The sequence below is a fragment of the Pistacia vera genome, unplaced genomic scaffold (genome assembly GCF_008641045.1).
Source record: "Pistacia vera cultivar Batoury unplaced genomic scaffold, PisVer_v2 Contig288, whole genome shotgun sequence".
Lineage (NCBI taxonomy): Eukaryota > Viridiplantae > Streptophyta > Magnoliopsida > Sapindales > Anacardiaceae > Pistacia > Pistacia vera.
In genome coordinates this window covers 453,340-508,230 of record NW_022196099.1, presented here as the reverse complement: position 1 = coordinate 508,230, position 54,891 = coordinate 453,340, and the positions used below count along the sequence as shown (strand labels likewise).

The window sequence follows — 54,891 nt, the reverse complement described above, 5'->3', positions numbered from 1 at the left end:
AAAAAAAGGTTGAAATTCATGGATCTTGAAAAATCCACCACCCTCCAGAATCCTTCATTTTTTAGGGTTTTAAAATCCCACCTAATAGGTCGGATTTTGCCAAATCCATCTGTTTTAATAAAATGAGGCATTTGGTTAATGTTTTAATTTTTCAATACTATACTTGTTAATAATTTAATAGCAAAGTAATTACTCTTTACCCTAATTAAAAGAAATATATTTGCCGTTTTCTCTTTTTGAGCTCTTCACTTTTACATCATTAGTATCTTCAGAGCATATTAGAGAAATAATCTATCTGTAAGTTTCTATTCCTTTAATTAATTATTTTCAATTACTTATTTGTAGAAAGTTTTTTCATTATTTCAATTTCTTATGGTGATTCATTTTGTTATGTTAAGAACTTATTGGTGGTGGCTTTTTATTTTTCATGAAATATTAAATCAACAACACCATTGTAAATAGCCCTTAAACTTGTCATATATAGGTCATTTTGCAAAGCAATGAGTCCCACAATATATAGATTGGGGACAAACTTTGTTTCCTCTATGAGCTTTCTTATGTTATACATGCTTGAGATTTATATATTGTATTGTTTGGTATTTCTATAAATAAAAAATAAACAAACACAAAAAACTAGATTGTTTTCATTCCTCACATGCTATAATATTTTGTATGTATAGATGAGTATTCAAATATACTTTACACTAATGAAAGTAATTGTTTTCTAATTACATAGTCAAACTGACCAAGCATGCAAGACTTATATATATATAGGGTTTAACGATCATGTCTTGTATTTTTTATTTTTTTTACTTATGTATTCGGGATTTGAGATGGCTTATCTACCAGATAATAGGAGAAGAATTGGCATTGCAATGGCGGCCATCTATAGTGAAATGCTTTTGAACCTTTGTGCTTTTATGACCATTATGATTAAAAAATTTACATTATTTTGTATGAGATTACCTAGAACCATTAACTACTTGAATGATGAATCAGTTGAAAAGAGAGTTGCTGTTAGGTTGAGCAATATTAAATATGCCATAAGAGAAAGTGATGTTCAAACAATAAACTTACTAATTAAGAATTGATAGAAAAACATTTTGGAAGTTATGTGAGATGCTTATGGAATCTTTTTCTTGTCAAATGTCTAAACTAGAAGGTGTCTTGAAGGGTGTAGGCGATCATATCTCTAAACTTGCTGATTATTTTCAACATGAACAAGATGCAACTACGAGAATGATGAAGATATATGAGGAGTTGAAAAAGATTGATGACATTTCTAAAATTTAAAGATTGGTTGTGGCAAGAAAGATAGTCAAATGTCCATTTGAAACCGATTTCTTCTTCAACTTAGATGATAAGGTGAAGAAAACATATGTTTTGACTTTTTTGATTCTAAATGCATGACTAGCAACTGATTATGTTTTTTTGCTACTGATTATTTTGTAATGCTTAGTGCTTTGTGACACTAATATGCGATGATGAAATTTGCTAATATTCCAGCAAGTTTCATATGTTTTTGGACATAGTGTTAGTGCATTATATTGACACTAATTTTCTATATAGGTATGATTATGTTATATGTTTTAATATAAAACTATTCAACTATTGAAATTATTATGAATGAATATAGTTGATAATATATTATATTGACTTGGAATTTATTTATTTATTTATTTTTACCAAATCACAAAAAATCATTTATTATAATTGAACTTCTCTATCAAATATAATTTAATTTGTATTTAATTAGATGAAAGTTGAATATTTGTTGGTTTTGGATATTGAGGGTCAAGTTGGGAATTATTTATCAAATCCGTTGATTGTATTCATTTAACCAAACACGAGTGCATGAAAATTTGAATCAACAATCTATAAATTTTATATTCAAACCAAACAATGAAATTTATCAAATACATGGATTTTAAAATCCCTCAATCCAAAAGAGGCCTTCATTTATTACGGTGTTTTTAGTCTGTTAGGTTGATGAGAAAATGAGGCAAACTTTTGTTGTTTTTTAACATCCTTTTTGTTTAGTAATATTGATCTAAATTCTAATTTTTTATATTTAAGTATATTTTTTGTAGTTTGTTTGGCTGATGAGTAAATGAGACAACGTTTTGTTAAATTTTTAAACTAGACGGTTGAGTTTTGATTTTAACAGTTGAATTTGAAGTTATACAGCTTGAAGTTTGACCACTTCTCTTGTGATTTTAATCAATCTCTTTGTAAATCTTTATGTATGTTACTTGTGTTAGAGTTGTGATTGAGCTCTAAATTTATGTGAAATATTTTTGGTGGACTGTGGTTGCTGTAAAATCTTTTAATTATATTGGATTTAAGTAGATTTTTAAATTCTTGTGGTTTTTTGCTCTCTTTACATTGAAGAAGTTTTTTCATGTAAAAAATTTCATGTGTTTCCTTATGAATTGGATGTGATTTTCAACACATCTGCTCAAAGTTTTGTTTCTCATAGATTTTTTTCAAATAGGAAAGTATTGTTTTATTGAGTCATTTCCTTTCAGCTTCTTTATATTATATTTTTCTCTTTGTTCAAGGTTTGATGATTTGTTTTTAAGTTTTCACTAATTGATTGACAAACAATGATGAAACCGTGAAGGCCCCATCAGTAAAAATCTTGAGTCCGCCACTACGTAGAAGTATATATAAAGTATCATAACAAATAATTAAAGAGTAATACTACACATACATCATTTTCATACAACATTTCCCATACAACATTATGTAGTAAGATATGATTGACTAATTTAAAGTTAAAATTAAACTTTTACCTAATCACATCTTGCCACATAATATTGTATGAAAAATATTATATGAAAATGATGTATGTGTAGTATTATTCATAATTAAATGGGATTGAATCGATATGTATAGAATTCAATTCTGACGGAGTATGTTTCTTTCGCAGTACTACACAGCACTGCACCGCATTATGCCTGTGAACAATATCACTACAGTAACTTTTTATTTTTAGTGAAGTGTTTGGCTACATTTCGGGTTGAATGGGACAGCATTAAAAAAAAAAAAAAAAAAAAAAAAAGCTTTGCACTAATGGCAAGAAAATAATCGCCCTCTCCCTCTTGGGTTTAGTTTGTGTTAAATTTTTTTTTTTAAATCAAAATTTATATATTAAAATAAAGTAAAGAACTAGCCGACAAATCACCAGAAATCGTTGCCGACGAGATCCCCTGCCTGCGTGCCACGTTCTCAAATGCCTCACCAGTCACCACCTTACTTCACTTCAGGAGGAGTAAGGCTGTAAGGCCACATTTGGGTTTTTCATGGCAGTGCTTTTAGGATAAGATAGAGTAAAACAAACGCAGCATTGGGTTTTAGTATATTTTGGGATGGTTTTAATTTATTTTTGGGCCGGGTGCTCGGCCCAATGTCGAGAAAGATTAATCCATTGGGAAACGATGCCAGATGAATCCATAGTCGGTTAGTTGGCGGCCCAAAAGAAATTGGCGGGAAAAGATTTTAGGGCTTGCAGTGTGTTTTCGTACTCTTGACAAGCTCCTCTTTCGTCAGATTTCAGAGTCTCAATCAAATTCACTCTGATTTTTTCTAAATTCAAAAATAATGGAAATCGATAACGTAGAAGAGGAAGAATTCGTATTATCGAGAAACTATTTTCTTGCAAAAGACTTGGCCGCCTCAGGAAAGAAATCGACTCATAAGCTTTCAGATATTGACATTGTTGATGAACAGGTTCTTGCCTCAGTTTCCTTTCAGTATATATATTACATTTTTGGCTTTCTAATTAACATGTGATGTCTTTTTTGCTAAGTAGGAGCTAAGAGCAGCAGCTTTAGATATTGAACCCAAGCATGAGAAAGAGATTGCTTTGCTGATTAACAGTTACAAAAGTTTGTATTCTAAATGGGTTTTCGAGCTACGGTATGTGAATACTCTTTATGCAGTTAGAATAAGTCATTTTAAATGAGAAGATGTGAAAATACTGTGATTTACTTTTTGGAATACGTGAGTAGTGTTTGGGAGAGATTTTGAACTGAGATTATTTTAATGAATTCTTTTAACTCAGTGGTTGTTATAGATTTATATTTGTTATTATGTTGATCGGGTGTGTACCCATGCCCACTAATTGTGAATTCAGTGTAGGGCGTTATTATTATAGGATAGTTTCCATTAAATGCTGAAGATATGTGATGTTCAAGAGATGATTGGGTTCATCAAAGTGTGAAAATGTACTTGGATGGTTGTTGCCATTTATGTTTTTTTTCTTTTTTTCTTTTCCTTTTTGGGTAATGATAGAGAATGAAATCATGTTATAGACCATGTGAAAAATGTGAATTTGTTGCAATAATTTCAAGTTGTGGTGTTTTAAGACTGAGTTTTCGAGTCTTAATTCATATCTCTTATGGTGCTAGGTGTGGCTTTGGCCTTCTTATGTATGGATTTGGATCTAAGAAGGTGTTACTGGAAGATTTTGCTTCAACAGCTTTAAATGAATATTCTGTGGTTGTAATCAATGGCTATCTTCAGTCAGTCAACATCAAACAAGTATCATTTTCTTGGACTTTATTTGTGTTCTTGTTGCTATAGATATTCCCTATATCTGAAGATACTAAATGAACTGAAAACGTATTTCTTTATGTCAATTGTCATGTTCAGTTGCGAATCTTAACCTTTTAAAATGTAGGTTGTAATAACTTTAGCTGAAGTTCTGTGGGATCAATTGAAATCCAAACGACAGACTGCCTGCAAGAATTTACCTAAAGCTCAACAACCATTTAATTCTCGATCCATGGATGATCTTCTTGCATTTTTGGATGGGTCAAAGGTGGGGGAGAATGATTGTTTTGTGTGTGTTGTCATTCACAACATCGATGGGCCTGGGTTAAGAGACTTTGAAACTCAACAGTGTCTTGCACAAATTGCTTCCTGCACCCATATTCGCTTAATCGCCTCTATTGATCACGTGAATGCACCTCTTTGTATGTATACTTTTCTCATTTTAAATTACATATCTATAATCACTTAGATAGCTGCTATTATGATTGAATATTCTGTTTGCATTGCATTAATTAAATGTTGTTTTGAAGTCCTGTAGGTAATTTTGCAGAAATTAGACGATATTGAGTTTTATTCCTTTCATCTTTTTGTGGTCTATAAATTTTAAATTGTTTGTTTTATTTTTCTGGTTGAAGATGTTTCTTTTAGAAGGTGAAACATTTTATCTTGGTGTTTTCCTCCCTGCTTAACGAAGATACGGAAGGTTTTACCTTTTTTTTTTTTGGTACGTTTGTTTTAATGTATCTCATTTAGATAAAGAAGGTATAGACATGGTGGCTTCAGTCATTCAATTAGGTCTACATATAGAATGTATCTTATGTAAGTCCTGAACAATGTTTGAGCTTTAGATTGATGCTACCATGTCAATCTGAGCCACAGAAAGGTGCTAGTATGTTTTTCTACTGTCTATAGGTTGGAGAACAAATCTTGAGTCTTCAACTTCAGAATGTGAATACAATTATTTCAATATTATTGTCTGCAGGAGGAATGTACATTTAGCATTGTGGATTCATCATTATGAATTTTATGTTAATGCCTTGACTTTACAATTTCATCCTTGGTGGGATTTTTTTTTTTTTTTGGTAGTGTGGGACAAGAAGATGGTTCACACACAGTTCAAGTGGTGCTGGTATCATGTCCCTACGTTTGCACCATACAAATTTGAAGGGATGTTCTTCCCTTTGATTCTTGCACATGGCAGTAACGCCCAAAGTGCCAAAACAGTTGCAATAGTTTTACAAAGTTTGACGCCGAATGCTCAAAGTGTCTTCAAAATTCTTGCTGAATATCAACTGTCTCATCCTGATGAAGAAGGTAAGTATCCATTTGCCATTTGGTTTTATCTTTTCCGTTTTACTTATCATAAGCTCTTCACCTTTTACTTCCAGGCATGCCATTTGATAATCTATACACAACTGCTCGGGAGCGCTTCCTAGTGAGCAGTCAGGTTACTCTTAACTCCCATTTGACCGAATTCAAAGATCATGAGTTAGTGAAGACTAGAAGGCATTCTGATGGCCAGGATTGCTTATACATTCCTCTTGCATCCGAAGCACTTGAAAAATTGTTATCTGATATGAGTCAATAAGGCGTTTCGGCTCATTGCAGATTAGCTTGAATTTTGACAGGATTATTCACCAGTAACGCAAAGCACAGGGCTGTGATCGGAAATATTATGCAGCTCAGTTCTTTTATGGGATGGCTCAATTTAGCTGTTGCACGATGACCAAAGCCTATGGGATAGCTTCGAAATTGATTTATGCTGTTTTATACTGTGTAGTTTGCCCATTAATGAACAAATGGAAGTAAAAGATCTGTATTTTAGATCTGAGTTTTTGTTTGGGATGGCTTTTCATGTTCTTTATCAATATCAATGTCACTGCATTTGTCATCCAATTAAAATTATGTATGGATGTAAATTTGTTTAGACTTGTCATTTTTGTACTAAAGAAAGCTCTTCATTTTGCCATGTGAAATTATAGAGGCCGTCTTCTTATTTTTTAAGTATAATAATAAAGAAAAAAATAAAAGGTTTTTGAAAAATGTTAATACCCTTTTACAGCCTTCTTCTTAAAGAAAAATTGTCATATCATTTTGAGTATTTGAGTCACCATTTTAATCTATTAAACGACTTTTTCGCTTTTTTCATTTTCATATTATTGTTTTAAAAAAATAACCACTAAAAGATATATATCTAATTTAATAGCAGTATCAATTATCAAATCCGTTTTATCCTCTGAATTAGAATAAAATTTGAGAAAATAACACTGGATCTTATTCTCATTACACCGACCCGAATACCCGATCCAGTGCGACCCATAATGGGTAAGCAACATCCTCACCCGTGGAGAGTAGAAGCGTGGGTGTCCGCACCATTTATATACACGATCATGGTTATTAGTATCCTACAATATGCAATACGTATCATACGATATGATTCGATATGGATCGTCAATGATACGTATTAAATGATGTATTCTAAATCTTTCGATACATTGATATATATCCTATGATAGGATATGTATTAGTCAGTATATTTAAAAATATCGATATGACTTTATTAATTTCGGTCAAATGCTAAAAAAAATTTTGGGTTGGATTTAGGTCACCTAACTTAATTCACTAAAACCCGCCTAAATTTACTTATTTTGCATGGAGAAAGTGAAGAGGAAGATGTGTTGTCCATTTTGCATGATAATAATAACACAAGCGAAGATATAGATATTGACATTGATCTTAGAAATGATATGAATGATTGAAAAGAAATCATATAAATTCTTAATTTTGTGATTAATTTTAATTATGTAATACTATAATTTAAAGCCAATAATACCACAAATTTCGTTAATTAATCTTAGAGATGATATTATTTAATTTTTAGAAAAAAATTATTATTTTATTATTATTATTTTTTTAAAAAGGCGTATCTTATAATATGCTGCGATACGCGATATATGATTCGAAAAATTAGTCTAGCTTCATTTGCTTCAATATTATATCCCTATTCTATTCTACTATTATATCCTAAAAACCCAAAAATACATTTATTTCAATATTTTTAAAATCCTATTTTACTTTATTAATCTCACAAAACATTAATAATTACCCCTCTCATAAAGATAACCTAATTTTACTTTTTTTTTTTCAAAATATTATTTTAAAAATCATCAAATAATTATATTCTAAAAACCAAAATTGTATTTGTTTCAATATTTTCAAAATTCTATTATACTTTATTCATCTCACATAATATTAATAATTACTTTTCTCCCAAAGACAACCAAATTTTTTTTAAAAAAAAAAAAAAATATTATTGTAAAAATCATCAAATAATGAACCAATTTTTGATATACGCCGTTTAAGAACCATGTACACGATATATGGTCTCCTTAGCTAAAGCAAAAGTTTCTGAAGTAGGTTTGCATAGAATTTGAGAATCAGGAAGATGAGGAAATTCGATCCATGGCCCGTATTCTTCAAAAGAGAATGGAACAGAAACTGGCCTTTCCTGGTCGGCTTCGCCATAACCGGAGCCATCATCACCAAGTTCTCTCTTGGTCTTACTGGTAATTATTTCATTATATTCTCTTATTATTAAACACTTAATCGCTTTCTCAATCTCGTTAATCCCAAACCGATTTTCTTACTTTTTATTATTATTATCTTTTTCGAAGAGGAGGATGCGAAGAAGTCCCCCTTCGTGCAGAGGCATAAGCGGTAATTTCTTCCTTTTTTGCCCTAAGTTACCCATTTTAGATTCGTTTTCATTTTGCTTCAAGTCTACTATTTTCTTTGTTTAATTAATTTGTTTATCTCTCTTTTTAGCATTAATTAGGGTTGGTTTCAAAATAACTTTTATACTTACATTTGTATATATGCCTCTTATATGACATGATATCTATATAGTATTTATGAACACGAGTCCTAATTTTTCAGATCTTTAGGATATGTTGACCAGAAAAGAAGTCCATGATGATGGATCAAAATCCATGATAGAGTATTTTGGAATACTTTGACATGGTAGATTGATGATACTTTGTCTTTTCTGTCCTCAAAATGAATGTTGATAGTAGGTTTTATGATTTTCTTCTGTGTCTCAGTGAAATTATGGATTGGTAGCTCATTTGTCTGTGCATTCACAGGACTTTTTGTATGCGAATAGGAATGTAGGTACTAATTCAAACTAGTAGGTTTACCTATGGGATTCATTGATGCTTTCAACTATATGTGTCTCAAAGATTCAACTCTGCTGTGCCCTATATATTGGCGATCATAGAGAAATATAAGCGTGTATGGTGTTTATCTTTGATGAACTTATGTCTGTCGATTGAATTCTCGGTTACTAAATATAAAATATTTATCCTTAAATTTGTTAATAAGTTGTTCTGTAAACTGTATTCAGTCAGTCATGTTTAAAGATTTTATTAATTATTCATTATCTTTATGAAGTCTTTGATATTTTGCAGGTGATTAAGTGTGTGTGAAGGACAGAGATCATCAGTATTCACTTTCTATCTAAGTTTGTTTTCATTTCATATTATTCAATAATAATGGGATGGTTCGAACATTTGATTGAATCCTTTTTCTCAGACATTCTTTCCCCCAGTTGGGTGCTATAGTTTCTTTACTAGCTTGTGGATTTTACTTGTTATGTTAAATTGTTGGATCTGTTTAACGGCATTTTTGGGAGATTTTAACCCCAGTTTGACTCAATTTGATCCTGTCTTTAAATATTGAGTTGTTTGTGTATTACTGAAATCTGGGTTGTTTGTATCGCTGAAATTTACGTAGCTTATGAAGTTTTGAAGTGGGAGTTATGCCAATGTTGAAGAATGAATAGCTATAGTGGATCATCACTTCCTATTTCATGTCATTTGAAACAGGTCTTCTAGTTAAATAACACCTTTTACACTCAGTAGAGGACCACTGGAATACAATGGAAACTGAACTTGACCTTTTAAGTTTCCAAAAAAAGTATTTTGTGCTGTTTATCGAAGACCTAAATCGAGAATGACATTCATTTTGAAAAAAAGATCTTGCTACTTATAGGTTTAACTGCATTTGTTTGAGTGAAGGAATAAAATTTAGTTGACATGAAGGACTATAATTATTTCAGCTCTAGATTAATTTGGAGGGCTATGCATCGTTGCAATTGGTAGAACTAGCTTGTGATGCTCTTATTCAGCGTGTTTGCCTTCTACCATGGAACAGGAATTATAATTCACTGAAATTATATTGTATTTTGATCATCATTCATCGAACTTGTTACCTTTGAATCATTTAAGGGTGTGTTTTGTTTGGGTAATTCTTCGGTACTGAGTTAACGTCATCTTATATTATTTAGGGGGTTTTTGTTTGAACTTCTACCAACTTATAAATTCTAAAATCAAGTTGATACATTTGATCATAACTTTTTTGGGTTTAAGTTGAGCTTATAAGTAAAAAAAGGTAAGTCTAGGAATCTTTTTTTTTTTTTTTTTTTTTTTTTTTTTAAAAGTGCACTTTGTTTATAAGTTATTTTGATCAAATATATTACTACCTTACCCTTATTTAATATTATTCAATTCAGATATAAATTGGTTATTTTGATTGAAATTTTTTTTTTTAATATAATTATAATTCACTATATTTGTTCATTAGTTTATTTTATATAAATAATCTAAAAATTATTCATATTAATTTTTAATAAAATATTTGTCTATAAAGTATTTGTTTATTTAATTTTAAAATTAAATTATATTGTAATATGATTGAAATATATTTTGATAATACTATAATAAAAAATTGAGTTAATATAATTTGTTATTTGATAAAATAATATAGTATCTTTTTTAGTCATTTTAAATTTTTAATAATAAAATATATTTATTAGTTACATTTTATCAAACACGTTAATTATTTATCAGATATTTATAATTTTAACCAAATATTTATCAAATACTTATAATTTTAATCAAACATATAACTGTTTAAATTTCAAATGCTTATAAACTCAAATTACCTCATAAACATCAACCACTTCTAAGCCAATTTTCATAAATTCAACCAAACATACTCTTAGATCACTATGTTTAGTTATCAAATAATATAAAATTTCGATAATCTTTGAAAACTAATAATAATTACGATTGGTTATATAGGTATTAATCTGATTATCTTCATTTTCTTAGGTATTTTAAGATTATTTGATAATCTTAATTTTGTTACAATTTTACCCTCAACTATTAAAATTTTTAGATAATAATGCTCTTGTTTTGAAATTAATTTACATGAACCTATCATTACAATTTTACCCCGAATTAATTAAGTTTTTGGACAATATTACCCTTGTAATTTAAAACAAATTATAGGCCACCTAAGACCATCGTTGCTCGCCAACCACCACCGTCGATCATTGACCAACCATCAACGACTACAGTCGGAGGTCGCCGGAATGGCACACGATCGACTAAATCTAACTGTACAACCAGATCCATGGTGCACAACCACAGATTTGGCCATTAATGACCATTGATCTAGCCAGAAACAATTATATCGGCGTACAGTCAGCTAGATCCAGTCGATCGTGTGCCGTTACGACAACTGTCGATGGCCGCCGACAATGGCTTGGGGTAGGTGGGGATGATTTTATTAAAAATTAAACTTTTATATGACTTAGGTGTTTTAGCAAAATCTCAAATGTTAGAGTTAAAAGAAATGATTAAAAAAATAATATTATATTAATATTTAAGAAAAGAGCAATTTACTAATCTATATAACATATTCACCAATTTATTTCAACTTAACCAAACGCATTTCTCTACACATTTTCAATAATTTTCTAGGTAATATATCTTTCCATTAATATAATATTTTTTTTTATTAATATAACATTCTCAGTAATACAACATTCTCTAAATCGAAAGCACTCTAAGAGTAAACTAAGTGAAAGATTAAACTAACAACTGTATTTCCTAATCTGCTTTAATAATTACAACTTCAAACAAAAATCCAAATTTCCAAGTACTATACATCAAAGCAGTGTTTGTTTATGTTGTCGTTGCCAATCTAAAGTAAGCCCTATATTCAGCTTTCTGTAGTTTTAAAAGTTTGGTGAAAGCTCCCATTGAGACTCCGTTTGTTCAGTGCCTCCGTTTGACCCGAGGCTCAGATTTACTCCCTAGAGACAATGAGCCACTCAAATAACTTTCTTTTTAAAAAGAAAAATTACAAATTTAAACTAAATTTCTACCCACCCTAGTGTGAGGGGATTCAATCTCGAGATGCAACCAATAGGTGTAGATAGCACTCACCATACCGTTAACAATTGCATTATATGATTCAAGATAACTATCTAAGTATCTAACTGAAGCAATTAAAAAGGGTAGAGTAAGACAAACCTTTGTATGGTTTGACATCATCTACAGCTTCTTGAATTCCAGTGATTTTACGATCCTGAAAACAGAAAATTTTCATATATTCATATTCTCACAAAACAAAACAGAATAATATAATGAGGGATTACCAACGTAGTCAGGAAAACAAATTAGATCAGAATGCATTAAGCAAGTCAAATGCTCACATCTAAATGGATAACTATATAAGGGATATGCATACGAACATAATTAGAAGTAAATTTTAATTTTTATGAGATAACTGTGCCTATGTAATGTTAGTTTCCTAGTCTTCACAAAGCTGTTAAGTAAAGACAGGAGTAAGGAATTGAGTTGCAAGTACACACCGACATTAAGAAAGACAAGACTCATTAGAGAGTTGCATCATCCAATGTAGAAGGTTAAGGGCTTCATTTTGTAATCAAGAGTGTTCTGAAGGCAAGAATGTCAACAACCTCCATCCAAGTTTACTAGACACTACACATGAGAGTATGATTTTAGATGCATGAATGTGCGAGTATATTTCTGGTGAATGTTGTTTTGCGATGATGGAAATGCATCTGTACAATACTTCTACATAGATTTTCTCATTTTCGTTTATATCAGTCTCATGATCACTCGATTTTAAAAAGCATAGTCATGATTTTTTCTTCCACAAACTGAAGCCATAACTCTTCACAAGTCTTTTAACAAGTTAAAGAATGTTGGAAACTGAAGAATACACCATCCCTGTAAATGCATTACTTTTGAAGTCTCCTTAAAATGTTGAAATTTTTAAAGATGAAAATCTTTCTAGGAAGGTAAGAATATCAGAACCATACAGCAATTAAAGTTTAAGACTGGCAACATTAAAATGCCAGAAAAAATCACAAACCGCATCATAAACTGCAACTTGATTGCGCCAAAAATGTAGGGAAGGTAGAAGTAGTCTTCCTGCAAATTTGCAAAACAGTTAACAATTAAAAAATGGGATTGATCAGATATCCCAAAAAAAAGATCCCCACATTATTGTTTTCCTCTAAATATTGGGAAAAATCAGCATTCTAATAAAAGAATAAGTAAAGAAGTTTTGCGTCAAAAACAATAATAAGAGATGTAATATCGAAGAAAGTATTCAGATTAGTAAACTTAGACACCTATGGAAAATGTCCCATAGTTTACTCTTTAAGATTTTTGTTCTTGCCAATACATTTTCGTAACATATTGGATGTATCAGCTGTTAGCTGAATAAAGAGTAGAACACTGAAAAAAAACCAAGAATTAACCAGAAGTTAAAAAAGAAAACGTACCTGATCTGGATCGTTTGAGACTCAAAGATTCTGGTGAAATAATAGATATTTTCTCTTTTCTTTCCTGAGTAAGAGGACTTGCCTATATAGATAGAATATTTTTCAATTAAAAGGGGAAAAGGAAAAAAATGAGAGTCAACAAACATGTAATATACACAAGATACACTAATATGATCCCAGGAATATAAAAAATAGATGACATGAACCATCAAATGAGTCTAGTGACATACAGATGATGATCAATTTAGTCATATACCAGAGCAAATCAAATCCAAATGAAAATATATACACCAAAAGTTTTCAATATGGTTAGATAATGGCACATTCTTTGTTACTTTTGATTAATGTTATTAGAATTCACATGCTAACACTGCCCTGGTGTCCACTATTTGCCCTTGACAACATTGTAAAGTGAATATTAACAATAACAGTATTTCGAATGAAATTAATCATAAGTCAATATACAGCCCTTCACTGAAAGAAATAGCATCAGGCCAAATCTTTAAAACAAACAATTATTATTTCCAAAGCTCACAGTCAATTACCATGCTGGCCTTTTTCAATTGAAAAAAGAGAAAAAAAGGGCATGTCATTCGTTTAAATGCTCATGGTAAATATTAAAAGGGAATTGACAGTAGTATGTGTTTCTGACCCTTGATCAATAACTTACATGTGCATCAAAATTAATTTTCCTCTGAGCTTTCTTCCCAAATGAGCCAAGTTGTTTAGCACTTCTTTCTTTCTCACCAACTGCAGTTTGTAAGTCACTTTGACAATTTCCCTCACCTGACCCACTGGGGCGCTGGGTGGCTTTCTTCCCAGATGAGCCAAGTTGTTTAGCCCTTCTTTCTTTCTCACCAACTGCAGTTTGTAAGTCATTTTGACAATTTCCCTCACCTGGCCCACTGGGGCGCTGGGTGAAGTTATTCAAGTTCTTCCTTGGTGTCCCATTTTGGGATATTTTTCTACGGTCTTGTCTTTTCTTTGAGTTATCTTTTACCAAAGTATCATAAGTTGGTTCTTCATGCCCATCATCAGTCAGATTGAATACATTCATGCGTTCTGAAATATCATTTTGAACAGTGTTGCTCTTCCGGTCTGAGATCACTGAGACTGAATTCATCTCATTTCTTCTAGCTTTCAACCCATTGACAACTGTTTTTCTTTCCTTCACTTTGCCTTTTGAATTTTCAAGCAAATTTCTAATCATTCTGCTTAAAGATTGGCTTCGAATTGCCTCAAGTGTATCTGTTTTCCTTCCAGAGTGATTGGTTCCCTGTGATGAACACCTCTTCAAATTTTCTCCTTCTGAAAGTTCAGAGTACTCAGACATCAACTCTTTGCTTTTATGCTTATCAGAACAATTAACCCCAGAGTGCTCTTTCTGATTGCTTTTCAGATTTCTCAAACTACTTATACCCTTTCCACCTCCAGAATTACTTGGAGTTAATTTTATAGCATTTGTATCCACCCGCAATGGAGTGCTATTCACATTCATAGCTGAATGCACAACAGGAAAATTTGTGGTATCATTAATATAATTACCCAAAACTTCTGGAACATTTGGGTGCCCATCAATAGGAGATGTAGACAAAAAGTCTTTATGCATAGCTTCAAGACCAGAACTCGCAAAATTTAAACATTCAACTCCACTTGATTTTTCACCAGCACATCTAAAAATAGCCTCAGTGTCTTGGGGCAAGCAAGCTGTAAAGCCATCTTTTTTTCCATAATTCAACCCATCCTTATTTTTATCTCTTTCTTTCTGCATTTCTGAAGTCTTTGGGTTACTAGAGATCGTCATCCACTCCACACCTGAATTTCCTCTGGACAGAGCTGGGTCCAAGTGGGACAAATTAAGATTGTCAGAATCGTTAGGTACTGGAGATTTTCCCAGTGCATAATTCATAACGGTAATAGATTCTAAATGTGACGGCTCTTCAGTCCTTGAATCCCTAACTGTTCCTTTGTTACATTTCCTATTGCTTTCTGAATTCGCCACCCTCTCAGAAGATTCTGTCACATGATGGCTTGAAGGTGCTCCTGGCACTGCTAAATCATACTCAAGTGAACTAACAGTGTTTACAAAACAAAAAACCAACGGTGGAAGGTTATCTGAGGTATAATTCTTTGCATTATCCATGTTATTATGCTCAGTGGTAAGGTTGGTTGAGTAAAGACCTTTTGAGCCATTGGTAGTAATCCTCCCAGACACATTTTCAGAACAATCATGTATATTTTCAAGATTATGCTTTTTTTTGTCATTTTCCTTGTATTTACTTGGGGTTGTGTTCAACCCAGAATTTGCCAAACCTGCAACAGCTGCAACTTTGCAACACACGAAGAGGAGGGTAAAATCAGAAAAATGTAGCGTAAATAACTGAATTTCAAGAATTATGAGGCATGGAAAAGAAAAATCCACATTCGAGAACCCAAACATGGTTTGAATAAAATTGCACTTCATAAAATATACGCATACATTCCAAAACTGTTGCTGATTTGTTAACATCAGAGCATGTTGCTGAACCAGTTCCAGCCGTAAACTCTTTTCCCAATAACTTTTCCCAATTAGTAGGAAAGCCAAACACGAAATGGCTAAAAACCTGTTCAGATATACAAGTAAAACGTGAGCTTCAATTTTATGAATTTCAGAAAATGGAATTGTTCATTAGCATATGATGCTGATCTTTCCACAATAAACACCATGTGCAACTATATAAGTATTTATTGGTCCACATGCTTCTAATCAATGAGTACACAAACAAGAGGTATGCTACATCAACTCATTAACCTATTTAAAAAAATTTACTAAATAGACCATAATATTAGCTGGTTTGTAAGCTTCATTTTGACTAATAACTCATGCACAGAAAAAAAAAAATCATTTACCTCAGAGGAAAATCCATTTTCAATTGTGCGCGATTTGTTTATGAAACCTTTAAGGACAATGCAGATTCCATCAGCTGTCTCAAGAGTGAAAACATCGAATCTCTTAACAATTGGTGCAGAAGTAAATACACGCATTGCTTGCAGCCTATGTAAGAAATGCAAATAAAATTAAATAGGAGCGGAGAATATGAAAATATAAAATTATAACGTAATTGTGATATGAGAAAATTTAATTACTCGCATAAAACAACTATTTCAATTACTCCAGCAAGAATGATTATTTTCTTTTTTGTTTTGAAATACCTAAGTCGTACAAAATAATAAAAGAACTTTACCAAAATAACACAGAAATGACACGGCAGGGGCAAAAAGGAATAAAAAAACAGAGTGAGAAACTATACCTCTGGATGTGAATCCAGCAACAGCAACTCTGTTGCCCTGAAAGTCCTTCTCGCTTTAATCAACCACCAATCAAACAAGCATACCTTTTGAAAAAACCAAAAGAAGAACAAATCAGTGAAAAAGAAAGCAAATAATGAAGAGGATTTTGTGGCCATGAAGCAGAGAAAACACTTAACTGTTCTTTGAAAATAGATGAAGAGTCATCATAGTCGTCAGTGTTGCTGTGTTGCGAGCTCGTGGAGGCAGGTTAGAAGCTGTAGGTGGTGATAAGATTTTGTTTAGTATAGAAGCGCTCATCAGTTCAATTTTCTTGCTTCTTTTTTTTTTTTTTTTTTGAACTGAGAACTGAAGAAGGAAACACGAAATTCTAGGGCTTTTATAGATGTAATCACATGAGCGGGAACGGGGAAAAATCACGTCATCATCTTCACGTAACACGTAGATCTTATTTTAAAACACACGTGTCATTTAATTTGAGTATTGCATTTTCGGTTATTTAAAGAGAATTTTTTTTTGGAAAATATGGATAACAGCTCACTGTTCATTAAAGGACGCCATAAGAAAATTTAAAGTTGAGATTCAAATAAAATCTGCTGATAACTTATACAGATACTTAATATTTATATAAAGAAGTTTTCATATTAATTTATAAAGATCATACTTGAATGTTATAATTAATGTGAAAACGTCTTCATTAAACGTTTTAATGGGTAATTGGCGTTATATACATCACAAAGTTGAATTCAATAACATATGTTGAATCATCGGGGTTCAGTTGGGGATTGGTCAATTGAATTTGATGGACTGATTCTCTTAAGAGTTCAGATTTTGAATAGCCATATATCGTCACTGCTAAGGATTCTCAACTCTGGGGAGAGTCCATTACCAAGCATGAGTAACTTCTTTATTGAATTAGATGACATCGTCTTTCTTGTACATTTTATACTTAGAAATCTGCTCAATACAAACGCAAATTCAAACAACCATCAGACCCACCATGCAATATGCTATTTAAATGAATCAAAGAGGGGAACCCCATCCGCCACCACCAGGAGTTAAAATTTGAAGAATTTCTCCGGCATTTACCTCAACTGTGTTTTTACCTCCAAGGTAGACTCTCCGTTTGTCTTTTGTAATAAGATAATTAGCCCCACGAGCTCCATCTTTTCCTCCTTTCAAACCTCTTGGTGCATGAACACGCCTCTCTGAAAGAATGCTCACCACTACTGGGCGCCTGAACTCTATCTCCCTCACGAGCCCGTTGCCTCCTCTATGAAGTCCAGCACCCCCACTGTTTTCTCTCAGTTCAAATTTATGCAAAAGAACCGGATATCTTTGTTCGAATATCTCAGGATCAGTCATTCGAGTGTTGGTCATATGGCATTGAACTCCACTTGTCCCATCCCATAAAGGACCGGCGCCACTTCCACCTCCGATTGTTTCATAATAACCAAAAGTATTATCTCCAAAAGTGAGATTATTCATACAACCCTGGGAACAAGCACAAGCCTGAAACGCAGTGATTACGACATCAGTTATTCTCTGAGATGTAAGAACGTTACCTCCAACGACTGCAGCCTTATCACTTGGAGAAAGAAATGAGCCCGAAGGGATGTGGATTTTGACTGGAGCCAGACAACCCTGATTGAGAGGAATATCAACATCCACTAAACATCGTAGGCAGTATATGACTGCAGCAGCCGTTACTGCTTCTGGCGCATTCCAATTCCCATAAACTTCTGAGCTGGTCCCACTAAAATCAAAAAATGCTTCCCCTTTATCAGAGTCAATTGTCAGTTTCAAATGAATGATAGACCCATCATCCATGTAGTCCTCTTCTTCTATGGTTATAGAATTTCTCCCTTCAAGCTGAGCAGACTGAGATGATACTTTGGTGGCAACTGATTTCAGCATCTCTCTCACAGCTTCTTCGGCATTAAGCTGCACATACGTCATGTAAGCCTGAACAGTCTTCAAACCATATTGCTCAATAAGCTCTTTAATAAGGGAAATTCCTCTCTGGTTAGCAGCTACTTGCGCTCGAAGATCTGATAAATTATCTTGAAGCCGGCGTGTCCCTGGAATTTTATGAGCCTCGTCATTACAAGGAAATTGGAGAAGCTGGGTAATTCCTTCTTCCTGAAAAACTCCCTTCTCCACAAGCTTAAATGCTTTTATAGCCGCTCCTTCTTCCCATATGGACTTTGAAAAAGGGGGCATACTTCCAGGAGTAATACCCCCAATCTCTGCATGGTGCCCTCTACTTGCCACAAAAAATACTAGTTCACCGTGATCAAAAACAGGTGTAATAACAGTTATATCAGGAAGGTGGCTACCTCCAGCACATGGATGATTTGTGACCAAAACATCACCTTCATTCAAATTATCACCCCAATACTTTAGCTGCCAACATACTGTACTGGACATAGCTCCCAGGTGTACAGGGACATGAGGGGCATTGGCAACTAGTCCACCATCAGGGCCAAACAGAGCACAAGAGAAATCCAATCGTTCCTTGATATTTGTTGATATGGAAGTTCTTTGAAGCGTTCGTCCCATCTGCTCAGCTATACCCATAAATCTGTGATTGAAGATTGAAAGCTGCACAACATCTGCAACCTCTTCTGCCACTTTCACTGGGCTTGAAGCAGACTCGATTTCAATTTTGATGTTGCCATATTTAGTAATAATAGCTTGGCAGTTGGGTTCTACAATCACAGTACTATTGCCATTCATGATAATGGCAGGGCCTGGAAAGGAATGCCCATACCCTAGATTCTCAAGCTTGTATAGAGGAGTATCGTGCCATCCATTTCCAAAGTAAACTTTGTAGAGGCCTTCAACTTTAGGGGTACCAGAAGCAGCTTTTAGGGCCTGTGGCTTCAATATATTTGTAACTCCTATACCTCGAACTCTGACATCACAAATAAGGATATTCCTATTCTGTAGTTTAAATCCATACTCCTGCTGGAATAATTTCACAAATTCCACAGCGTAGTCACACCGCAAACCAGCTTCAGTTATTAGTTTCTTTACCATGATGGCTGTATCTGTACCTTCATACCTCAAATTTAAATATGTCTCTGTTCTAACATTTTCCTCTTTGAATCCTTGCTCTTGTAGCTTCTGCTTTACTTGCTTCAATAATAAGTCTTCCCTACGGGAGGCTTCCAGAACAGATTCAGTACCATAAACAGCGGAATATGGCTCCTGTGACTCTTCAACAACATCTGCCAATCCCATCCCATATGCACTTAAGATCCCACAGAACCTGTGAATGAGCACTTCTTTCATACCCAATGACCTAGCAATTGCACAAGCATGTTGTGGTCCAGCACCTCCAAAGCATCCAAGAGCATGGTTCCTCGTTTCATGGCCTTTCATTTCAGTTAACTGCCGTATTGGACGGCACATTGTCTCATTAGCAACACTGACAAAACCCAGTGCAATCTCCTCCATCGTCATATCTTTTACAGATGGATCCTGGCACTTCCTATAGGAATTTATTTCCCTTGCAAGCTCCTGAAATTTTTCTCTTGTTGTATTGATATCTAAAGGCTGATCTTCATTGGCGCCAAAGATGGAAGGAAAATAATTAGGAATAACAAATCCCAGAATCAAGTTTGCATCCGTAACTGCCAATTCCCCTCCTTTCCTGTAACAGACAGGACCTGGGTGTGCACCGACTGATTCTGGTCCCACACGGAAAGCCCCAAATTGGAACTTCAACTTTGATCCACCACCGGCAGCAACAGTATTTATGTCTAGTTGAGGTGCTTGTATTATGGCACCAGCAATCTGGGTTTCTAGGACTTGCTCATAACTTCCAGCATATCGGCTCACATCTGTAGATGTTCCACCCATGTCAAACCCAATGAGGGGCTTCTCCGTTTCAAGTTGAAAGAGTGTCTGTGAATAACCAACAACTCCACCAGCAGGACCTGACAATACTGCTTTGTGCCCTGAAAATCTACTTTCTGGTGCAAGTCCTCCATCTGATTGCATAAACAAAACATTCACCTTTCCCAGTCCTTCGTCAAATTTGGATATGAAACCAGATAAATAATCTTTAATGACTGGGGTCAGGTATGCATCCACACTGGCAGTCAGACCCCGAGGAACAGCACGAACCATGGGAGTCAAAGCTGAAGATAAGGACACATGTCTGAAGCCCAAGCTCACAGCTAATTTCTCCACAGCCATTTCATGTTGTGGATAGGTATAGGAATGCATTAACACAACAGCCAAACAGCTAATCCCTTTCTCCAATAAGCCTTTCAATAAAGGCTTCAAAGCTTTTTCATTGAGTGGTTTCACAACCTTTACTAGATCCCCTGATACTCCTTGTACTAATGATGCAGAAGAATCTTGATTATCTGTCTCCTTTTCAAGAACAAGCTCGACTCTTTCATCAACCTCTATAACCTCTTCATAAAGATTTGATGGTTTTGATACTGTAAGATCAAATATATTAGGGCGAGCCTGGTTACCAATCTGCAGCAGATCCTTAAAGCCTTGCGTCACACACAAAGCAATCCTTTCTCCCTTTCTCTCTAAAAGTGCATTTGTTGCCACAGTGGTACCCATTCTTATCCACTCTATCTTATCTGTGGGGATTTTGGTTGTTCGAGGAATCTTCTCCCCTATATATTCTTCAAGGATCCTCCGAATGCCCTCAACTGGAGCATCATCATAGTTTGCTGGGTCAACAGACAAAAGCTTCAAAACTCGACCATCAGACTGACCCGGGATTTCGGCATAAACATCAGTGAATGTTCCCCCTCTGTCAATACAAAACCTAAGCTTCTCTTCCCTGAGACTCCCCATTTTATGCTCAAACCTAAAAAGTCAGATAACCAGGAGGTCAAAACCTGAAATTCAATTAACAAACAGAATAATACAAAAGAAATACTGCAAACAATGCAACATTCATATTGAATATAAGTACATCATGTGAGACAAATCCAAGTTAAAGTTCTAATTTTTTGGGCAGATTCAGACTTTGCTTTCAATGTCCCAATTCTGAGGAATTCCTACAACTAGCTTTCATTAATTAGTGATTTATTCACTTGGAAATGTAAACCAAATTCAATAATAATCAAAAGGATTAAATAACAAATTTGAACTTTAAGCCTCCAGTTCAAACTCCCTGTTAAGTGTATGTAAAGTTCTTTCCAAATTCAAAACCAATTGTTATAACTAGCACCCGCTTCATTTGGGTCAAAAAAAATCCAAAAAGCACATGCAAATCAAACTAAGATGGCGTCCACCTTAAAAAAAAAAAAAAAAACATGATGTTGCAGACGATGACTTTCAAATAAACCAACCCACTGATAGTAAAAATATGAAGTTTATTCCAATTTTTTTTTATAGTCGATGAGATAAACAAGGAAAATTTATTTTAAAATAATAATAATAATAATAATAATAATCGCTAGAGATTACCGTTTTGCATAATATGTTATCATAATAGTTAGTAACTAGAGAAAGCTTTAACCTTACCTTGGCAAAGATGAGCAGTGAGAGACAAGCGAGCAGTTGATCGAGCGTAGGCTGCTGCTAATGTTATATAATAGAGAATTAGAGATGGGCTGAAATGATAAAACGGTAATAACTAGTTGTGTTACTTGTTTCCTGAAAATTCGTAGGGACGACAAAGCTGATCTCCTTTGATTTACTTTGGGGGTTTTAAATTTTTTAATATTATTGGCATGTCCAGGTACATACCAGATGAGCTTATACTTGTCTCTGCTGGAGCGATTGACACGTGAGACAGAACAAATTATTATTTATCACACTTGATGACGCGATTATGTTGGATAAAGACTACGTTAATTTTATCTATAATTTTTCTTCTTAGTTTATAAATTATAATTTACATCAATCTATCCTTTTATATAAAGCGCCATAATAATACTTTTCCAATTTTTATTTTTTTTTATGACTAAGATGTTAGGTTAAATTACGCGTAACTTAACTAATCTTCTAAGACCCTATAATTATTGATTGGAAAAAAATTCTAGTGACTTATCTCTATTAACAATAGGGGAGAGATTCAAACTCATAACCTCTTGAATAATATACTCAAAAGTCTCTATCAAACTATTCGACCATCCAAAGATAGTTTAAATCTAGTTTTCATGTCGAAATACTTTTCTAAATTTATATTTTCAAATTTATTGTTTAAGTTTTTTTCTTAATGAAGTATCTTCTGTATTTTATTTTATTTTGTTATTTTTACGATAATTCTGTACATGTTATCAAAATGCTTTATAAAATGATCCTAAAATACACCCTTGTGTTTATAGTAGTTTTTTTTTTTTTCTTTTGTTTGGCGCAGATCTGAAGAAGAAATCATTGTAGAAGGTTATGCCATAGAAGTAACTTTCTGATCACAACGATTGCTGCTCCACTGATGCCGTAAAAGTATTATCCAGCATAGCATTTTTAATAGTACTCTTTATAGCATTTTTAATAGGATTCTTTATTTTAAAGAATATATTTTATACAAATAAAAAAAAATTTGTTTAATTTTTAAATATAAACCAATAAACTTTTTAAATTTTTGGTGCAAGAACATATATTTTTTTTAAAAAACCTTAATAAGAAAAATAAATCATAAATAAAATACATAAAAACTTACAATTTATTATTAAAAATTAGGATAGAGTTAAATTTGTAGAGAGTCAATCTCACTCTTTAATTTATATTTAAAAAATAAAGAGTCTTTTAAACTCTTGTTTCTATAGATAAACTTTTTATAATAAAAAATTTAGGCCATATAAATAATCATTTGAAAATACTCATGCGGGGCTAAAATTTACAATGGTTAGATTGTAAAACATTGGGGGGCTGGGACATTCTGAATTCTAATTTTTATTAAAAAGAGCATGCAACAAACACTAATGGTGACTTGAAGCTGGAATTTTCACACAAACTGCGGCCAAAGTGTAATTGGCTTGAATCATACACATAGCTGATCATTTTAGTACAACTGTGTAGAAATCTTAATATTGCTCGTTTACCTCTTGCTGATGTAAAACTTAAAAAAAAAAAAAAAAAAAAAAAAAATAGAAGCAGAAGAAAGTAAGAGAGAGGGAGAGTGAGAGTAAATCACGTATTTGGAATCACTAAATTTGAAGACGATTCACATAAGAACCTTAAAATATATCTGGGTGATATTGCCCTGGAATAGAGCTACTTTCTTGTGCTCTCCGAAGATGGACCTTTAAGGCGTAGTTAGTCATCTGCACCAAAAAGATACAAAGTCATTTCTTGAAATCAACCAAGAGCAATTATCAATCTTTAATATAATATACATTATCAAATTCAAGCCATTCTAATTGACGATTCTTCACACTACTGTTTAAAGTATCTATATTCTATAATTCAGGATTCTGATTTTCCCCATGACATTGTTTGATCTCAACTGAAGTAAAAAAAAAAAAAAAAAAAAAAAATAAGACAGAGCTTCCAAAGCAACAATTGCTGCCATGTTCTTAGATGCCAATCAGAATTGACCAGTAAAATAGATCAATTTGGTCCTGTTCTGAATTCCTCTGACCAAATTCCTCACACACAATAGAACATTTTCAAAAAAAATTGAACATTCATCAGCCCACATGCATGGCCACCTCTCTACATACATTACCAACTAGGAGATTATTGCATGATTCAAGGCATAACAAAGAATGTGTCTTGACAAAGAATAACAAATTCTATAACGGTTCCAGTGAATTCCCTAGCCAGAAGCATTGGGGGTCAAGCTAAAAAGACTATCAAGGTTATACCATTTTGACATCTCTTCTGATAACCTTAAACATGTGAGGAAGGTATTAGAACTCTAAATGTAAGAAAGGTTACCTCTAAATTCCGAACTTGTTCTTGGTACTGGCTTATCACAAGCTTTAAATGTTGCACTTCCTTGTCCTTCTCCTCCTGCTCTAAATGGCGTTCGTGCTGAATAGCAACTGCTCTCTTTAGAATCTGGTTGTCATTCAACAAGCTCTGCAGATGCTCCTTTAGAGATGCATGCTCATGCTGCTATATCCATAAAGATACGAGAACAGAATCATCAGCACGGGAAAATACAAAACTCTAATTTTCTTTACCTCACACAATGATTACAAGAAAGAGTAAATGCCTGATTACCTCCTTCGATGTCTTTGAATTGGCAGTTATACTTCTCTCAAAAGCCTCCAAAATCCTGGCAGCACGTCCGCTAGCATCATCAGGATCAGTTGCATTCATCATCTCATGCACAAACAAATCCACCCACTTGGAACCGTCCATTATATTTTCACCAACAAAACCCGTATTTATATTTCCAACATTCTCTTCTGACATTTGACTACCTAATTTTGCAGATTCAAAAATAAATAAATCAAAGGAAGATAAAGCAGGCATTCAAATGAAAACACTAACAAGGGAAACAAGAGTATTAACAAGCAACTTACTTGTAGCCCCACTCTCACCAGGAACAGCAGCACAATTCCCAATTGTTGTTGAATCAAGTCCCTGTGATTTAGTTCTTTCACTAAAGTCACCAAAAGAAAGTGCACGTAAACTCACAATTGCATCTTCAATCTTATTGTCATGATCCCTGAGAACAGATTTTACCAACTAAATTGAAAAAAAAAAAAAAAAAGGAAATTCATCAAACCCTCGAAGTTCAAACGGACCAACAAAGCGACATTATACCATCACTCTGTATAACATAATAAGCAAAGAAAATTAAATTCACATTCACCCCTTTCACAAGCCAAAGTCTAGATCATCAAATTCTGTCTCCTTTGTTTTTCTAATAGAATATTAAAGATGTTAAACCACAAAACACGGAAAAAAATTCAGCAAACTGGACTATAGTTCATTAATTAGCTACATTATTTATGAACAATTTCAAGAAAAAAGCAAGAACTGGCAAGATTTAATATCAACAAAAGTTAAGCAAGATACGAAATGAACAATTGGTATAATGCTTAATCCACACAAAATCAACCGATAATGTGACTCCCTAAATTATAAAAATTACGCGAATTATATGTATTTTAGTCCAAACTATCATGTCAAAATGAATTATATTAATAATTACTTCAAATTAACAAACAATGCATAACAAAGAAAATTAACCATTAAGAACGAACCTCAGGATCCAAGTCAGGAAACATTTGAAGCAAGGCCGAAACCGGGTCCTCGGATCCTGATCGGATGGGAGATCCGTAACTAGAACACCTGGATCTCTTGGCCGACGTGGGAGACGAAGATCCGAAGATTTCTTCGAACCCCACCCGTTTCCCACAAACCCCTGCAGACATCGCCAACTAAAACCCTAGGGTTTTTTTCCCCCAAACCCAACCCCCCCTCCCCCCTTAAAAAATATTAAAGAAAAACCCAGTTCGATCTGAAGAAAATGGAATCAAGAAATCAGGATTGAAGTATTTCTTTACTTTAATTCAACGTTCTATTTTTGTTTTTCTGGGACATTTACGAATTTCCTCTGTTTTGTTTTGTTTTTGGTTATGGCAAAGGCAAATAAACCCTAGGGGAATAGATAAAGAAGAGAATAGTAAAAAAGAAAAGTGGGGTTTTGTTTAATAAGTTTTTGTTTGGAATCTGAGATTTTTCCACCATGCAAGCTAAGTTTACTTACAGTAACGGTAGATGCAAGAAAAGCACTTCTCTCAATAAACAATATAAGGCAGTCGGGTTGCTTTCAAGTTTTATTCAGCGTATCTCGGCGGTCTATCAAATGGCTATCAGTTCATAAAAAATGTGAATGTCAAATTAAAGATGGTGGAAAGTGGGGCATGGAATGGACGGCTGTAATCAATCATCTTATGATATCTAACCATAGATTTTATTTCTGAAAAGAAGGAGCCAGGGACAAATGGGCAATCATGTGTTTGATCTTTGTGATTGTGTTAAAGGAGCAAAAGGACTTTTCTCAACCACGCTTATGGACAATTTTTTACTTAGAAATTTTTAAAATATTATTTTATTATTTAAATTTAAATTTGATTTTTATAACATTGCAATCTCAAGTGCTACTATTCTCTTCCCCAATCATCTCTCACCAAAACCTTTTAAACCCTATTCTCATCGGCCTTATCAATCGTCAGGAATCGAGCAATTAGAGTTTATACAACTGATCTTCCTATATTAAATTTTGATCAATCTCAACTACTAAAATCTAATATTCTACTACCAAAAAACTCATCTGTCTCTCTTCTTTAAAAGTCTTAATAGTCTGGATTGAGTTTATTTTTTATTTGTTATCAAAATATAAATTTAGATAATAAAATTATATTGTAAAAATTTGTGAGCGAAAAAGTGACGTTTAATTATTCAATAATGCTAGGGACACCGAAAATTTTACATTGAAAATGTGTATCGGCCTACGTGTAACACGCCTCTGATTTGTTTAGCAATTTTTTTTCTAGTGAACGGTCGTCCATCAAATTTGGACGGCCGTTCACTCATATGGACGCCCGTCCATATTATATGGACGGGCGTCCATATACAAGGGACGGGCATCCCCATTTAAAGGACGCCCGTCCATAAATAAAATATGAAAATTAAAAAAAAAAAAAAAACTTTGGGGACGACCGTCGATGGGCGTCCAACTTAAAACAAAAAAAAAAACGTTTGGATGGGCATCCATTGCTAATGGACGCCCGTCCATTATTTTGGTTACTACAGATACTGCACATATTTTCTTGAAGGGACAAATACAAGCATAGGTTTTCCATTCTTGGCATGTTGGACAATTGCAGTATATATGGGTTTCGTCATGGCTTGCATCCTTGCATCAAAATTGGATATATCCACTCCCTGAATATGTATTTCCAGAGGCATAGAACGAACCCCAGGAGGAAAATTGAAAAGGCCATGAGAGGGATATATCCAATTTTGCTCTAGAAAGCTTGGACACATCACTGCTGAGCACGTCAGAATCCATGGCAGCAGATTTCTTCACACTGGTGAGCTCTGAGCTTAAACCAGATACAACTTGCAAGCCTAGCTTCTTGCACTTGGCATCATCAGGATTTTGGCTAGTATCCAAAAGATGAGCACCTTCAGTTCTTATAATTTCTTGTACAACAAAATGCAGTAGGGTAGTTTTTCCATCGGCACCCTTGACATCAACAAGCTTGAGAAGTGTGTCAAGCTTAAAGGCGTGAGCATCACCACGGTTTGTCCCAACATTCATGCGGTTCCTAGTCTTAAGTACAGCCTCTAGAAGCTTCAGAAACATTCTGCTATTTCTCAATTCCTCACAGGCAGCCTGAACAGAAGAAAAAAGAAAACAATGAGACTTGGCCAACCATATAAGCAACAATATAATACATTTTAATTTGCTGGAAACATGAAGAAGATCTCTCTTGCCTTCACAAATACCACAGGACATGAATCAGATAGCTCTCTAGACACCACTAAATGTGCCTTTCAGAAATTTCCAGATCACCAAGTGGCCCAGCCGAATAATAATAATTCATACGAACAATATGCATACTAAAATACATTTTCATGGGCGAGGATGGCAAGAATACCTAAGCCAATACAGCACAGAGAGAGAGAGAGAATCAAGAAACCCAGATTTATATGGTGATGTTGGAATGCCAATTAATGAAACTGGCAGTAATCTAAGACTAACATGAGAACCCAGGAGCTGGGGAATGAAGACGAAAAGATGAATTTTTTTTTTTTTTTTTTTTGTTTTAAGTATGGACGGTAATGGACGTCCGCCCAAACATAAGAGACGGCCGTCCAAAATTTATGGACGGCTGTCCCTAAAGTTTTTTTTTTTTTTTTCATATTTTATTTATGGACGAGTGTCCTTTAAGTGGGGACGCCTGTCCATATAATATGGACAGACGTCCATGTGAGTGAACGGTCGTCCAAATTTGATGGATGACCGTTCACTAGAAAAAAAATTATTAAACAAATCAGAAGCGTGTTACACATAAATCGGTACATATTTTTGGTATAAAATTTTCGGTGTCCTAGCATTATTGTTAATTATTTGGGTGTGAAAAAGTTGTTAACTCAAAGTTGAATGCCGAAGCATTAATACCGAAATGCACATGACTCATTACTTTAATTGAAATTGAAAAATGTGACACCGAATCCAGTTAATTCCAGGGCACAAACTTTTAAGAAAATTCATATAAAATGGGAATAAAAGCTGAGTTAGGCTCTTTCTTTGGAAGTTTGGATCAAGAAGTCAGGCATTTTATGTCGAATAATGTTCCACGATTAAATTATTGAATAATATAAGTGATATTCATGAATTTTTTTTCTCATTTTTAAGAGTTTTTGATGTTATTTGTCATATATTTAGATATAACAATTTTGTCTCTACAATCAGCGTGCACTAATGAAATCTGTTTGATGATATAAAAAAATTGAGCACAAAGACTATAAAATTTTTGTTGCACCTACTACCACCACCTCGCAAACTACCACCAAATCAAATGCACCCACCAACGCCACAGTCATCATCACCAAAAAAAATACCCTATGAATATCTACTATCAATTGACTTAAGAGTTAAGGGGACTGCAACAATAAATATGATTTTTCTAGGGGTGCGTGAGCATGGATAACGGATAGAACCAAAACTAGCAGATAGAATCAAAACCGAAACTGAAATTGAACCAGAACCTTGGATGGGAACCGATGGCGGGTACCCAGGATGGAACCTGTCTTTGAAACCTATACTGAAACATAATATAAGTAAAGAATGGGGGGTCTATTAACTTTACATGTAAAAACTTTAAAATGGAATTAAGACACGTGTGGTTGACATGTGTACATTGTGGAGGCTCCCACTTGATTGGTGTAGATTATATTAAGAATAATGCTACAGACACCGATTTTTTGCACCGAAATTTTTTACCGAACCACATGACATCCAGTCAGACGCAGACACATTGGACAGAAAACACATCTCCCTTGAATGGACGGTCGTCTAACAATCACAGATGACTATCCATACTTTATGGATGATCGTTCATTACAAATGGACGCCCATCCATATTATATGGACGGGTGTCCATTTACTATGGACAGGCCAGAAAATTTTAAAAATAAAATGATTGACGCCTATTCATTTAATAGGGACGGGCTGCCATATATAATGGACGGCTGGGCCAGAAAATTTTAAAAATAAAATGATTGATGCCCATCCATTTAATAGGGATGGGCTGCCATATATAATGGACGGCCGTCCATATGCAATGGACGACCATCCAAATCATCATTTGTTTATATATTTGCAAGGGCTACCCACTTGCTCCATATTTCTTATCAATTTTTGTGTGGTCATTGTTAGAGGTGGAAAATTTGGGCCGGGTTAGGCGGGTCAACCCTAACCCGGCCCGTAAAAATGCGGGTTAAACTCGGCAGCAACCCCCAGGCAGGCCGGGTTGCACAATGGCAACCCGCAACCCGGCAGGTTGCTATTTTGTCTCTTTTGCAAGAGACCCGACAACCCGCCGGGTAGCAACAGCCAACTCGGCGGGTTGGCCAAAAAAAAAAAATTTTATTTTATTTTACAAATTACCCCTTTATCCTTGAAATATAGCCATTGGAGGGGTCTTTTTCGTCATTTTTCTTTCCCATTTTTTTCCTATAAATTGGCCCTAAACTCTCACATTTTTCTCACAACTCAAATTCTCTCATTCTCTCATATTCTCTAATCTCTAATCTCTCAATTATTCATTTATTAGTTTTTGCAATTTGCTCGTATTTTAATTTTTATTAGTTTTTGCAATTTTTAATTCATATTTCCAATTTTCCAAATTCCAATTTCCATATTCCAATTCTCTTTCTTTAATTTTTATTTCTTCTACATCAATTTTTTTTTTCAACTACAATGGATAGATATTTCTCTCCCATCAATTACAATGATGAAGGAAACTACTATCCTAGTCCTAGTCCCGCTGATTTTACTAACATAAATGCAGGAGGAGATTCAAATAGTCCCGCTTTCCCATTCTCAGAATCCGATACACCTCAAAATATGCCCCCGATTCCAACAGCTCCCGGTGGTTCTAGAAGTCGTCCTCGTAATCGTCGTGCTCGTCCAACTTCATCTCAAGCTGAGGCGGGATCATCAACTGCCGTCGAAAGCGAAGACAGACACACATCAGACGTTTGGGCGCATTTCGACAAGTTTTACGAGACAGAAAATGGCGTTCAAGTCAAGAAAGCAAGATGCAAATATTGTGGAAATGTTTATAAAGCTGATTCAGGTAATGGTACTAGTACTTTAAAAAGGCATGCTAATAAACATATTAATCAACATGGAAATAGAGAAAGCAATCAAACTCAAATAACTAATATGGGTACTACTTGGCGTTATAATTCTGATGTATATAGGGAACAGTTAGCTTTATATATTGCTGCAACTGATCAACCTATTAATATGGCTGAAGATAAATATTTTGAAAGATTTGTTCAAAATTCATTTTTTCCAGGATTTAAAAGTTATTCTAAAACTGCAACTAGAAATGATTTAATAAAATTGTTTAAAAAAATGAAATTAGAATTAAAAAATAAAATACATACTTGTCATGTTAGTGTGGCTCTAACTGCCGATATTTGGAGTGGTAGAGCTAAACAAGATTATATTTGTGTGACTAGTCATTATTTTGATAATGAATGTAAATTAAATAAATCTTTATTAGGATTTAGATTAATGGATGTTGATCATAGTGGTGAACAAATTTATAATAAAATTGTTGAAGTTTTAGAAGATTATGATGTTGTTAGTAAAGTGATAAGTTTAACTTTAGATAATGCAAGTTCTAATAGTAAAGCTATAGATTATTTTCAAAGTAATTATCCTTTATATAACAATTTGAAGTTTTTTCACCAACGTTGTGCATGCCATGTTATTAATTTAATTGTGAAAAGTGGTATGAAAACAATTAAAGAAAATATTAATAGAATTAGAGATTGTTTAGCTTGGATTACTAGTAGTAATAAAAGAAATGCTGAATTTCAAGACGCTTGTATAAAATCAAATATGTCTCCTAGAACTTTTGCATTAGACATGCCTGTTAGATGGAATAGTACTTATTTAATGCTTGATTCATGTTTACCTTATGCTAATATAATTAGTTATTTTGTAGCAAATAATAGAGGTCCTCATTATTTGGTAGAAAATGATTGGCATATAGCTAAAATATTTCATTCTTTTCTTAAAACTTTTTACCAATCCACTTTACAACTTTCTGGTGTGTATTATCCTACTAGTCCATTGGTAATACATACAATTATAAAAATTTCCGAGTTATTTATAAAAAACAAAGACAATGTAATTTTAAATGCACCAATAAAGGCAATGGAAATTTTTTTTTTAAAATATTGGGAACCCATTCCTTTTCTTTATTGTTTAGGTGCTATATTTGATCCTAGAATTAAATTAGCAGGTTTAGAAAATGGTTTTGACAATTTATGTGAAAATTTACAAACCAAAGCATATGCCAATCAAATAGGAGAGGTAAAAAATACACTTTTCGAAGTATATTTCCAGTATGAAAACAGGTATGGGAACCCGCAAAGAGGCGAAACATCCAGGGAAGCTGCATCAGAAGAAACAAATGAAGACTTCTACTCTTGGGGTGCACTGAATAGGCCGAAGAGGACCCGAATCCGAAGCACAACCTCCTCTTCAGAAGCTCCACCAACAACAACAACTAATGTACTGTCTTCCATGCAGTCGCAGAGTAATGAGCTTCAACAATATTTGGCAACCCCTGAAATGTTACCAGTAGATCCACAACAGAGAGCCAACATTGATCTCTTAGACTATTGGAGAGCCAGAAAATGTATTTTTCCGGTATTATCAAGACTTGCCTTGGATGTTTTCGCTGTTCCTGTCTCAACTGTCTCATCCGAACAAACATTTAGTGCAAGTGGAAGAATTTTAAATGAAAGGAGGACTAAACTTACACCACAAATGATTGAAGTCCTCACATGTCTTCGAGATTGGGAACGGTCGCGCCATCAAGGTCAATACGAGGTTGTCGACGATACTTTAATAGAATCATTTCAATTTTGTAATATAGATGATACGGATGAGGGAGGTCCTAGTGAACCCCAAAATTAGTTGTTTTGTAAATTGTAACTTGTAAATTAATTGTCAATTATTGCACTCTTTTTTCCTTACCAAGTTTTTGTCCTATTGGGTTTTTCTTGGTGAGGTTTTTAACGAGACAATAATTATTATAATTTCTTATTTTATTTTTTAATAAATGAATAAATTTAATTATTCTTATATTACAATTTTAATGTATTAAAATTGAATTAATATTTGGAATGTTAACAAAAAAAAATATTAATTTAATTTAATTATTGATATTTGAAAAGAAATTAACAATTAACTAAAAACAATTACATTTATAAATTGTTAATTATTCATTTGAAAAGTTAATTAAACATTTAAACTTAAATAAAATAAAACAAAACAAAATTAAAAAAATCAAAATCAAAATCAAAAAGCGGGTTAACCCGACCCAACCCGGCGGGTTAGGGTTGGCGGTCCGGGTTGTGCCAGCCAATTCTCTAATATTGGCGAGCCTAACCTGGCCCGCCAATGTCACCGGGCGGGTCAGGACCGACCCACCATTTGCAGCAACCCGCCGCGGACCTGGCAGGTTGCTTTTCCACCTTTAGTCATTGTTATTAGTGAAATTTAATTGGTAAGTCAATGCCAAAACAATACCTTCTGCTTAATTTGACCTCTGAAAATAAGTTTTGAATTTACATTCATTTTGAAACACTTTTTTATCTAACTCTGTATCTAGACACTGGCGTATTATATTGGAGCAAATCTCAAATGTGGGTTAAATTACAATGGACGTTCGTCCATCGTATATGGACGGGCGTCGATCTTATATGGATGTCTGTCCATAGTAAATAAACACCCGTCTATATAATATGGATAGGGGTCCATTGATATTTTTGTGTATATGGACGGGTGTCCATCTTATATGGACGTCTGTCCATTGTAATTATATGGACGGGAGTCCATTAATATTTTTGTGGACGCTCGTCCATTCGTGATGAACGGTCGTCCGTAATTTTTGGACGGCCGTCCATTCATGGGAGATGTGTTTTCTGTCCAACGTGTTTGCGTCTGACTGGATGCCACGTCGTTCGGTAAAAAATTTCGGTGCAAAAAATCGGTGTCCCTAGCATTATTCTTATATTAAACAATAAATATTATATATCTTTTTAAAAAAAAAAATTTAAATATACAGTATATTATAGCATTAATTATTCGATTAATTAAGTATATAATTGAAATTAGACTTCAATTAAAAGTGTTTTAATGTTATTAAAAGAATTATTTTTTAATAAAACAGTATATTTTATTGAATAATATTTAGTTATTTACTTCAATTATCAAGTTTTAACTTTTAAGCATGTCTATAGTAAATTAGTAAATAGTAATTAATTAATTGTATATGATAAATTGATAAACATTACTATATTAGTATATTACTTATTACTTAATTTAATGATTATAAATTTAATTAATTATAACATTACATTATAGTATGACAACTCATATCTCATGAGTCCTGGTATATTATAAAACAAACTTAGTGTTAGAGTCATACTAATTATTTAATTAAAGATTTATAAATAATATTAATATTAATATTTAATTTCATTCTTTTATCACAAATTAACAATTAATGTTAATTTAACTTATGGGCAAATTCAAAAACTTCATTTTCACTGTAGTAATTATAATATTATATAAATTTTTTTTATCTATTCATAAGTAATTAAGTATGAATCAAAGTTCAACGAGTATCAAAGATAATTGATTAGTTGTGAACAGGGCGAATTCAGCCCCTATGAGGGTCGGCCTCAAGTTTTAAAGAAAAATTATTAATATATAGACCCACAAAAATTGATATTAACATATATACCTAGGCTATCCCTCAAGTTTTAAAAAAAAATTATTAATATATAGACCCACAAAAATTGATATTAACATATATACCCAGGCTATCCTCGAATTTAAAAAAAATGAGAATTATTATACATATATTTAGACCCACAAAAAACTTGTTATTAATATATATTTTCCAAGCCCACATCATATTAAAAGTTTAAAACCCTTTCCACTCTTCTTCCGGCTCCACTTGTTTTTTATGATTTTATCCCCAAAATTTTTTACTCTCTCATTTTCTCGTTCTCTTCCTTATGCTATTCAATCTTAAAACTTTTAAGACTGAAATTGTTGAAGCTTTCACTACTCAATATGTCACAATTAACTCTGTTTTCTATTTTATCAGTTTTAGGTATGCGTATTGCTCATTTCAATTTAGTTTATTTTAGAGTTGAATCGTTCATTTTTTTTTTTTTTTTTTTTGAAGTTTTTTATTCTAATTTGAGGGGAAAAGACATGGATCTTGTGAGTTTATTTTGTGTTTTGTGTCTAAGAATTAACTTGTTTCCCCAAATTAAAATCTTAACTATATTTTAAAAGACGTTATTCTTCACCCTTTACCCACCACTTTCCTACATTTCAAACGTCACTATCCTGCTACTCAAAATAAATAAAGAAATTTGAGTTACTATTTATGTTTATTTCAAAAATTTTTTTTTATTAATTCATATTAAAAGTCAAGGCAATGTTGATTTGATTTAAATTTTGGTTGACTTTAGCTTAAATTAGGTCTGGTCAAAGTCATGAAAATTTATATTATAATCTTTGGAAAAAAAAAAAAAAATTTGAAAGAAGGTTTTGCTCAAGGTTTACTTAACACATTTACTCAAATTTTTGCTTCTCATGAATTTATTCAAATAGGAAAGTATTGTATTGTTGCATTCTTTTTCCTCAAGTTCTTGATATTGTATTATTTTCTTTGCTTAAGGTTTCATGATTTTTTTTAAGTTTTTACTAGTTGTTTAGCAAACAATGATGAAGTCGCGGAGGCCCCCCCTCAACAAAAATCCTGGATCCGCCATTGGTTGTGAATCGATTAAAATACAAAAATCAAAACCACCTACTAATTGTGATGAAACTTTTTCCGAAATAACTTAATTATTAGTAATTATAATTTATTTCTCTATTAAAAAAATGTATTATAATTGTAATGAATTGATTGAATTCAAGTGTTACCTAGAGATTAGAAGATATGTGAGTCACATTGGATACAAGTGAATGAGTAATGAAAAGTTGAAAACTACTAAATGCAGGTTTTCTTAATTTGTCAGGGGTATATTTGTAAAATTCTAAGGTGTGCTTGTCATTTTTTAAACTAATAGGGGGTAATTGATTGTTTACAAGGTACCCGGGTTAGAAACCGGAACCTGCATTACAAGTTCCAGTCCAAGAATCAAAGAACCGAAACCTCTCAGTTCCGGTTCCTTTTCCTGGGACCGACTGTTCCAGTTTCGATCCCCCAAAAATCGTAGGATACTCGGAACCGCTCATCCGTAGTTTTTTCAATGGTAAGAGAAGGTGAAAAAGATGCATTACTTAACAGTGTATTAGGTAGATCTATGACAAATGATTGAATCGAAAGCAATGTCTTTAAACCCGGCCTGTCCTGGCTAGTTGAACCGATTCAATCGGGACCCGAGGTCTTCATCGAGGCGGGTTACCAATTTTACTGTTCATGGTAATCCCTAGAGATTAGGATGCCGATTGGCAAACAATTGGTGGTTGAGATGTTAGGGGTTTTGAAGAGGAAGGGCGAGTGAGTTGAAAGGTGGCAATGGGGGTGTTTTTTTGTGAGAGAAACGACTAGAAATCACAAAAATGATCAATGACAATAGCGGGCTATTGCCGATGATTGGCAAGGCGAATGAGGGTGGGTGAGATGGGTTTTGGTTAGGAGGTTGAGGGGAGAGTTTTTGTGGTCATAGGGTGTGTTGTTGATGCCAAAAACAGGCCCTATTTGGTTTGGGTTGACGACGTCGACAACTCAACATTGTAATTTGGGGTGTTTTTACAGGATTTCAAACCTTTAGGAACTTATGTGTAATTTTCAGGGCTGTTTTTGTTGAATTTCAAACCTATTGACATGTTGACTCACTGGCTTGACTTGCCTGTCAAACTGGTTCAACTGATCAACCCAAGATCAAGCCACTTTGTCGGGTTTCACCTTGGGTCGGATTTTAAAACCTTGATTGAAAGTTTAGTAATAATGGTGGCTGTAGCCTGTAGACAGGTTTAGGATATTCTTGAAATTGAAATAATATTATTGAATACTTGAGAAGTCCAAATAAAGTTTTGTAAAAAGAACTTCAAAGATACTTCAATACATAAAGATAAATTTATGCAAGATTTTATCTAAATGACTTCCATTATAATTGAGCATTATATAATTGAAACTATGCATCTAAGTGAAATATTCATTTTGTATTCACTATCTTAGAGTTTCTGTTTTATCTACTTGAAATATTAGTTTTGAGATAATTAACATATTGAAATTACAAAGTACTGAGATGGGAGTTTGCTTGCACTGTCAAACGTGGTAGTTGTATTGTAAAATAACAAAAACAACAAAGACAAAAATGATGTGAAAAACAAAAACAACGAAGACAAAAATGATGTGAAAAACAATTAAATTATTGTTGTGACAATAGGGGTTAATATTGTCAATAGAGATAGTAGACAGTGTGAATTAATTTCAATGGTAAGAACTACCACTAGGTGGTCTGATGATAAAAGAACAAAATGAGGTTCCATAAACTTTTGAGTTCGAGTCCTTCTAGACACTAATAGTAGTGGCTACTAAGATTCTTACCCGATCGACAGTTCTAAAGTCTCGAAAGATTAGTTACGGTACGTACAAACTAGCCCAAACACCCCTCGTGATTAAAAAAAAAATAATAATGATAATGGTACTAAAAAGAGCATGTTTATCACTAACAAATTTACGGGGCTTTATTGAACAAACATTATATATGACTAAATTTATGAGAAATGAGTATATTAATTTTATGAGTTAGAATTTTTTTTTTTTTTTTTCGAAGAACATACTTTAGGTTAGTATATTGAACATTGTTTCGTGTGATATATATTTAAAACTGTTATCTCTGAAATTCAAAGAGTAATCATTACTTTGATTTGAAAAGAAACTACAAGATATAAAAAAATCAATAAATAAAATATTCATGCATTTATCTTCTCCATTTTTAATTGTTATATTTGATCATTATATGCGTATAGAGTTTATGAACTTTCACATTTGATTAAAAAAAAGTTAATAGGGTAGAAGAAATATTATATTAGTTCGATAAATCATAATTGTACTAAGATCATAGCTTCGTGACAAACATCAAACTAAGAAATTTGAGGTTATTATTTCAACCCCTTGAAAGATAGGGAAATGAATGCACCCTTGATTTTTGAAAAGTGCTGTATACCTCCATATGAGAGAATTTTTTGACGGGATAACTCATAATTCAGGGGTTATACAATACTTTTAAAAAATTATAGGTTAATTTATTTTCAACTATTTATTAAGGGGTTAAAGGAAAATCCAAGAAATTTGTATATTAATATAACAAGTAATATACAAGGAAAAACTTGTCATCGTTGTGGCTGTAGTTTAGTGGTAAGAATTCTACGTTGTGGCCGTAGAGACCTGGGCTCGAATCCCAGCAGCCACATTATTTTTGTTTATTTCAACCTAAACGGTACGTTTCTTTCACTAACAGACTAACAGTGTCGTTTGCCCACTGTGCTAACGATAAACGGCATGTTCTAGTAGCGTCTGCGGTCTGCCTGCCTCATTTCATTTTGAACTTTTTCAAACGGCGTCGTTTTATACACTTTTCAAACGACAACTTTCTAGTAGCATCTGCAGTCTGCTTGCGCTCATCAAATAATTTCCTTCAAAAACATATTTCCTCATCTATAAAACCCTAAATCTTTGTTTAATCACACAGTGCCTCCTTTTTGAGAAAAAGGGTTCGTGATCTTCTTCGATCTCATAGTCTATCAGAGTAAGATCCTTAACTTTCACTTGCTATTCTCTATAATGTTAAATTGTTTAATCTGTTTCATCACAATGCTTGTGTCCTTTCTACGCGGAGTCATTTGCTATTTCAATTGATTTAGATTTCGATATGAGTAGTGTTAGAGTTAATTGACTTCGTTTCGTTTACCTTTGAATTCAGATCTAGAGCATATGCTTCCTGTTAGACTCACTGAAATAAAGAAATAGTTAATGATACAATCGTCCAATGAATTTTGATTTTTTGTTCTTCCATTTCTTTTTTCCGAACCTCTTTTTGGTGTCAAGGTAGTGACTATGAATAGTCATCAACTCCTCGGAAAGGGTAGAAGGTCGGCATTCATGTAACTTCTTCTATGAGTTATCTATGGTTTTTTTTTAATTGTATTTTTTCTCATTTAAGCTGCTTTTAAAATGAACCATGTATTTCATTGCTGTAGTTTCCTATTTGGTTTTTCTGTAGGACATTGTTATGTTTTTTAAGGATATAGTCCTCATTTTCTCATATACTATGAAAATTACTCAGTTATTTAGACGAGGGTTTCATCATAAAGATGGAGCTTCATTTGGTTGTCATTCTAATTAGTGTATGAGTATCCAACCATTAAACTAGTACTATTAAAAGAAACAATAATGAGATAAAACAAATTGGAGCTTAGAATTTTAATTTTAACTTGACATCGCATAGCCAAATTGACTTTGCTTTGCCTCAAATATGAAATCGTAATTCCTGGTATCATGCTTTACACTTATGATAGTCTTGATTTATTAGTTAAATTCTTCAAAATGGTATTTGCTGAGTCTATTGTTGGAGACATAAAACTTTATGTCACATTTGATCTATACCACTTTATTGATAATGCTATTGTGTTGTGAATTTAGAGTATTACTCTCTTGATGTTTAATTATTGATTGATGAGTCTCTAACATTAAATTAGAGAGATGTAATTTATTATTATTTGATTGTGGAGATTTTGATAACAGACTTTCAGTTTTCATGGATTTTTGTGTTCTGGGGTTTCTATGTAAATTTTGTGACCCGTTTGTAGTTGTTTGATTTTGGCTTGTCTTGTTATCTTTAATATTTGTTGACATTGCCAATTGTTTGAATTGGTTGGTACATATTTTATTTTTGATCACATAAAGAGGAAAGAAATTTAACTTCCCATCTGTTAGTTTCATTTATTTCCCAGCACAGGTTATCTCATATATTGTATTTGTCACTATGAACTTTGATTGTCGCTTTGATCAACATCCCGTCTTTGTGACCAAATGTAGATTTAAGTCTGTTTAAACCTTGAATATGACGTTATTGCTGGAACTGATAGTTTTAATACTATTTGTAATTTACTCTTGGAATTTCTATTTAGAGAGATAGATTAATTTTTGGTACTTTGAAACTTGGTACTAATCTATTACCAATTTGTGCTTGTGTTTTGTAGATGATTGATGACATGGTCTTGGGCTTCATAGCCAACTTTCTTGGCATCTTCATTTTTGTACTGGTTATAGCGTATCATTACGTGATGGCTGACCCTAAATATGAAGGCAACTGAGGAATTTGGTATTCTGATTCCATTTGCTGCAATGAAAAACATCTTAGTTTTATAAGACTGGGTGGTTTGACAGAGAGATAACTTGATGTAATTATAAACAAGCTTGGAGCTTAATGCATCTTATTGCTTGGATTTTGTAGGCATATTATATATATTCACCTCTTTATTTTTGTTCTAAGTATATTGTTTCTCATGGCTATTTCCTTAGTATTTGCCATATTGTATTTAAACGGACAATTCTATTGAGGCAGCAGCTATGCTGGACGAAACATGGGTGTGTCTGTATGCTTTAGTGCGTTGATGTGGGTAGGTGGCTACCTCCACAATCCCAAACAAGTAATATTACACTTCCCATATGATATCTTAAATTTTTTATCCTAAGTGATGTATTGTCTTATACAACATTTATGTATAAATGAAGAGTTGATATGGTGTATGATACATTGACGCCACATCACTTCGGATGAGAAATTTGGAATATTTTTGGGAAACGTATCATCCTAAACATAGACATTCTAGTACAAGTTTGGCGCAGTCCATCGAGAGAGAATGTCTGAAGACACTGCTACATGCCAATGTTTAGAAAAAAGTTTTTGACATTGGACTTGTGAGTGTTTGAACAAAACACAATTCACCCTATAGAAGAGTCTGGTAATGTAAGTTAGGCTAGGAGTGGAGAAAAATATTCTGGTAATAATTAACTCAGGCTTTTATAAATTAGACCTCATCTGTTTTAAGGTTAAATAATGGTTCTCATTGATCTCACCTATGTCACTTGGGAGACAATGTATCAAGATTACTTTTTGTACAGAGCATTAAGCTTACAGGAAATTTCATACAAATTAATATTCCTAGTCGGATTCTCCCATTTTAGCAGTTCTTTGAGTTCTTTCTCCAGTTCTATCGTTTCCCTCGTCAGACTACTGATGCAGAACCCAAGGCCATTCAGACAAACAACTATTTGGCTCTTAAGCTTTTCATCTCCTTCGTCAGTGTTGATTTTGTTAGCAACTTCATTCGAAAGTTGAAGAAAGAAGCTTAAAATCTCCAGGACATCTTCTTCATTAGGACTCACACTCCTATGCACATCCTCATTTGGTAATCTTCCCAACTCAACGTCGTAAGATATGTTTCTCTTTTGTAGCTCTTTCTCAAGTACTGCGAGGGACTTGATTGAGATCACCTTCTCAAAGCATTTCATTGAATACCCAACTTTTTCCTTGAAAAGCTCCAGTTCTTCGTTTATTTGTTCATGGAACTCCTCCCAGGCAACCCCATGCCTCTCCGATGCTTGAGAGAGCGATTCAATTTTGTAAGCGACGAAGAGTAAGAGGTCTGCCATCGTTGATAAAGATCCCAAGAGCTTCCGGTAGCAAGTAGCATTAAAAGGCAAGAACCAGAAGTTAGGCTCCTTCTCGGCTTCTGCAATGAAGTTCTCTAATTTCAGAGCATGTGATTTCAGTTTATTCTGTTTGTCTCCCAGTGCTCTTGACTTAGTTGACTTCTTTTGGTCAGCACAAAGAGTTATGTCCTTAATGCCTTCTTCAAGCGCCTCCAAGCTCTGTGCAAGTTGAATTCTCGCGAGAGTTGCTGCCCTGGCGGGCTGACAGAGGATCTCAACCATGATGAAACAGATCAATCCGATAGTGGCTTCTGTGATTCGAGTAATTGCAAACTCAGTTGGGGTGCCATAATTTTTTCTACCCAAAATCAATAATGCTCCTATAACAGCTGAAATACTACCAGCTTCACCATACATTCGGCTGTGCCTTAAGAAACTTGTGAAAATGATCCATGGGAGCAGCAGTAAGAACCTCAAATTCTCAAATTTTTTGAACATAAAGCAACACAAGATTCCGTAGACTGACCCCATAGCTGTCCCTTGTGCTCGAGCATTCGCAACTGTAAATGTTGCTTGACGGTTTCTTGCAAAACTGATTGCAATCGTCAGTCCTGACCAGTAACCATTCTCTCTGTTATAAATCAAACCGAAGAGCACAGCAAGACCAAGAGAAATCGAGCACTTAAGAGCAAAAATGAAGCTTTCACTACTTGGTAATATGAGCAGACCCCTTTCGAGTAAATTCATACTTTTTCCTTGACTCTGCGAACTACTCAATTCTTCCATTTTAGTTTTCTTTTTTTCCTTGACAACGCACTCAGAATTTCTAGAAATGGGAAAACCAGCTTGAAGAAGTTCCATACAGTAAAAGAAGAAGGAAGCTGGAGCATCTTCGGTTGAGGAAATGGTTGCGAGTGTCGACAGGGATTTGTCTGTGCATTCATTCTTGATCTCTGGAACTGTTGTTGCATCAAAGGACGCATAACATTTAGCTTGTTCTAGTTTAAGGCCAACTCGTGCTTTCGAAGTTTCTAAAACATCTCTTAGCTCTTCATCAATCATGCCAACAGGCAAGGAACGGCAAGAATTAAGGGACAGTTCCATTCCTCTAATTGATATTTCCAGTTCTTGCAATTTTTCACTTGGGCTTAAGCAGTCGGGTTTGAAGAACCTGAATTGAGGTCTCTCCCACAACATGGCATCCTGTGAAAATCAAGGAAAATAATTCTTTTAGCTAATTTTACCATGTAAATTTGAAGAGGAAATGCCTTTAAATTGAGAGTTCATTTCCACTAACCTGTTTTTGTTTGATACTCAAAAGCAGTTTGGCCCCTGCAATGAAGAGAGATTTGGCTTCTAAAATGAAGTCGAATGCCGCTGTGTTATCGTTTGCACAGAACGCCTTGACCAAGAGATTCAACCTCTCTGAGGCATTTTCAGCATATAATCTGCATGTTTTCTTAATCTGCACAATAACACTTTTAAGTTACTTAAATTGACATTCATAAAAACATTTAATGAATCAGAATTACAGGTTTAATACATCCTATTGAAAAAATTGGAAGCATATTGGGAGTGGGCCAGAAAGTGGATGCTAAAGGCATTTTTAAGAATTAATATTAGATACTGGGTTTACGATTCAGATTTATTCTTCGTGTCCTCCAACAATCCTAAAGCTCAAGAATAGTAGCATTTTACTTGCACAAATGCAATTGATCCAAATATATATACTCAACATGGTATTTATTCAAAAACATGTTATCTCCTCTTATTCTTAGTCCATATCAATACCTAATCTAGTACTTTTGTCATATTACTTGTCACATTATTAATTGATGTGACAGAAAATGAATGAAAGAGTTAATATGATGAGTTTGATTTTTTGTTCTCACTTTTCTATTCATTTTCTACCATATTAGTTTGTACATAAATTTTTGTAATAATTGTTTGTACATGTAACATTACTTTATTCAGATTTTACCTATTTGGATAAAGGTTTTTTGATTGGCATAGTTCAATAAAGAGAAAAGATTTTTCCTAGAGTCAATTTTAGAGGTGACCTATTAAAAGATGCCTGTTTGGTATATATACCAAATGTTAATTTGAATGCATTACTTTTCATGCTCATCAGTGTGAAATGTGATATGGTAGCACGTTGATAAGGGTTAGCAATATAATGACTTCTAATCGATCTACATCAACTTATGGTATATATTACGCTCGTGTACGACAAACTTTCTCTTATTAAAAAAAAAAAAAAAAAAAAAAAAAGAGAGTAACGACTTTTTTCCACTCAAGATTTGCCTTAATGACCTTTCTCATCCAAAAAATTTCAAAATATCATTTTTTTTTTCAATTGATTCCGACAACGAATGTTCAATCGTTCACTACTATTCGATCCACCAATCTCCACTTTACAAAACCTTTCTTGCCTTGACTCCGAACGGCTAAGAAAGTGATATGCATTTTGAGTCTTTAACGGAATATAAACTTTAAATGGAAAAATAGTATTTTAAAATTTTTTTTGTGAGAAAGTGTCATTATGGCAAACCTTGGGTGGGAAAAAGTCGTTTACTTTATAAAAAAAGGTAAGATATATATAACATGCAAAATAGAGGGTCCGTTTGGTTCATTATTTTGATACTTTTTAGAATAATATTTTGAAAAAAGTTAAATTGGATGGGTATTACGATGTAGGATTTGGAAATTAACAAAAATACCCTCTATGTTTGTTTACTTACTAAACACCCCTATAATAAAATATTAAAAGTTAACAAAAACACCCTCAACCTACCCATTAAATATAGATAGCCGGCCACCACTACCAGAGAGTGGTCAAAGTCGCCGTATCGGCACATGACCTGGTGGATTTTGCCTGTTGTGCGCCGATATGGCCTTTTCTAGCCATTGACGGCTAGATCTAGCCGCATTTGGTCGTCAACGACAGCCAAAGATACGACCATCGTTTGTGATTGGCTATAGCCAAAGATCTGGTCGTTGATGGCCAGACGGTCAGATCTTTGGCCATAGATCTAGCCGGAAAAAGACTAGATCGGCGCACCAGATTTAGCTGGTAGTGCGCCATTAGACTAAATTCCGGCCAGCTTCCAGCAGTGGTGGCCAGAATCTGGTAAATGTAGGTTGCTGGGGTGTTTTTGCAATTTCTAAACAAAAATAATTTGGGGGTGTTTAGTTAAATTAAAAAATTTAGGGGGGTTTAAAAGAGATTCAATAATATAGAATAATATTTTGAGAATAAGCCAATTTTACTGTTTAACTTTATTGAGAAAACGTAAAATACTATTTGGAAGAGTGAATCAAACAGAGCCAATACTTTTCAAAAACTATTATGGAGCCTCGATAATTATGCTAATCTCATCAAACATATCCAAGTTTATTAAAAATTATGAAAAAACAGCCTCGAAAGACCTATATAGCATCAAATTCAATGTAGCAACAAGTTTCATTTCCAATTTTCTTGGCTTATTTAGTCATTAAAAGATTCTATAGCTAGTCTGGTGATGTAGTATTGTCGGTTACTCATACTAAGAATCAAACAATATTATGCACGAAATTCAACCAAAAGAATCTGAAAGAAATTTAAATAATTCAAGAATTAAAGCTATCATTCATGGTGATTTACCTCATAGTAAGCTAGGTTGGGATAAGGAACCATCATCGCCAAAACAGATGCAAAGGCTCCAAGAGCAGTACTCGATGCCACATGAATAGGGTGCATCACAACTCCAGTTTCTGCCCCATGAATAACTGTACCTACACAAACAATCACAATCTGCCCGAATGCAATCCGCTTCGCCATCAAATGAGTGGACTCCGGCAACGCAACCATGAAGGCAGTAACCGCCGCCACTGCTGCCGCCAGGCCATTGTTGAACCTCCCAGGTCCAATCAGCTGCAAGCACAATATTGAAAGAATCATAACTTGCACGGTGGCGAGCAACGCATTCCAGCATCCTTTGAGAGTGTCACCAAGTGTAGCATCCGACACAATCAATATTGTTGTCACATAAGAAAAAGCTGGAAATGACGATACGCGCCTGAGAGGTTCGGGGCCATAAAGCGTCGAGCAGCCTACGATGGTGCACGCTAGAATTGTCCTTAGCGCCGAGCCCAAGCGCACCCCCCATACCGATTCAGCGTGGTACGTTGTTGCCATTAGTATGTAATAAAAGGCAAAAGTGGTATTGTGTTGAAAATTTTGATTTATTTTACTATAAGCATGACTGGAGTCTGGATATTGAAGGAAACAGGTTATGAAGGAGAGAAGAGGTACGTGGCTCTCCTAAAGGACAACCCTGTTGAAGATTATTGAAGACTGAAAGATCCAAGTTTAACAACGGAGTTTATATAGATGGAGAATCGTCCAAGTTAGTGATGGCTTTGTCGATTATAAGAGTTTTTATAATTTGTGGGACCGAAGCCCTTTCAGATTTTGTCAAACCCTTTTATAATATGAAGTTTCAGGATGTGCTATGAAAAAACTAGAGAATTGATTAAAGAAGTTTTTAGTGATCTTCCATGGCGAATAAAGAAGATACTTTACTTAAACATTAGTTAGATAGTTAATAGTTAAATAACGTTATTTACAACCTTTGCTAAAATAAGCCAATGTTTTATGGCAATTTGATGCCGAATAGTTTAGCTCCATTTTTACACCAATATTCCACCAATACTCAAAGAGAAGCTTGCTAGCGTCACGTTCTGATGCAATATTGGACTTAATATCTTGTAAAAATATTCCTATATATCTTGATTTCAGTAAGTGAATTATTACAGATAGTATCTGTCACCGCTGTGATCTTTATACTTTTCTACCATATTTTGTGTTAGTTGGCGGAGAATAGCATCAGTTCCGAAATGCTTTCTCGACAACTGGTGCACTTGCCAATTGTCCAAAACAGAAGAAGAAGAAAATTAAAGCTTGTTAATAAAATGTATTCTTCTATTCTTGCATTTACAACTTACAGAATTATGATTTCACTTATATGCCCACAGGAACAGATCTTAAACTCAAAAGTGTTCATTTTAAAATCTCTGGAATATTCACTATTCAGCTGCTAGGAATAACAGTTTTTTGACTGATATAATGCAATATATATAATACATGACAAATAGACATCATGTTGTTCATTTATGAAGAACGGTATCTTTGTGAGATGGTATTGTTGATTGATCATCATTTATGAAGAAGAAGAAGGACTTGGACAAGTTTTAATTGATCTGTGGGGTCTGTTCTGCTAAGAATCAAGCAATATGAACCTCAAAGTCATGGGATGTTTAGCAGGAGCTATGGTGGATTGAGCTCCCTCTGCCTGAGGGTGTAGGGCAATTGAAGTGCAAAAACCATAGCCCTTCAATGATACTCCACTTGGTATATGTCATTTAATTTGGCACCACATTAAATCAATCAGTTATCAGTCTGATTTTTTATCTGTTACGTGTGGTATTCAATATTGTTAACCACCAACATTAAATTTTCTTTCACTAAATTGGAATTTCGGATAACCAAAAAGGGTCTTGAAGATATACACATATGAAAAACCCCGATTGGCCCAGAGTAACTCTCATCAATTTGAGCAGAATTTAAAACTTTTTGTCAAGTTAAATTATGAGTCGGTTCCAATCAAATTAAAATATGAAAGGCTTTTCCATCCACTAAATGAATTATGGTTGATGACTGTATATGCTTTGTCTGTCTAAACGTAAGCATTCTGTAGTCTGTACAAGTGCATGTCCAGTGTACAGTGTAGTACTCTAATAGCTAAATTTTCTTGTGAAACTTTCCACAATTTCTCATATGAAAAATCTCAGCCTTGAAAATATATTTATTAGGGAGCTTAGGATTTAAGTGGCTCTTGTCTCCTTGTGATCTAATAAATTGTTTAATAAATCATTCTCAAGGTATCAATTGTAATTGATTTAAACCACTCGTGATTTAATTCATAATATCTTTTCGTATTCTTTATAATAAGAATATAAATCTTTTTATAAAAGTTGAACTTAGTGAATCACATTAAATTATGATTAGCTTCTGTAACAACCCAACTGTGTAAAAATTATTTATCTTATTCATCATTTCTAATTCAAATTATTTATCTTAAATATGCAGAATTTAATTTTCTTCATCATAATTTATGTAATTTATCTTTTAAATGTGAATAATTTAATAAATAATTTATATACATAACTAATTATAAGACTAAATAATAAGATAATTTGTTTAAGCTTAGTTATGATGGACCTTATTATTATTTAATTAGCTTAACTCTATTGTTGCTATTCCAATCCCAAGGCACTTTATCACTAAGCTTAAGCGTCAAGCCATTGATTACATTATCAAGATTAGGAACATACTCACGCATGTAATTGGCTAATCCAGGAAATTGTTGTAACATATGCTTATCTTCCATCACATCTGGAAATTCCAATAATTTCTTCTAGATATGTTCTTGAAGTTAAATATCTCACCCTATCTCAACGCCTAAGAACTTCACTTTGTTCTTAAACCATTCTACCTTTCTTTCAGATAGAATCATTCCATTATCAAGGAGCCTTTTGATTACAAGTCTAAGATGATTTACACGTTCTTCTTTGGTTTTACTAAAAACCAGAACATCATCAATATAGACTACACAAAAGTTAGATAAGTCTCCAAAAACCTTATCCATCTTCCTCTGGAATATTGATGGTGCTTGCTTAAGCCCAAAAGGCAAAACCATCTATTCAAACAATCCTTTCGGACTGGTGAAAGCCGTCAAAGGAATGCTTGACTCCTCCATTCTAATCTGCCAGAAACCATAAACCCATTTTTACCTCATTATCAAGCATAATTCGGTACCATGGTTCTCCTACAAGAAATTCCCATATCTGTACAGGTTGAACATTATAGCTCTCTTGCAATGAGGAAGTAATCATGCAAGTGAAAGTGTCGACCTTTTGATTCAAGACACAGAACATTTGCTTAACTGCGTTCGGCATATTTGGGTCTACCATCGCTTCTTGTACTTCAATTTCCATTGTATCGATCCATCCTCTATCCAAAAGGTTTTTGCAATAACCCTTTCTAAAGATTTTCCATGGAATATACAATTCCATAGCGCCATTAGGATAAACTGCTAATCCTTGGACCAAATCCGCCAAGTCAGTTTTTCCCAATTTTACTATTAGATTATTCAAATTTTCGAGTTCGAGATTTACCATGTCAAACAAATGACATTTTCTCATTACCTCGAGTTTTTGAATTCTTGCTTCATAAAGCAGAGCAGTTCCTCCAAACTCCTCGTCCTCATAAAACAGTTTATCAGCTTCCAACCAAGCTAACCTTCTTGCTAGCTTCTCTAAACACCTCTGCAGTTGCACTTCCCCATGTCCTGTCGCCAATGCGATTCTAATTTGGGTTTCCAAATCCTTCCAGAGTGTTTGACAAACTAAAGTTAATCTTAAGCCTTCTGGAAAGCTAAAGTTCTCATAGATATCCGCGTCAATTAACCGCTTTTTTTGTGGAGTGTATGGAGTCACCACGCTTGTAGCGCCTGATGATGAATCCTTAGAAGTTTTTGTCTTTGGCAGTGGACAATAAGCTCGTTCATGTCCTTCCTGTTTACAAGACCATCAAACTATTGCTTTCTTCTGAGTTTTTTGTTTTTCCTTCTTAGGAGTATCCTCTTTTTCAGAAGTAATTTCCTTCGTAGAAGTACCTTTCAAACATTGAAGTTTTAGGTTTCTTCTTTCCGAAGTATCAGAGTCATAATCTTGACTCTTTCCTTCTTTAACCTGTTTTGCTGCAGTGACCTGCTTAGGAGTAGAGATTACCTGCTTATCCGCAGTTTTCTCCTTTTTAGCAGTAACCCTTGGAGCCGAAATTATCTTCAAGGGACAATTCCTTCTCAAGTGTCCTCGTTGTCTACACTTGAGCATGAGAAGTGATTTCCAGTTTCCTTCTTATCCGCCATTATCCTGTAGTTCTTCAGAGAAATGTTTGGACAAAAAGTCAGCAACAAAGTTAGATTTACTAGAATATATTCAAATTTGATTATAAAATTTGCAAACCATCTGATTAGTCTAGCTTTGTCATCCTTTAAAGACAGTTTCATAAAAGTTTTTAAATATTTAGAATCTATCCTTAAAGTAAATTCCTAACTGATCACAAACAATCAAAATCGGTCAATGCATTCTTTCGCTACTAAAACTTCCTTTTCATGAACATGATAGTTTATCTCAGCAGGAGAGAATTTTCCTGACGCATATCGAACAATTTGTTCAATATTATCAGTATCCTTAGCCTTAAGCATACCTCCCCAGTACAAGTGACACGCATCACCTTCTATAATAAGCGTATCCTCATCTTCTGAGAGTTTTAAAAGTTTTAATTGCTTTGTCAAGACTTTGGTCCGCTTAACACAGTTAGTATCTTCAAGTGTCCAATCCCATGTCACTTTATCACTAAGCTTAAGCGTCAAGCCATTGATTACATTAGCGAGATTAGGAACACACTCGCACATGTAATTGGCTAATCCAAGAAATTGCTGTAACATGTGCTTATCTTTAATCACATCTAGAAATTCCAACAATTTCTTCGAGATATGTTCTTGAAGTTGAATACCTCCTTCACTTATCTCAATGCCTAAGAACACCTTGTTCTTAAACCATTCTACCTTTCTTTCAGATAGAATCATTCCATTATCAAGGAACCTTTTGATTACTAGTCTAAGATGATTTACATGCTCTTCTTTGGTTTTACTAAAAACCAGAACATCATCAATATAGACTATACAAAAGTTAGATAAGTCTCCAAAAACCTTATCCATCTTCCTTTGGAATATTGATGGTGCTTGCTTAAGCCCAGAAAGCAAAACCATCCATTCAAACAATCCTTTCGGACAGGTGAAAGTCGTCAAAGGAATGCTTGACTCCTCCATTCTAATATGCCAGAAACCTGACTTTAGATCAATTTTGAGAAGATTTTTTTTTCCAAAATCTAGCCTTATTCAAACAAGCTAATTTGTTTGGTATCTTATAGGCATCGTCAATAGTTTTATCATTTAATTGCCTATAATCGATAACCATCCGCGCTTTTCCTTTTTCCCGCTTAGCTCTATACATAACCATGAATGCTGGCAAGGAGTGTGGGCTTTTACTAATGCGTATTAATTGCTTTTCCAGCAATTTCGATATTTGCTTGCTAAATTCTTTCTCTACATCAGGAGTATAAGGATATGACTTGGTAGTTATCGTATCATCATCCTTCCTTAATTTAAGCGAAGCATATATACCGTTCCTTTCCCATTACTTTAACGGTTGATCATTAAAGCATGGAGAAAGTTCCTCTTTAAAGGATTTTACAAGTTCCCCAATCCTTAAAGAATTCTTTTGGCTTTTATTTTCGACCTTCAAGATTATCTCCTTATGTGTGAATTTATCCGTGCCCTCATGGCATGCTCCAGAGGGACCAACCTCCTGCGATATACCCCGTGCGATCCGATTTGTATGATAACTAGGATACAATCTCTGAAAGAAAACATTACAAGTCTCATCCACTTCTTCTACTTCAAAAGTTTTCAACCACCATTTTTCCTTTTCCAAAATTTGGAAAACAATGTGATCAACTTCTTGCCTTAGTTTCACTGGTCTAAAACCGTTCCTAACTTTTGAAACTTCAAGCTTAGCAAGAATAGGGATTTTATGACCTCCAACGATAATGTGGTCGTTATCTTGAGTAAACGATCTAACTTCCGCTTGTCCTCGCAGAAAGCTATTTCCGAGAATAAATCTACTTCTAAGTAATCTACTATTAGGACTTCCCTTAGTTATGAAATGAATTGTTATTAGACCTGGCAAAACGGGCCCAGACCCGCGGGTCGGCCTATACCCGGGTAAAAAACATAAGGTATGGGTTTAATATGTTGGACCCATTTTTTTCAACCCGTACCTGGTCCGACTCGTATTATTAACAGGTTATATAGGTAAACCCGCGGGTACCCATTTTTTGCAAATATGAAATCCCTAACCCTAAGTCCCTAACTCTAAAACAAAATGTCAAAATAAGTAAATAACTTTCTCTCTCGCCTCTGAATCTCTCATCAGTAGACCTCACCTAACTCATTCATTCTCTCAATCTCTCATCACTCTATTCACTCATCAGTCATCAGTAAACCTCACCTGACTCATTCATTCTCTCAACTCTCAATCTCTCATCCATGAACCGTGATCCAATTCCCAATCCCACCATCGCCGATCGCCCTCAATCATCCTCGTCGGCTCGTCATCTCCTGTCTCTCTCCGTCACAAGACTCGCGGCTCTTTTCCCCACCATTGCAATCGCAGATCGGTGAGTTGGTTTCAAGATTTGTTTTCATTATATCCATCTTTGTTCCAGAAAAGCTACAGCTTGTTTGATGCTTAATTGACCTCTGTGATCATGGTGTACTGTTGTTGGGTAGAATATCTTTCACAAGATTTGTATATTTAGGGTGTGAAATCTCCGTCACGAATTGTAATCAGCCAAAAGAAAAACCTGCAAAGTAAGAATATATTAAAAACTCAGACTCAGAGCTTTGTAATTGGCGGGTATTTTAATAGAATGGTTGAAAAGTAACTGCATGTATTGATATTGTCTGTCCCACTGTCTGTAATTGGTGTAAATGTTAAGGATTGTGCTTAGTGAATTGCAGGCACTGTTTTTAGAGTAATAGGCTAATGGCTATCCCTGTAAATATGGTTTTGAAATGAAGTTATTTTCACAGGTAGTAGCTCTGTAGCTGTAATGAACTAATTGTCTAATATGCGTATAAGACTGAATGCTTGGTAAAATGTTACTGTAACTAGGAAATATTTGGGTTGACTTTTACCTAGTCATTATTTGATTTCCCGACACAAGTTAAATGAACTTATTTGTATTATTCATTTCAAAGAGTGGTGTTTTCAAGAAAACTCGTCATTATATGTTGCAATTCAGGATGCTATGTAAAACTTCCTTTACCGCTTTACGTCGTTCCCCTTGAACTTAATTTTGGAAAGTTTAAGAAATTTCTGTCTTCAAGGTCTATGCAAAGAAATCAAAGATAAAACTAATACATATTTTGAAACCAATGCATTTTTGATAAGGTATAGGTAGTATTACTAGGGTGAAGTGCTAGAAGAATTAGTTGTTATAAGCAATGAACCAATGAGACTGCATTATTAAGATTGTTATGTTTTGTTTGTGGAAGCTGATGTCTAGTTAAGGGATCGCATTGGAAATAAGTGGGCATGGAAATGACAGACGCACATTGTCATAGAATAACATCACTTTACAAAGTTCGCTCAGTGTAACTCAAATATGACTTTGAAAAGAGGGCTTCATTTGTGTTCTATTCATTTTAATGGCTGAATTTTTCTTTGATGCTTTACCTCGTGCTTGCTTTGTATGACTTGTAGAAGTTTGACTACTTAAAATGAAAACAACCAAATACACGGAAATTTAGAATGCCCCCTTAACCTTAAGCCTTGTATATCAAGGTGGAACAAGTAAATGTTAAGGGAGTTGTTGGTGGTGGTATTTGATTCATTTGAAAGTATATGAAAACTTAATTTAAGATTCTCTTTCTAGAATCTATTAATGTATTGAAATATTTTTGTATTTTCTCATATTTATCCAATAATATATGATTTAGTACATAGAAATTTCGTTAAATACAATTATTAGTAGGTCGGCCTAGATAACAAATATTTGTAGTAAAGTGTTTGTGGTTGGCTTATGCCACACCTAATGCTAAACAAAGAGTAATAACCTCGTAAACAACTTCAACCACTTCTCCTCTCTTCCCTCCATTAAAATATTCAAGATTGACGGTTAAGATGTTGTTCATGTGAATATGTGGGTCCATTTAATTATCATTGCATTGATTCTTGCGTAATTGATCTATATGAGCGAGGTAAAGATGAACCATTGACTTGGTTTAATCTTAACCCAAACAAGAAACCAGATTAATAGATTACTTATTTGACTATGTAATAAACCAGATTATACCAGTCCTAATTAACTGAAATCCTTTATACAAGTAATGAAAATATTAATGTATAATCTATGATAAAACTTGAAGGATTTTCCAGTTTTATACCAGTCCTAATTAACTGAAATGGATCTGCTGATTTTTAATGCAATCCTTTCTTTACATGAAAAAGGGTTCTCATTTTACACAACATACCTCACATGCTCGAATTATTATCACTGCTCTCTACCATAAAATAATTCATCATTTAAGGTCAACCCCATGTCTTATTCACTTTAATTTATTTATTATTGAAGAGGAAATGTGACTGATGGTGGTTGTGAAGTCACCTACCATTGAACTAAATAACTTATCTCACTATTTATTCATTGTTTTTCACACATAACTTGAAGGGGGCATTTGGTTAGGGGGTATTTGACATTATTCGGGTAAGTAATCTTATATTACTTGATTACCATGTTTGGTTGTCAAGTAATATAAGACACCGGTAATCTTCAAATACCAATAGTGGTTACCATTGGTAATATTGGAGGTAATCTGATTACATCTATTTTCTTAGATTTTAAGATTACTAGAGTTATCTTTTTTTGTTATAATTTTATCTCTTATTAATAAAAATTTTGGACAATAATGCCCCTATTTTAAAAGAAATTTATATTAATATCCTATTTCAATTTTACCCTTGTTTAATTAAAATTTTGGACAATAATGACCTTATATTTAAAACAATTTACAGATCACCACTGTCACCCAGCCACCACCACCACCACCACTGCCACCTAGCCACCACAGCCAATAACAGGCCAACCACTACAGACCGCAGCCGGAAAGTCGCCGGAGTCCCTAAAAAAGAACGAGATTCGGTGGGAGACTCTAGAAGGCTTCGATATGGCAGTTTTCGGCCATCTTGATGGCCGAAAATGGCCATATCAGTCCAGATCTGGCCTGAATAGATCTGGCCTGAATAGATCTGGCCGACAATATGTTAACGGCCAGATCTCGCCTGATATGGCCAGAAACGGCCATCTCGGAGCCTCATGGTCACAGTGAGCTACTCACGGGGACTTTCAGAGACTTTCAGCGGTGGTTTGCGGTGGCGACAAGAGGTGGGGGTGATTTTGTCATAAATTAAAGTTTTATATAAGCGGGGGTGTTTTAGCTAAATCTGAAATATTGGGGGTTAAAAAAATTATTCAAAAATTAACGATAAAAATAATATTATATTACTATTTAAAAAGGGGGACAATTTAGTAATTTAAATAACATACCCACCAATTTATTCCCCATAACCAAACATATTAATATAACATACCCACCAACTAACCAAACACATTTTCCTAAAGATTCCCAGTAGTCTTCAAAGTAATCTACCTTTCTAGTAATCCAATATTCCTAGTAATCTAACATTCCCCGAACCAAACGCCCCCGAAAGGGTTTCATAATTTTATTCTGGTTATAGTGTCCTTTATGTTTG

General features: G+C 34.0%; 8 protein-coding genes and 1 non-coding gene across 12 annotated transcripts; 4 read left to right on the top strand and 5 right to left on the bottom strand.

Moving 5' to 3' along the window:
* The first annotated feature begins 3,532 nt into the window (after positions 1 to 3,532).
* LOC116134444 (origin of replication complex subunit 2-like) lies at positions 3,533 to 6,415 on the top strand. The gene is made up of 6 exons (XM_031420122.1): positions 3,533 to 3,732; positions 3,815 to 3,921; positions 4,413 to 4,545; positions 4,685 to 4,979; positions 5,644 to 5,871; positions 5,946 to 6,415. The coding sequence occupies exons 1-6, from the start codon at positions 3,604 to 3,606 to the stop codon at positions 6,143 to 6,145; spliced, it is 1,092 nt and encodes a 363-aa protein (XP_031275982.1). The 5' UTR covers positions 3,533 to 3,603; the 3' UTR covers positions 6,146 to 6,415.
* Positions 6,416 to 7,915: 1,500 nt separating this feature from the next.
* Positions 7,916 to 9,309, top strand: LOC116134449. 2 transcript variants are annotated; one of them, XR_004128736.1, is made up of 3 exons: positions 8,031 to 8,123; positions 8,232 to 8,274; positions 9,024 to 9,309. XR_004128736.1 is itself a non-coding variant. In XM_031420128.1 (2 exons), exons 1-2 carry the CDS (start codon positions 8,003 to 8,005, stop codon positions 8,276 to 8,278), a joined length of 168 nt encoding a protein of 55 aa, XP_031275988.1. In that variant the 5' UTR covers positions 7,916 to 8,002. The 2 variants fall into 2 exon arrangements, 1 of the variants encoding a protein (XP_031275988.1); XM_031420128.1 differs by lacking the exon at positions 9,024 to 9,309 and having other exon boundaries at positions 7,916 to 8,123; positions 8,232 to 8,278.
* Positions 9,310 to 11,584: 2,275 nt separating this feature from the next.
* LOC116134410 lies at positions 11,585 to 15,446 on the bottom strand. The gene is made up of 5 exons (XM_031420087.1): positions 13,890 to 15,446; positions 13,220 to 13,301; positions 12,805 to 12,863; positions 11,937 to 11,991; positions 11,585 to 11,716 (listed from the first exon to the last, which is right to left on the bottom strand). Exons 1-5 carry the CDS (start codon positions 15,360 to 15,362, stop codon positions 11,679 to 11,681), a joined length of 1,707 nt encoding a protein of 568 aa, XP_031275947.1. The 5' UTR covers positions 15,363 to 15,446; the 3' UTR covers positions 11,585 to 11,678.
* LOC116134417 (kinetochore-associated protein KNL-2 homolog) lies at positions 15,373 to 16,274 on the bottom strand. The gene is made up of 4 exons (XM_031420093.1): positions 16,109 to 16,274; positions 15,699 to 15,822; positions 15,472 to 15,541; positions 15,373 to 15,400 (listed from the first exon to the last, which is right to left on the bottom strand). The coding sequence occupies exons 1-4, from the start codon at positions 16,241 to 16,243 to the stop codon at positions 15,373 to 15,375; spliced, it is 357 nt and encodes a 118-aa protein (XP_031275953.1). The 5' UTR covers positions 16,244 to 16,274.
* Positions 16,275 to 17,301: 1,027 nt separating this feature from the next.
* Positions 17,302 to 22,179, bottom strand: LOC116134423 (5-oxoprolinase). The gene is made up of 2 exons (XM_031420096.1): positions 22,013 to 22,179; positions 17,302 to 21,350 (listed from the first exon to the last, which is right to left on the bottom strand). The coding sequence occupies exon 2, from the start codon at positions 21,335 to 21,337 to the stop codon at positions 17,531 to 17,533; it is 3,807 nt and encodes a 1,268-aa protein (XP_031275956.1). The 5' UTR covers positions 21,338 to 21,350; positions 22,013 to 22,179; the 3' UTR covers positions 17,302 to 17,530.
* A 1,428-nt stretch (positions 22,180 to 23,607) lies between these two features.
* Positions 23,608 to 26,200, bottom strand: LOC116134445. Of its 2 annotated transcripts, none has more exons than XM_031420123.1 (5): positions 25,654 to 26,200; positions 24,967 to 25,132; positions 24,662 to 24,864; positions 24,374 to 24,553; positions 23,608 to 23,757 (listed from the first exon to the last, which is right to left on the bottom strand). In XM_031420123.1, exons 1-5 carry the CDS (start codon positions 25,822 to 25,824, stop codon positions 23,671 to 23,673), a joined length of 807 nt encoding a protein of 268 aa, XP_031275983.1. In that variant the 5' UTR covers positions 25,825 to 26,200; the 3' UTR covers positions 23,608 to 23,670. The 2 variants fall into 2 exon arrangements, with proteins under 2 accessions (XP_031275983.1, XP_031275984.1); XM_031420124.1 differs by having other exon boundaries at positions 24,374 to 24,550.
* Positions 26,201 to 38,089: 11,889 nt separating this feature from the next.
* TRNAH-GUG lies at positions 38,090 to 38,161 on the top strand. Its single transcript has one exon. It is a non-coding gene; the product is annotated as a tRNA-His (tRNA).
* A 198-nt stretch (positions 38,162 to 38,359) lies between these two features.
* LOC116134448 (dolichyl-diphosphooligosaccharide--protein glycosyltransferase subunit 4A) lies at positions 38,360 to 40,242 on the top strand. 2 transcript variants are annotated; one of them, XM_031420127.1, is made up of 3 exons: positions 38,382 to 38,497; positions 38,797 to 38,840; positions 39,951 to 40,242. In XM_031420127.1, the coding sequence occupies exon 3, from the start codon at positions 39,951 to 39,953 to the stop codon at positions 40,062 to 40,064; it is 114 nt and encodes a 37-aa protein (XP_031275987.1). In that variant the 5' UTR covers positions 38,382 to 38,497; positions 38,797 to 38,840; the 3' UTR covers positions 40,065 to 40,242. The 2 variants fall into 2 exon arrangements, 1 of the variants encoding a protein (XP_031275987.1); XR_004128735.1 differs by lacking the exon at positions 38,797 to 38,840 and having other exon boundaries at positions 38,360 to 38,497.
* Positions 40,243 to 40,772: 530 nt separating this feature from the next.
* Positions 40,773 to 45,770, bottom strand: LOC116134422. The gene is made up of 3 exons (XM_031420095.1): positions 45,050 to 45,770; positions 42,704 to 42,871; positions 40,773 to 42,609 (listed from the first exon to the last, which is right to left on the bottom strand). Exons 1-3 carry the CDS (start codon positions 45,581 to 45,583, stop codon positions 40,861 to 40,863), a joined length of 2,451 nt encoding a protein of 816 aa, XP_031275955.1. The 5' UTR covers positions 45,584 to 45,770; the 3' UTR covers positions 40,773 to 40,860.
* Between the last annotated feature and the right edge of the window lie 9,121 nt (positions 45,771 to 54,891).

What these genes read in the sequence shown, in the direction of transcription:
- LOC116134422 (XM_031420095.1), bottom strand. Translation starts at nt 45,583, where the DNA reads ATGGCAACAACGTACCACGCTGAATCGGTATGGGGGGTGCGCTTGGGC. An exon ending in CCAACCTAGCTTACTATGAG is followed by an intron (nt 42,872 to 45,049) that starts GTAAATCACCAT and finishes GTTATTGTGCAG; the next exon opens with ATTAAGAAAACATGCAGATT. An exon ending in TGAGTATCAAACAAAAACAG is followed by an intron (nt 42,610 to 42,703) that starts GTTAGTGGAAAT and finishes TGATTTTCACAG; the next exon opens with GATGCCATGTTGTGGGAGAG.
- LOC116134448 (XM_031420127.1), top strand. Translation starts at nt 39,951, where the DNA reads ATGATTGATGACATGGTCTTGGGCTTCATAGCCAACTTTCTTGGCATC.
- LOC116134444 (XM_031420122.1), top strand. Translation starts at nt 3,604, where the DNA reads ATGGAAATCGATAACGTAGAAGAGGAAGAATTCGTATTATCGAGAAAC. An exon ending in AAATGGGTTTTCGAGCTACG is followed by an intron (nt 3,922 to 4,412) that starts GTATGTGAATAC and finishes TTATGGTGCTAG; the next exon opens with GTGTGGCTTTGGCCTTCTTA. An exon ending in TCACGTGAATGCACCTCTTT is followed by an intron (nt 4,980 to 5,643) that starts GTATGTATACTT and finishes TTTTTTTGGTAG; the next exon opens with TGTGGGACAAGAAGATGGTT.
- LOC116134410 (XM_031420087.1), bottom strand. Translation starts at nt 15,362, where the DNA reads ATGGATAATGCAAAGAATTATACCTCAGATAACCTTCCACCGTTGGTT. An exon ending in AAATTAATTTTGATGCACAT is followed by an intron (nt 13,302 to 13,889) that starts GTAAGTTATTGA and finishes CTATCTATATAG; the next exon opens with GCAAGTCCTCTTACTCAGGA. An exon ending in AAGTTGCAGTTTATGATGCG is followed by an intron (nt 11,992 to 12,804) that starts GTTTGTGATTTT and finishes TTCTGTTTTCAG; the next exon opens with GATCGTAAAATCACTGGAAT.
- LOC116134423 (XM_031420096.1), bottom strand. Translation starts at nt 21,337, where the DNA reads ATGGGGAGTCTCAGGGAAGAGAAGCTTAGGTTTTGTATTGACAGAGGG.
- LOC116134449 (XM_031420128.1), top strand. Translation starts at nt 8,003, where the DNA reads ATGAGGAAATTCGATCCATGGCCCGTATTCTTCAAAAGAGAATGGAAC. An exon ending in GTTCTCTCTTGGTCTTACTG is followed by an intron (nt 8,124 to 8,231) that starts GTAATTATTTCA and finishes TCTTTTTCGAAG; the next exon opens with AGGAGGATGCGAAGAAGTCC.
- LOC116134417 (XM_031420093.1), bottom strand. Translation starts at nt 16,243, where the DNA reads ATGCGTGTATTTACTTCTGCACCAATTGTTAAGAGATTCGATGTTTTC. An exon ending in AAAATGGATTTTCCTCTGAG is followed by an intron (nt 15,823 to 16,108) that starts GTAAATGATTTT and finishes ATATCTGAACAG; the next exon opens with GTTTTTAGCCATTTCGTGTT. An exon ending in ATCAGCAACAGTTTTGGAAT is followed by an intron (nt 15,542 to 15,698) that starts GTATGCGTATAT and finishes GCAAAGTTGCAG; the next exon opens with CTGTTGCAGGTTTGGCAAAT.
- LOC116134445 (XM_031420123.1), bottom strand. Translation starts at nt 25,824, where the DNA reads ATGTCTGCAGGGGTTTGTGGGAAACGGGTGGGGTTCGAAGAAATCTTC. An exon ending in TGGTGAGAGTGGGGCTACAA is followed by an intron (nt 24,865 to 24,966) that starts GTAAGTTGCTTG and finishes CTGCAAAATTAG; the next exon opens with GTAGTCAAATGTCAGAAGAG. An exon ending in AACAAGTTCGGAATTTAGAG is followed by an intron (nt 23,758 to 24,373) that starts GTAACCTTTCTT and finishes TTTTTGGTGCAG; the next exon opens with ATGACTAACTACGCCTTAAA.